Raw genomic sequence first — 71,844 nt, 5'->3', positions numbered from 1 at the left:
AAAGTTTTTTCATCAATAATTTATCTGCAAGTAAATGGCTTATTAACAACAGTAATGCCACTACAACTTAAAACCTCTTATATAAAAGGTTCCTTATTAGAAAGTGAGATTTAGTCAAAAGACCCGAATTTCTGCACCAATCTCTCTAATTTCCTCTTATCTTCTTTTTTTTTTTATCTCCCTCTCACAATGTTTATGCATGTTTTTATGTTGATTTATGGGTGGCACAAAGGCAATATTTTCCAAGCTCATCCCTCTATGGACATGCACGCACACACGCACACGCACACACACTGGGCTGCTGACAGAGGCACTGGAGAGGCTGGCAGACTGACAAGGGTGATAAAAGATGTTCAGTCACTAGTCAGGGACGCTTGTGAAGACACACAGCGGAGAGTGAAGATGGCTTGTCATGCTTTGGTTTAAACAGAGCTGGTTTCTGTGTGCGTGTCTGTGGGAGTTAACATCAAATATGTTTTTGGATCAGGGCATGTTTCTGCACGTTGATGTGTTTGTGGTTTTAAATGGATTGTGCAGAGTCAGTAACCTGATTGCTTGTAGTTAATCATGGACCCCACCAAAGCAATAATTACCCTCATGACTTCTAAAAATCCTACCCCACCCTCCACCCCCGCACATACTTTTACAGTTTTAAGGTTTCAGTTTTATTTACATACTATAGCTCTCTAAACAGTGCTCTCTTAACATGCAGCTGTAATAATCAAGATAAGAGGGAAATGGTAGTCATCTATGTTGCTAAATGAAGGTCAGGAAATCAAAAAAGTCAGTAGGATTCACCCTCTGGAGACCATGAATGGCTGCACCAAATGTCATGCTAACCCATCCAATATTTGTTGAGATATTTGAGTCTGGACCAAAGTTGTGGATCAACCGACCGACTGACAGACAGACCGACGTTACCATCCCCAGAGCCACATGTGGCTAAAAAGTCAACACAGTAATTAAGGTGTAATTATAATATTTTCCTGAAAAGCCACTTTGAACATCAAGTGCATGCACTAATGGGCATTGCTCCTTTTGTGAAATATGCAAATACAACATTGACCTTAAGTGTTTATCAACGGAAGCAAATGGGATTTTAATTAGTGCAGTGAAAGTGCATTCATATTTATTGAGCTCTTTTTTATGTCATTTGATTTTATTATGAAAAGCAAGATGACTGTTATGTATTGTTTGCTATGCTATTGTTTGATATGTATATAAATGCAAAAAAGAATATTCACATTGCTTCCTTTTGTTTGTTGTGTTGTTGTTTTTGGTAGAAAAACACTTGACTTCATTCATGATTCTGGTGAAGAATTGGCAGGTGTAGTGTAGCTCCTAGCTGTCATATTACAGTTTTTTTCGATTGCTAAACGACAGTGGGCACAACTGGAGTCACATGTGCAAAACTCAAGCCACAGTCAGCATTACCAACAGTCACCTGAGCTAAACAGTTCACATCTCCTGCAAAACTCATTCAAAGCAACACAACTCTTACAGTTTTTTTCGATTGCTAAACGACAGTGGGCACAACTGGAGTCACATGTGCAAAGCTCTAACTACAGTCTGCACAGCAGCAGTTCATGTGGACCAAACTCTAGTTCGTTTTTTATTGCTTGAACACAGTTTTCAAAACTCAACACACTTATCCCATCACTTTAACCACAACGTGCACAACACTGTAGATTTACAGCACTTTGTTCATATGCTAACACACTGCTGTCAAAACTGTTAACCACACATTCAGAACAGAATAGATTTCAGTCTGGTGCCTATAAAAAACTGCTGATTGCAATTTTAGCTGAAAGCCTAAGCAGGTGTCTTGTTTTAGACTAGTTAGTGAACATATACGGTATTTATACAGAGAAAGCTCAGGAAGCCTTTTTTTGTATACAAACACCAAATAAGAATGAAACAATTCTACACTGTAATGTTTGAGAGAAACGGGTAAAAGAGCAAAGATACCAATATGTCCAGGTAAGATGTCTGAGGTTATATACACAGCTATAAAAAAAGTGAAAAAAACACTATATCTTTACATTAGTAAAACTGCATTCTTACTGTTTTTCAGAAAGTAATGGAGGTGAAAGCAATAGAAACACCACATTCATTTGTATTTAGAGATGATGCAGACATCCAATGTGATGAAGAAAACTTGCCACATGATGCTGGAGAGAGTCACACTACTCTCTGGTACTGTTATAATGTACTTTTAGTTTTTTCTCCAGTTATTCCATAAATTACCAGAGACAAAATACCATATTGAAGAAAACTGCTGATTTTCATTCCTTCTTGTTTACCTTACGTTAAAATTGGTATAGTATACAACCTATATATTTTCCTTAAATAAACTATTGAGTAGTGTGAAGTCACTCAAATTGTTCAAACTGTAAAGATGAGAAAGTTTGTAATTTCTGTATTGGTGTTTGACGCTAGTGTTTTTACCCTCAGTGTGTTCTGAGTGACAGTGTGTGTTATCTCAGTGAGGCCTGTGCATACTGTTTGAGACGTGTGTTAAGAGTTGTGTTGCTGTGAATGAGTTTTGCAGGAGATGTGAACTGTTTAGCTCAGGTGACTGTTGGTAATGCAGACTGTAGTTTGAGTTTTGCACATGTGACTCCAGTTGTGCTCACTGTCGTTTAGCAATTGAAAAAAACTGTAATATTTAAACAGCCGTATCTGGTGATTTTATCATCCTGAGGTAAACACTTTTATTGTGACAATGTGTTTGTCTAAGACCTTAGACAACAGCTGACCACACAACAACACCAGCCAAACGATGTTTCACCCACAACAGCAATCTGAAGTTGGTCTTTACTTTAAAAAAAAAAGCCTCTCTCTTCCTGGTGTAAACAGCTGAGTGGATGAGAGGAATTTTCATTGTCTGTCTTTCATTGTAAGTTAAGTCCAAAAAAACACTATTGTAGGATCTGTAAAGTGTGCAAAGTGTATTATATATATATATATATATATATATATATATATATATATATATATATATATATATATATATATATATATTTATCATACTTGTATTTATAATAATACAAGAAACAATAACATTTTAAGTGTTTTTAACTCCTTTTTTCATTAATTTATAATTTAACTCCATGTCATCAGTTAAGCAAATTCCTGTTACTGTTATCCATTATCCATTATTAGCCTTCCTCTGCGGTGGTTTGAGAGGCCCTGACCACGAACAGAGAGGAAAATGACGAGATCCCACAGGTACCTAATCTCAAGGCAGCAGCTCTGTTCCTCTATCAGTGCAGGAATGTAAGCAGGCATGTCTCGATGTGAAACTACACAAAGAAACCAGGGCCTCTGTCTGAGCCTCCAGATTATTATCTTCTTGTCAATCACGCCAAATCCTGCAAATCTGAATGGAAAGCCTTCACTTTCCCAACAACTGTAGCTGCTGAAGCAGAGATGAAACACTGATGCAGTGGCATCAGCGTTTCTCTCATCTCTGAATAAAAATGAAAAATGATCTGAGTTAATGAGTAAAACATTCATATACACTTCAGTTGTACTACTAAATAATAAAGCTTAATCTGTTTTTGTTTTTTTACTGATTCATAGTTAGACTCCCTCCAGTACGCACACTCTCAGATGTACCTACAATATTATAGATATATAATACTGGACTACAATAATCTGAAGGTTAGTGTTCACAGTGGTGTTTGAATTTGAGCAAAGTTTTTTCTTCCTACCTCTGAATCTAGGGCACTCAACATCATTGATGGGATCACCATACATGGGCCTCAGGCATCCCATCTCATCACAGACGTTCTACTGAATTACACCTAGGGGGCTCCAGAGGGCTCTTCTTTTTTATTGCCCAAAATCACAAAGCTGAATTTTGACCCAAAGGATTTTACAATCTTTACGGCATAACTGTAAAACCTCAGGAAAAGCAAAAGGGGAGGGTTTGTTTTTTTAAGACTGATAGACATGCAGCATCATATGAGTTGATTGAGAAACAGAATATCAACAATGTCAAGTAAATAAAGTGCAAACATAGCCTATATGAACACCTGATAAAGACATTTAACAGCTTGCAGGTGCCCCCAAACACTGGTAGGACACGGACCACACTATCTCCTCTCAGGAGACTGGAAAGAAGACAGACTAACTTACATACAAGAGGCAAAACACAACATAATTGATTTGGACTTTCCCATTTACAAACAATCGAGGTTATGCGTGCACAACAAATAAACATGCTATTAAGTGGCCTGTATTAGTGATTTCAGACACAATGACCAGTGTCTCCTTCAGCTCCTTTATGTCCAATTTTTGAGGATAAACATTTAATCCTTATTAGATTAAAGAATCATTAAATTAACCTTAATCTAATCTTCTGTGGCAAATTGATACCCTGTACAGTGACACTTAGGTTGTGTGATATTATTATGATACCTGATCACACCAATAACACAACATCTCCTCATCACTGCATTCATCAATATTAAGATGCATTAGGTGGGTCTATGGAAGTAAATCTGTTTCATCAGATTTTGAAATTTCTAGCACTAAATATGTATGCATTGAAATTATGTATCTGATTTTTTTTTTTGCTCTAAATTTTACTCTTCAAATTTTTAACAACTAATTCTCACCTTTATTTTTCTAAGTTGATAAATTCAGAATCAAAAATTCAACATAAAAAAAATCAATATACCAAATTCAGATGGAAAATACAATGTTTAAAATTCAACTAATATATTTTCAATTTCCTCAAACTCAACAGGCCAAATCCAGCTGCAAAATGTAATCCGGGAACCCAAGGAAAAGCAATCGATTCTAGAATCTAGATCGGTAGTTTGCCCTATAGCTGCAGCCAACAACTATTGTGTCTGCTATTTCATCACTAAATTCACTTTTGAGATTTTTTTAATGCGAGAACTCAGTTGTGGGCAGTTTTACAATAATTCAATTCAATTCAATTCAATTCAATTTTATTTATAGTATCAAATCCTAACATAAGTTATCTCGAGACACTTTACAGATAGAGTAGGTCTAGACCACACTCTATAATTTACAAAGCCCCAACAATTCCAACAATAGACTCATGGACAAGTTTATTTCCTCAATCGTTTGTTTAAATAACAAAACACAATTATCCATTATGGCAACCTGTTGTTATCTGCCTTTCGCAAAAGCTCCACAAGCTGGTCGGCTGACACACACACACAAACATACACACACACACACACACACACACACACACACGCAGCCGCAGTCAGAGGTGAGGGAGAGCAGTGTCTGACAGGGAGATAGCCTATGTCATATATAACATACTTTTATTTAACAAGGGTTGTATAAAACATTGCTTGCCAAAATCTGCACAAATTACATGAACAACAGTCCCGTTGTCATTCAGGTCTGATGACACCTATCTGAAAACTGGTCTGTCCTACAGGTGTACATTAGTGTTATGTGGAAATATATATGTTTTATATAGCCTATGTGCACTTATAGCCTACATGCCCAGAGACAACAGATGGGAATTATCATTGTGATAGCCTATCTGGTGCAATACATTTATTGTCCCTGTTTTACTGTAAGCCAATGAATGGAAATTATAAGCTTTGGTGTCTCCCCTTAACTCTAAATAACAAATGCCATTATTTATTATTTACACATAGGCTACGTTAAAGAGAAACCTATCTCTCTGCCCTTTCAGACGCTGCTCTCCTACTCCTCTGACTCCTGCTCTGGCTGCCCAGCGAGCTCGTAAACGTTACGCCCGCAATCACTTGAGGAGCTTTTTAACTCTGAAAGGCAGATAACCACAGGTTGCTTTTTATCTTATAATGTATAATTGTGTTTTGTTATTTAAAAAAACGATTGGGGAAACTTGTGCAAATGAGAAGATTATCCACAGTAGGCTACACTGTTGTCACACCACACCACAAGTCTGTCCATTTTTGGACCATTTCTGTCCATTAGCTGCCTGGCAGGTATGGTGGAAAGATGATAAGCCAGCTAACTAAAAACCTTTAGAGGTACAAACAAGACTTAAAGCTGGGTTAGGCAAGTTGTTTTCGACATTGGGCACAATTTCCATAATAACCTTAATTTAATTTAAGTGGCCTGAGAGAAAACTAGACTTCTGCACCTCCTCTTGGCTCAGTTTTCAGGCTTTAGAAAATCTAGTCTGTGACTGGAGAATTTGGCCAATTACAAGTCATTTCAGAGAGAGGGTTTTAGCTGTTCTACAAATGCAGATGCACGTGCACAGATGGTGAAAGCCTGATTCAATGTCGGGAAAAGTTGCTAATCCAGCATTGGCAACAACTGGCTACACTGCTAAGCAATCCGACAAAGATGGACTCCTAAAAAAAAAAAGTCTAAAAGAAAGTTTGACAATTTAAATAAAACACATGTCAATATCGACAGTGTTTCAGAGATTGAGAAAATGTTGCTCATGGTTTAGCCTTCTACTAACCGTAGCCAAAGGCTCACGGCTGCGGCTAATTCAAGTTCATGTAAATGTAGCTAGCATCTCAAAGGGGTTTACAAGCCCACAAGTTTGCAAAGAAAACAGGACGACAATTCTCATAGAATTGCCGCTATATAACGGCATGGGGATCACAATAACGATCGGGATGATTAAAATGAACATACTTGTACAGGTTACTGTATGAAGCGCATGCATATGCCTGTGCTCGTATGGTGGAAGGGGCTTAGGACAGAGGGGGGAGAGCTGCTGGAGGAGGGCTGTATTTTTAAATTCTGGCGTTTATTTTGCCATCCAATAGTTTGTCAAGACATTTCACTCAAAACCACAAATGTCAACCTCATTGTGGTACTAGAGGAAATCTTAGGGGATCACCAAAGTCTATTAGATTCATCCCATGGGGGCAAGCCATGCAATAGTTGAGATATTTTTGTCTGAAACACAGCAGTGGACAGCCCAACTAATAGACAAACATTGGAACCCACAAATCTGAGGTTAGTGAGTGAAAGAAACAAATCTGTGCAACAAGAAACAGTCAAAGTACAAAGACTTTTCAAGGTACAAAGAAAGGAAATTACAGTGTGTTAAGGACAGAAAGGTATAGAAAGAGAGATTATAAATAGCAGATGAGGTGGTAAATACTAGGAGAGCTGTACTTTGTGTTTGTGAGAGAGAGATGGTGAAGAGTACAAGAGTGGAAAATGGACTGAGAGAGCTTGATGTAAATGGCTCATAGGACATGTTCATTTTTATAAGAGTGCCTCATAAAGCAGCAGAAAAAGAGACAAAGAGAGAGAGAGAGAGAGAGAGAGAGGGCAGATGAGGCAAGAATTATCATGATGGCAGTAAAATGACATTTGTGTTTTTTTTATTACCTCTGATTGTGTTATCCTTTGATGCTCGTGATTTAAGTTTCTTTCTTTTTTTAAAAACACATGCACGCACGCTGTCACACTCACACCCCACACACACACACACACACACACACACACACACACACACACACAGATACTGTAACTCTCAATGCACACCACAGTAGGGTAGTCTGTCAGCTGTTAGGAAAAGCCTTTCTGTAAAGCAGTATTACACCCATCGACACTGTGTATGCTCTCTCATGAGTGTCTGTGATTGCGATACAGAATACGCTGATTCTAAGCACAGCGCATGATTGGCAATGATTAGATCTGTAACCTAAAAATGGATCATACAGCTCTGTCATTAAAACCAGCTGGACGAAAATGTCTTGTATTCTACAAACCCGGTGCTAAAAATCACACAGGCTCAGTATCAGACAACCAGCCATGAACAGGAATTGAGGTGTGATTGTCGTTGACACTGTGCCCTCAGGTGTTAAAATACTGCTGTCATCTGTAAAAAAAAAAATATATATATATATATAAACCTACCCAACCTATACAAGAGTTGTACATCAGGAATACAAATCCCTCTCTACAAAAAGAAATTGACTTCAGACCTGGCGAGTGTTTTGCTGAGGACCCAAGAAAGTGCAGTGCCGTGTTTTCACTCTTTTACGTTTCTTATTGTTTTCTTTGATTATTATTTTTATTTGTGTACTACCTCGAGCATGTTAAAATCATTCCTATTTGACCTGCTTGAGACTTTGCTTCTTTCAGGATCACTGAGAGCAGCCCCTGCTCGGTGATTAGGCGGGTGATGGCAGCTGGCTAGTCAGTTCGGCTTCGATGCTGCCGTCTCCAGCTCTTGACACTCCCTCCTACTTCCCCTCCAGACCCCAAGAGGATTTCTATACCTCCTACATTTCAGCGGCTAATTAGATGAATGTGTATAAATGAAGCCTATATGACAAAAGGTTAATGATGCCAATTAAAAGCACTTGACCTCTCTATGGCCCAGCCCACGCCTAGGAAGTTCTGTCACCTCTTGACAGCCCGCTGTAGGCGCAGCACCTCGCTGACTGTTGGTAATTATCCCTCTGTTTTCCTGTGCTTTATCACCAGCAGTTGGCCACCACAGGATGTGGAGTGAAAATGAGGAATCTGGATTTGTTTGTCTCGTTGTACCGGCGAACATCTGTGTGCTAACATGGTGGTTATTTGCTTAGCCACTCGTGTCCACAACAGAGGAACACAGTGGGTACAGTTCCAACACATAATCCTATCCTAATCACACTGACACACTCTCAGCACGCAATGAACAAGGACACCACTTATTAACATACATTAAACACACATGCGGCAAACACCTGCTGCTATAGAGACAGAATGAAGTGTCCATTCGGCAGCCATTTAGAATATATTTTATCCTTCAGGGGTCCAGACAAACATCATGTTTAAAAAAAAAAAAAAAATCCCTTTAAATTGAGATGCTGATAGTTTAGTTTGAAGTAGTATTTAGATGGAAGGATAATTGAGAGGAAAATTGCAGGACCAGGGGATGCAGAGGGCAACAAACAAGCTCACTGCTGCAGCACACACTGGCAGTTTACATCATCTTCATCTAATCCTGCTGCATGTTTGAGATAAAAGGTTTAGTCTTTGTGCATTGGTTGATGAGACAAGAGCAGTATTTTGATTTTATAATCCTGCAGATTAATTTGTTGACAGTGTGTAATTGTCAGTGTTCCTTTGTTTGCTTTGGACTGAATTCAGAAACCCACTTTTCTCGTTGACATCTTCAGTTATGAAGTAGTTTTGAATGTTCCAAAAGGGTTTTCATCTGATTACATTCATCTATGGAATGATACAAAGAGGACACTTACAGTGCAGTCAGGATGTTGTTACGACACAGATGTGTTTTTCATTGTTTTGGCTCCATACTCATCACATTGGAACTGAAATTAAACTATTAGTATGAGGTCATTGCTTAAAAGGAATAGTACAACATTTTCGCTTACTTACCAATGGTTGGAAGAGAGGATTGATACCACTCTCCACATGTCTGTGCATTAACCATGGAGCTAGAGCCGTGAGTCAATTAGCTTAGCTCAGCACATAGACCACAGATACACATATATATATATATATGTACTGTGTGAAAAAGGCTATGAATCCCACACTGTTCACCCAATATAAATGTGAACACCATCAAACACCCTAAAAGCTGAGAGTCACTTGTTTCTTTTTAAATCCATTGTGTTTAAGCACAGAATTAAAACAATTAAAAATACACTCCAATGTCTCACTGTTATACTTTATGACTGCACTGTGTGAACAAAACAAAACATGATGAATATTAACTGCAATACTGTTGCCACACAGTGTTTCGGTTTATTATGTTATGTTATGTTATGTTTGTTTTGGATTCTTTAATTTGTTTTTATATTCTTTTGGCAGACTGGACTGAGGTAAAGTTACACAAAGTTGCTCCTTGTTTTTTTTTTTCATTCTGCAGTTCACAGTGACATTTTTATTACTCAAAGGCCTTGGTCCTCTTTGCTCCGGAGAGTTGTTTGCATGAAATAGTTTGACATCAGGAGCAGACACACACACACACACACACACACACACACACACACACACACACACACACACACACACACATACACACACACACACACACACACGATTTGGATGCCATTTAAAATACCTGAAAAAATGCAAGTTGCCACAGAGACAAATCAGTAGGGTGACAGTTGCATGAAAATATACATTACTGTAATGTAATAATCATGATGATCAATCATCCTTCTCTAACCCCAAAAAACTCTTCTCCATTTTCTCTAACCTCCTTAACCCCCCAGTCCCCCTCCTCCTTCCTCCCTTTTACCAAACCACTTTGTCAACTACTTTATAAAAAAGATAGATAACATATGCTCTTCATTCTCCATCCTACTTTCTGAAAATAACTTTCCATCAGACACATCTTCATCCATTACTCTATCCTCTTTCACCCCCCTATCTCCCAATCAAGCTCTTACCTTGATAACCTCCGCCATACCGCCAACATTGCTGCAAACACCCCGATTGTGTAGATATATGCTGCACAACATCAAAGGAATACAAACCCAGAAGGCGGCTCAGGTTCTGTTTCAGACTCTTGTCATCTCACGTCTAGACTACTACAACTCCCTCCTGGCTGGTCTGCCTGCAAGTGCCTCTGACCTTTGCAGCTCATCCAGAATGCAGCAGCTCGACTGGTCTTCAACCTACCCAAGTTCTCTCATGCTACACCGCTCCTCTGCTCCCTTCCCTGGTTACCAGTTGCTGTCCGCACCTGCTTCAAAACACTAGAACTTGTATATCGGGCTGCGAACGAATCAGACCCAGCTTACATCCAAGACATGGTTAAACCTTGGACCCTAGCCCGTCCACTCCGCTCTGCATTGGCCAATCTGCTTGCTGCTCCCTCATTGCGAGGGACACCTAATCACTCAACAAAATCCAGACTGTTTACTGTCCTGGCTCCTAAATATTAGAACGAGCTCCCCATTGACATCAGGACAGCTAAAAGTCTACACATCTTCTGATGCAGGCTAAAAAAACTGCACCTTGGCTAAGAAGATGATGGTTATAAAAAAAAAATGGCACTTACATGTTGCACTTACAAGAGTACAGTATAGATAGTAGTACAGTAGAATATAGTACAGTGTAGTAGAGATCACTATCGAACAACAAGACCTGGCCTGTAAATCTTTTTTTCACTGTGCTTTATGGGAATGATGTGTTCTTAGGGACTGAAACGTTAGAGCTAACTGTTCCACTCAGTACTTTATATGCATTCTCCTCATTGTTACGTCTGTTTTGAAATACTGTCTGATAGACTCTCTTTTTAAAAGTGGCACTCAGGTAGACAGAAGCATCCATTAAGAGTCCACTTTGAAACCAAACAGTGAATATCCACATTTGAGTGTGAAGGACCTTTACACTAATGGATTTAAGATAAAAGAGTCAGTGAGGAAGTAGAATACCTTGCTATTTGGGACTGGACTAGATCAGTTGCATTTGTCTCTTACTAACTGTTTTGTCACAAAAAGGTATCACCACTTTAACTTCACTAAATAGGGATGTTAGTTTTTTTTAGCCATGCTAGTAGGAAATTGTTGGGTCTTGGCAAATTATAAAGTGTGGTCTAGATAATACTCTATCTGAAATGTGTCCTGAGATAACTCCTGTTGTGATTTGACACTATAAATAAAATTGAATTGAATTGAAATGAAATAGTGTCTCTAGGGATGACAGTGTTGATCAGTCGACCGATCACTTTGGTCCAGACTGAAATATCTCAATAACTATTGGATGAATTGCTGTAAAACATGGTGCAGATATGCGTGGTCCCCAGAAGATTAATCCTATTGACATTGGTGACTTTTACTTTAACGCCAACATGAAGTTTGCATTTGTGGTTTTAAATAAAAAAAATCTCAACAACTGTTGGGTGGATTACCATAAAATGTGATACACATTCATGTTCCCCTAAGTATGAATTATAATGACTTTACTCTTCATCTTGCACTATTATTAGGTCAAAATTCTAATCAATCTAATGCTTTGGTTTATGACCAAATACCAAGCAAAACTAATGGAATTCCCATCAGCCCCAGCTGTACTTTCTTAGCATACTAAACTAAGATGGTTGTGGTTAAGTATTAGCATGTTAGCATTGTCAATATGAGCATGTTAACATACTGATGTTAGCATTTAGCTCAAAGCATCGATGTGCATATGTACAGCCTCATAAAGCTGCTAATATGGCTGTAGACCATTTACACTGCGATTATCTCCAATTTAACAGTTCATTTAGTATTACTACCGGTTCTAAAACTGCTATTTTTACAAATGATAACAAATGCACCAGTGGGTTGACTACATGGTTTCAGTAGAATTTAACATGTTTTATGAATTTTGTAGAATCTGGTGGAGTTGTTTTGTTTTGTTTCTGTGTTTACACTCACACAAAGGGAACAAGTGGAAATAGTCCAAGGTTCAAATGCTGAATTTTAGACTAAATTAGTCTGTGTGATGGGAACTAATGAATAATGATGAATTGGCATCATTAATGAAAATTTAATTTGGAGCATTTTCAAGGGATTTTAAAATCTGTAATTATAGTTTAAAGTGGCATTATAATGCAGTTTTTAAGATCATCAATGCCAGCAACCCAGCGTTCACTCTGACACTTGCTGACATTTTTGGCTTCCAGAGCTCATTTTGTGGTTCATCCTGCTGTGATGTCCTCCCCCATACTGCATGTATCTATTCTAAAGAAGAGAGCAGTGCTACAAATGATTGACCCGTATTATAAGACAAATTTCCTTTTTAACTAAAAGACACTAAAGTTTGATTCTACTCTCTCTGCCTCCCCCCCTAAGGGGAGCACACTAAAGAGATTTTGACCAGGCATTCAAAGCCAGCTTTCGATGCTTGACAGTTACTGATACTCTGTGCTAAGAACACATTTTTTCTGTACTAAAAAGATTTTGAGATTTGACCTTTTGTATATTTGTCACGCAGAAAATTATACTTTTGGTAAGCAGACATTGTAAAGAGCTTACACAAATTACTATGTAAACACAATCAACCTACTGCGGGCTGGTACCGAGAGCAGTGAGTAACGTGTAAACACTGCAGGCTCTCTGAACAAGAGAAGGGTGATGTATCAATATGGGGATTTAATGGACTACATACAACATACAGTACATACATCAGGACAGTCTGGACGAACACATCATCATTTAATTAGATTACTTCCTCACTCGTGCGGCACAAATGTGACCAGTGCAACAAAAAGGTAAACAGAGGGTGAAAAAATGCCCGATTTTTATTGTTGAACATAACAATGTGTTGCTGTTTTGTTGATAACACTGACATGAAAAGCTGAACAATAAATAAATGCTGTAATCTTTCAAAAACATTTTTTTTAGGTGTGATGTTTACACCTCAGCAAAAAAAAAAGACCCTTTTCCTTCGTAGTCCTCTAATAATACTGGAACTGACAAGATCAAGGCCTGATCAAGGCCTGACACAAACACGCAAATAAATATGTTTAAATAGAAAATAAATACATTTCAGTATGACAATGCTGGTACAGGACAATAAATAAAAAGAGGCAGCAGAATGAGCTCCTGGTCTGGTGATTTACAATTCCACTTCAACACCTGGCTTCTGAACAGCAATTACTTTATTGGACTGTCAACTTACTACTACTACTTTTTATAATAAAGTGTGTGTTTTATTATGGCACGATGTGATCTAAAAGTTCCACTTAGATGAAATATGCTTCATATATTTCCCTCCCTCCCACAAAACATGACTGCTAATAATGCTACATCAGTTAAACATTGTCCATTTAGTTCACCTCACAGACAATTTTAAAGTCATTGTATGCTGCTTTTTATCGTACATTACATTATTCACCCTGTTTTACTCCATTCTTTTAATGAAGCCCAACATACTAGACCAAGTTGAACTCAAAACAATGAATCTAATGTTTGCAATATGTTTTGACTTTTTGCTAGACTTCTAATGTACAACCACAAATATCTTCATAGCAATATATTTCTGAGAAAGTCCCACATGTAACCATGTCAACATAGTTAGCAAACAGGCAATGCACAATAACATAAATATTAATAATATACACAAAATCTAATTTAAAACCGCCATGATAAACCAGCTTGTGATGTGTTACTCTCTTGAAACTGCTACCTTGTCAAAAGAAAATAACAATTCCTTTGAGTATTGCTTGTATTAAAGATACTTTAATTAATTACATTAATATTAATATGAAACTCCTACATTTATCCTTCTTTTTTTTTTAAATGATTTGAGTATCTGTTTTTCGGAACTGTGCCAAGATGCATTGTCTTCCTTCCATTGTGGATCAAATGAGTGCAGAATATGTTTTGTGATCTTTGTGTGCGAGGTTAAAGTACAAAGACGTTACTCCACGAATCACTGAAAAGTATTCAGTTTCTAAAACAAAGACAAAAAAGACTGAGGTGGAAATTGCTTCACTGAACATAAGCACAATCATATTTTCTTGTTCTCAACAAATCACAAAATCACTGTAAATGTAGAAGGGGTAGACAAAATAATGGAGACACCTAGACATTTTACAAAATACACTTATTTACTTTCTTTCTGAGAGTTTGAGGGCGGGGTGGGCTAGTGTACTATACTTTCTACCCCCCTGTTGGCGCCCTTACTTGGACCACACCTATCTTTGAACTCTGCCTTAATTTTAACCTCAACTACGCAAAGTTTCCGGACTGAATCTTACACGGTTGTCATAACAGTGACAAAATCTGTCTGCAGACAGACAGACATATAAACACATGGCAAATAACTCAAATCCGCCTCTGTGGTAGTTCTTTCTACGGTAGGTGTCTCAAAGTACACATTTTGCTGCTTTCACACCCAGTTCGGTAGCGATTTGGGGCTGAGGTTGCAACATTGTTGCACTTTTCATTTGGTTGGGTTTGCGTTCAGACTGCACTTTTTCAAGCGTACCAAACTTTGTAAACAAATATCACACAGTCAAAACGCACAGTCGCTTTTTTATGGACAGAATATCTGAGTGAAACCTGTTACACTTCTGGTCTCCTAAATAGTGGAGCAACATATAAATTGAGCAACTGACAGACAGCGAGTGAAGGCGAGGGCGGTACCTGATGAGAGAGAGATGATAATGTGTTGTCACACAGATGACCAGCGATGTGTTGTCATAATATGTTATGGATTTGAAAATTACCATCCCTTATATAAGTCTGTAAATTGTGAGCAAAGTTGAAGTTGCAGGCTAGTAAATGCTCTGTTTTTGGTTCACGTCCTGTATTGTTCTCACCTAAAGTGAACCGATCTCTAGAGCACTTGTTAGCGAACCGAGACCCTAGTTTTCAAGTGGTCCAGAGTTCAGTTGTTTGGTCCGCACCAAAGTTTGAATGAGCTTTCACACCGCCCCAAACAAACCAAACGAGTTCAGTTAAAATGGGCCAAACTGCTCAGATGTGAAAGCAACCTTAGAAAGCTGCCTACGGCGCTGCCACTTAGCCTTGCGACCATTTTGTCCCGGTGGTCAATTCTTGGTATTGCAACTAAGAAATCCCCCCGCGTCCCAAAAGCCTTTTTTTCCCATAAACCACCAATTTAAAAGAGATCTAACTAACAAACTGTTACTGTTATTTTGTCTACCCCCTGTATCTCTCTGGTTGATTTTACACTAATTAACTTTCTGATCCCTCCGACTGTTAGTATATCCGACCATCAGCGCCTCCTGCTTCGTCTCAATCAGACCCAGTTGTGTACACTGCCCACCCAGTCCAACAGCCGCCCTCGGTACCAGGCACGTGTGATCGGCTGAATTAGAAGCAGGAGTCGAAACCGTCGGAGCAGCCCGCAGAAGACGGCGGCCGCCACTACCACGAGCGGTGACATCATCACGAAACCAAGGATGATAAGGGCGGAGCAGCTGTTGTCGTCAAGGTAACGGCAGATGGCAGAGGGGGCATCGAGGACCTACGAGGACAAACACAGAGGAGGGCTCATGAAAGTAGACAGGAGCGCTCCGGAGGACATGATGAACATTCTGGCATCAGCAGGAGCTGCTTCTCTTCTGTCACAAAGCAAATAGGTGGGATTTGTTATTCCTGTGTGTGCATGTGTGTTTGCATATGTTCAGGGTGCAGAAGTGAGACGTGTGGGTAGTGGGCTGTGACAGAATTTCTCCCAGGCTCCCTCTACAGTACAGATAAGAAGTGGTTCAGTAGCTGTCAGTAACCCTCTGTGCTGTCAATCACTTGTGAGGGCGAGCGAGAGGGAGGAGGTGGGCCAGAGAGAAAGAGATGGAAACTAAATATGTGAAACAGCCAGCTGCAGAAGTACACACTGACATTCTTACGAAAACATACACCAGAGTTATATATACACATACATACACACACATACACACACATACACACACACACACACACACTCAGTAGTACATTATCTCAGAAACACTCAAAATTATTTTGTTACGTCTGACACCCTTTTCTAAACAATCTCCTATTGTACGTTTTTTCAAAAGGAGCTTTGCCTCCAACAGTTGCACCATAGCAACAGCAGTGTTCAACACACTCATGAGCACATGCACACACAAAGCCACAGAAACACACCTATGTCAAGTGCACACTGTGCTTTCACTGAGTGTATTTTCCTCCTTGTGCTGTCAGTTTCTCTGTGCCCAGCTGGTGCTGGCACCAAATCAGAGAGCCTTGTCTCTCCGTGTTCAGTCTGCCGCCATCATAGGGAGAACTCTCTGACTGACATTGTCCGTAATTTTTCTGAACTGACATTTGCTCTGGCCTAATCACAATTATAGTCTTTTTGCACATGCACGCTTAGCATGTTCATTTGTCTGCCCCATCATACAGCTGTGTCTTCAGAAAACAAATCATTCAACACAGACAACTGGGCAAAAGGACCAACCGTACCGTAGTTGGGATGTGATGTTATGCCCTGTTCGGTGAGCCAAGGACAGAGCTGTAGACCTTCAAGCCTGATTCAGCATTATGCCTAGACTCGCCGTATTTTACAGATGATCTGTCTGCTGCTGTTTGTGGAGATGGTGTCAGATATAGGAGTACAACTTATACTTCCAAAAAAGACATTTCCCTTAAAACCATTCAACTTTTAAAATGTTCAGCTCTTTCAGCTAATGATGGGACTTCTTCAACTTTTTTTCTAATATTTATACTTTTTTAAAAACACTTTTTTTAACATTGAAGTCAATGAGAGCATGCTTCAAATCCTTAAAATCTTCTTCTGCTTCCAAAATTGTCAGCTCCTTCATACTTTCACCTACAGACGCCAAACAAACTTTATCATGTTCACAAAATATTCAGCTATCCGGCTATGGCTTTTCAGTTTGATATCTTTTACAGTTTTTGTGAAAAAGCTGTTTAAATTTAGTGATCATTTCAGGATTTTTTTGTGTTTAAAATGGGTGTGTATTGCTCAAGCTAGAGTGGATGATGTCATAGCCAGAGCACAGAGCCTTAAAAATTATCTTTGCCCTTTCTCTATACATTGCTCTCACGCCCACAATATCTACTTGTCATACACAATTTATACATCAAAACGTAGGTATTTTTGTCTAGTTAGTGATATGCCTTATACTTTTGGCTCGTTGAGCTTCCAAATGACAAGAGTTCCACATCTTCCTCCATTCGCTGCCCTGTTTAACATTCTCCACATTTCTTAGCGAAATGCAGAGCAAACCACTTTTTTAAATCACTGATATGTCCACATTTTTAACTTTATCCACATAAATGTTATATCCATACGTTCACAAAGGCCTTGTGGTGCTCAGGATGACATCATTTGACTGATAGCAGTTATCGTTTTGACAATCTGAGCCTTTATTTGAGAGCTTGCTGTCAGTGTCTCTGAATAGCTGCAGTGTGGCACAGGTGGCAGTTTAACAGCAGGTGCTACGATCGTGAACTGATTACAGATCAAAGAGATCGCATCACAGACATCAAAGGATGTTTACAAACATGGTGTCAGTACCTGATCCTTTCCACCTGCAAAATACGTTCTGCGCATGCGCAAGATGTTCACGCATGCGCTGTGGTACGAGGATTTACGACACTACCCAATCTGTTCCCACGCTAGCATCCAGCTAACGTTAGTTTAGCTAATAGCTAATTCGGCGGACCGCTAGGGGATTATAGCGGTCTGCCGTTAGCCTCCACCGGGAAGCTAACGTTAGTTTAGCTAATGGTTAATTTGGCTAACCGCTAGCTGATTGTAGCGGTCTGCCATTAGCCTCCACAGTTAAGCTAACGTTAGTTTAGCTAACAGCTAATTCGGCTAACCGCTAGCTGAGACAGCATGTAAACTTTAAAAGACCCTCAAAATAAAACTTGAAAATAAACGTTAACATATATAACAGCTGTTACGTCAGTTCTACTTGTGCTCATTTAAAATACAATCACTCAATACTTGTCTTTATTGTTATTACTGTAAAGTCTTAATTTAGCTGTAGCCTGCTTTTCCCATTATGTTTGACTTAACGTTATTTTAGACTGAATCTAGCTGTCCGTTCTGCCTGCACGATCCGTTCTGCGCATGCGTTATTTTAGACTGAAGGCTGTCGGCTAGCGGTTAGCCGAATTAGCTGATAGCTATCCCGGTGGAGGCTAGCATGGAACAGATTGGGCAGGTCATAAAACAGTATTATCATCTGCGCATACGTCATGGCATACGTGTAATCTTGCACATGCGCAGAACGGATCGTGCCGGTGGAACGGATCGGGTACTGACACATGGTCACAGGTCATTAGTAGCCATGACAACACTTTCCCAGACAGTCAACTTGAATACTACAGATTTCTGCATTTTCATCTATATTTCTCACAGCATTTGTAAGTGTTCCATACTTATACAATAATTTCAGTTAGAAGATGAATTCAAACCCCACAATGTTCTACATCGTTTGGCATCGTTGAACTTTTCAAGCCAGCAAATCAGGCTTTATTAGAGCTGAACAAACACTTGCCATCAATTACTTGGTAATGGGGCAGTGGATATGACACATACCTTTGGTGTCGGAGACCCAGGTTTGAATCCCACTGCGATACATCAACCAAAGTGTCCCTGAGAAGGACATGTAACCCATAGTTGCTCCGGAGGCGAGTTACCTCATATAGCAATTGAAAGTTGCTCTCTCTTTCGTCTTGTTCAGTCCCATTCTTTTCACCTAATATATTTCACATCTCATCTTAGCTAGATTGATGCTTTTTCATTCTATGCAGTGTATATGTCTGATAATAATACAAAGCATTTCTTCTTTCAGACTTTTCAGATAATTCATTTCAATTTTCATCTTTGATAGTATTAAAGTTCAGCTTCAAGCTTTTCTAACAATGTATTTTAGCTCTTCACTTTATAATGCAGTTTAGCTTCCAACTCTGACAATTTTCCAGATGTTTCAGCAGCGCAGTGCAATGCATTTGAGCTTTACGATTTTTCATACAATTTGTTTCATATTTCTGCATTTGTGAGTCATTATCAGTTAGAAAATATACTCAGACCTCACAATGTTTTACATCTTTTGTCATTATTCAACTTTTAAAGCAAACAGTTCAGTTTAGCATAAGCTTTTAACTTTTTAATGAAATTCATACTTATTAAAACAATTTCCACTTTTTCAACTATTCTCACTACTTCAACTTCTTCTTATGGATTTAAGCTATTCATCCAGTTTAGCTTTAGCAATTCAGCTATTCAGAATTCCCATGCATTTTCTGCAGGAATGCATTTTCTAGTTTAATTTGAATTGCTAAACTTGAATAATTGCATTGAAAAACTGAATTTGAATCACATAATTTGAAATTGCATTGTAATTTGAATCATTGCGTTGAAAGACTGAATCTGAATAGTATAATATGAAATTGAATTTATTCGTTTGGAACTGAAGTCCAATATAACATGAAAATTCAACTCTCTATATATCTTCACATTCAGTTCTCAAAATACAATTTCAAGTTACTCATCAATCATATTTGCTGAAAAGTGAGTGGAAATGATCTTATTATAAATGACTGATCTTTGGGAACATAATTTGTGCCAAAAAAATGTAAGAAATTGCAAAATATCACATTGCACAACACAAATATCCCAAATCTTCATTGTAAAATACTGGATTCCTGCCAGTGAACAGAATCCTGTGTCTCATATTATAGTCTGGACCTTGTGCCAGTGACTCCACCTCAGCCCAGTATCATCTGACTATTCATCCAGAAAGTAGAATTTTTGATATAACACTAGTGGATCAGCGGTCAACTAGAATAACAGTAAACTTTTACTCTCAGCTTGTACTTGCTACAAAGAGAATAAACAGAGTAATTTCTCACCCTGGAGTGGCAGAGAAAACCGACGTACAGCAGCAGCATTGCAGGCAGCAGAACCACAGAGAAGACCAGAGCCAGGAGCACAATGCTGGCTAAAATGACACACAGGTCCCAGAGGACGAGAGCTGCGCCGCAGGCCACACAACCACATCTGCCCCTGCGGCTGCCCCATGCACTGCCTCCGCTGTGGGCCACGGGAGGGGGCAGCATCTTCACTCCCTCCCCGATCCAGAACTCCTCCTCTTTCTCCTCCTCGCCTGAACCGCCTTCATCCAAGTCCATGTCGTCCATACCACACATCCTGAAGCAGAAAGAGAGACAGACAAAGAGAGAGCGGACTCTGTTTAAAGCAGACTAAGGGTGAATTGTTAGGAATCAGACTGAAATAATGCTACAGGCAATTACTGATACATCATATACATGTTATATTTAATGAATGCAAAATAAATGTAACAGAAAAGATTGCACTTACAAGACAGTATACTGTGCCTAGGTAAATAGTGTATATTATGAAAATCTGTATCAAATTAATGGAAAATAAAGTTATATTTGTAGCCTATGTAAAATCAGTCCAGTTCTTAGCTTGCCATCACTTTTATGTAGAATAACACACACAAAAAACACCTTTATGTGTATATAATTTTTGCATGCATGCTGAATTTTAAAACCTTAAATAAGAACAGACTGAGGCTACATCTACACTACTAGGCTACATTTTCATTTTTCAGCCCTGTCCCCTCACTGCCCTCTTCGTTTTTCCATCCAGGCAGCCAATAACTCATTACAGACTATTTAAATGACACGCACGCACGCACGCACGCACGCGCGCGCACACACACACACACACACACACACACACACACACACGTTTCTCTGTCAGTCGATCTCAACGATCAGGGCTTTGCCACTTGAAGCACGACTGCCAGTAGCCTGCCCTATACGATCCATTTTAAACCGAATCAGTCCGAAACCGTTTAACCCTGAACGACCTGCTGCTGAGCTGCAGAGTCACAGCATCACACTGGACGGGACACATGTTGTGCTCCTCTCCGAGTATGAACATACTTTAATCACATATTTCGCTTTGCTTTTTTGCTGTTTCTTTGCGTCGATGGATGAAATAATGTAGTCTATACTTTCTAGGCTATAGTTTAGACTTGGTTACTCTGCTTTTTCTGTCTGGAAACTGTTAATCCCTGGTGTCACAAGAGTGCATGTGATAAAGTCGCCCTTGTGTATCCAATAATTAAAATAAAACACGTTATGAATCAGAATTGTGTTGCCTACCTCGCTCCAAGTAGGCTACAAATCCAGTTAATCTCTCCGGTGTGTTTGAGTTCTTCTCCCGGCGATCCACTCGGAGCTCTTACTTTAATTTTACTACAAAAAAAACAAAACAAATACTAATGTTTTTTAAACAACAGCGGAGAGAAGATCCTGTGAGTTGAACCCTGTGCTGCTGTAGGCTAGTGATGCTGTGTGAGGAGCCGCTGTGCGTCTGTGGGAGCTTCAGACTATGGGACGCGCGCAATATCGTTAAAAGCGCGCCCACGCGGTCTCACAACAATAAAGCTACATTTCCAACCTAAAAAACAAAACAAAAACGGTTTTATTTGAAATTGCAGCATTTTTGTTTTAAATATTTTAACAGACGTGCTCCACAGCTGCACTAACATAGAAACCAATATGAAACTAAATGAAGGGGTGGGCTGGATAGCACGTTTACGTCATTGCTGTATATTTTCCCTTTATAACAGCTTTATAGGTTTCAGCTAATAGCTTCATTTACTAACGCTTTATACATCAATATAGACATTAACAAGAACAACTGTTTTGCATGTTATGCAAACTTGATGGCTTATTAACAAAATAAGAACTGTGTAGGCTACTTATTAATGGATTAATTAAGAAAGTGTTTTTTTTAAAAGCAACCAAACAAAACACTTATTAATGGCTTATAACTGATGTATAAAAGCCATTAGTTACAACTTACATGCCCTTTACAAAGTATGCTTTATTATAAAATGTTACTGCTATTTCTTCATGCCGTATTTGATAAGTCCTTAAAAATACACTAAATGGTTGTACAATTTCCTATAAAACTGATTTGGAAAGCTTGTTAGCGCTTAAAAGCAACTTAACAGGAGCTGAACATTTTTGTTTTGCGTCTCACCTTGCTAAAGTGATGTAGAAGTGTACTCCAGTGTGTGGTCACTATACCATGACATCACAAGTCTGATATTCTTTTTATAATTAGCTAATTCTATAAAGCCAATGCTTGTGTGGTTTGTTTGACTGTTTAAATAATAACTAAAATTGGCCATACTAAATTATTATAAAGCTGCTCGTAGCCTAGACCTGTTCGCCTTGTAATCTGACCTTTGCTTTACATAAGTAAAGTGTATTTCAGTTTAGTCAGATAATCAGATAACATCTTGGGAAAATCAGATTTGAGTACACTCAACATACAGTACGTACTAAATATAAAGAGTGGCTCATGCACATATCAAAATTATAAGGACAGAAAAATACAATGAAACAAATAAAATCACCCCAAACTATATCAGAAAAAAATGTATAAGAATTTTGGAGTGTTTTGTACCAGGTGAAAGATGATAAGGCCAAGGCCTACATGCATGAGAACTGAACTCAGTAAATAAAGATTTAAAGAGGAGAAAAGTTAATCAAAGCTTGATAAACAAGTTAATATATGACAAAAAACTGATATATTCAGAAAAATCCCTCAAAGTTTCTCCCTCTGCAGTCTGCCTTTCACCAATCTCAGAGCATGGTCAGCTGTGTGGCTGGGAGATAACTAGATGATCAATTTGTTTTGCAGCACAGATAGACAGTCAACCTTTCGCTGTTCAAATTTAATTACAAAGAACACGGGAGAAAAGATGAGAGGATATGGGACAGAACTGATGAAAAATGGAAGAAAAGATACTGTCTGGACATAGAGATAGAGGTGAGGGTATGATTGATGAAGGAGAGGAAAGATGCTGTAGAGTCTGGTTGCTTGATGTGTTTTTGTCTGGTTCTGAGGAATTGAAAAAGATTGGCATTTGCTGGACCCTCTGTGAACTTTTTCAACATAGCACACATTGTACCTCAGTAATGTTCTCCAGCCTTCGTTTATTGACAGGACTGCAGTTCAGTTTACTTAAAGGTCCCCCAGTGACTAGAAATGCCGATAGGTGTAAACCGAGCCCTGGGTATCCTGCTCTGCCTTTGAGAAAATGAAAGCTCAGATGGGCCGATCTGGAATCATCTCCTTATGAGGTCATAAGGAGCAAGGTTACCTCCCCTTTCTCTGCTTTGCCCGCTCAGAGAATTTGGCCCACCCATGAGAGAGAGACATCGTGTCTTTCAAACCAGCAAAGTGGCAGTTGGTCAAAGCCACAACCCCCCACCCCCACCTTGCACCCCCCCTCTCTCATCCTCAATAGCGCTACAGACACAGAAAGGGCAAATCCTAAAGGGGTGATAGAATGATTATATAGGGTATTTCATACTGTTCCTTATGGTCTCCTAATGGGGTATGTAACATTAGTTGGGCTGAAAATGGCCTGGTTGATATTTTATTGGCCCTTATGCACCCCTGTGTTTTGGCCCTATTTGTAACACGAGCTTTTCTTCCAAATATATGGTATGGTCATGAATATGATAGATGAGCTGCCCGCATTATCGAATACGGCATACGGCTATCGGTTGGTTGAATCGCCATACACATGCATTAGAGACGCGTGCTGATTGGTTGAGCGAATCGCCATACACACGCATTAGAGACGCGTGCTGATTGGTTGAGTGAATCCCCAATACACACACATTAGAGACGCGACAGAATCTCATATTCCAGACATTGCTATGTTTCGTTACCAAATTCACTTCTGAGACTTCTTTTTTTTAGACTTTTTTTTGTCCGATTTCAAGTTAATGAATATTTGTGAGCTGTAAGGGTTTCGTTAGCTGCGACTGTCCCTTCAATCCTATGTGTACAGATTGCGGCTAGTTAGCTTCATTTTTGGTCGTAATTCGAGTATATTTACAGTTTGAATTTCATCACGCCACTTATACAACATCTAACTATATGTCTTATAAACCTAACAACGGTGTCCGATTTCAAGTTAATGAATTTTTGTGAATTCCAGAGGAATTCTAAGAGGAGGCTAGCTAGCTCTCATTGATAGAGCTACATCCAGCCGCAGGCTCTATCAATGAGACTCACGGACAAGCAGCATTTATTTCCCCAATCGTTTGTTTAAATAACTCAACATATTATAATTACACACATTAAAAGAGTAACTGGAACCTGTGGTAAGAGAATGCTGGCATAACAAGCTCGCTGACCGCGCTCTCACTCACATACACCGGGCATTTAGCTAGCAGGAAGAGGGGAGTTGGAGGCCCTGGAGCTCTGTCAGAGCAGCGGCGTTTCGTAGTCCATTAGCCCAAAACGGTGACTTTGCGCGGGTATGGAGTGCTGTGGGTTGCCAGTCGTGACTGAGCTCCATCTACCTCACAGCAGGCCGGGGTCTGTGAAGGAAGGCAGGCCAGGCGGCAAAGCAGCAACACAGGCAGCACCAGCCTCTGAAGTCCGACACACAGTCGGACAAAATTTGCAATTAGACATAAATTTTCGTAAAACAGCCCATATTTGACCGCTACATAGTTGATTTCTCGAATAAAAAAGTCTCAGAAGTGAAATTAATGGTAAAATAGCAGATGAACTATGTATACAATTTCTGAGATCTGCACGACCTAGATTCAGAAGACTAACTGATCTCAGGTCAGTTGTGTAGCCTATGCAAATGTTGGGGCGTGACAAAGAGAAAGACTAGAGCCAAATGAGGAGGAGCCGCAATAGTTGACGTCAACTATGGGGCTCGTTGAGATTCGCCCGTTTTCAGAGGCAGTTTCAAATAGTAAGATTTGCAGAGAAAAGAGGTGTCAATGGGATTTAGAGGTTCTATGTATGTCCTAGTTACCCCCTAAACTGTCATTATTCAACTATGACAAGGTAAAATCAGTTTTGCATTCTATCACCCCTTAAGGAAAGCTCATTGTGGGACTGGCTCTAGTGGCTGTAATTCTGCACCAAGGCTGAATTTTGGGAAAGAGACTTCAGATACAGTATTAGAGGACCACTAAGGTCTATATAAAAGAGACTTCAGATACAGTATTAGGGGACCACTAAGGTCTATATAAAAGAGACTTCAGATACAGTATTAGGGGACCACTAAGGTCTATATAAAAGAGACTTCAGATACAGTATTAGGGGACCACTAAGGTCTATATAAAAGCATCCAAAGAGCACCATGTCATGGGACCTTTAACCCAGCAGACCATGAACTGAACATCCTCCATTTGTTTTCTTATAAGACCATCAAGCTATGTGTGGTTCTGTCGGCCTCCAGCCACGCACAAGGTCACTATCCATTTGCTGAACAGCATCCTGCAGGTTGCCATGGTTTTTCGTGGCATGTTCAGCTGACCTGCTGTTCACTGATGATAAGACTCTGTAGGTCATATTAGTGATTAACCGAAATGAACTGCAGGTCATTCAAAGGCTATCAGTTGAATACTCTCTGTTTTCCTTTCCTTTAATGTAAATACTATATAGAGGCTACCATTAATTGATGAGGAGTCAGAGAGACGTTTTTAGAATGGTGTCTTATTTTTCTTTATGTTGGTTGTTAGCGTGTTAGCTTGTAACTGGCAGTGGCTGACAGCTACGATGTTTCGCTCTCCGTACTGACAAGTCGGCCCTGCACTGGAGGTGCACAGATATCTCCTCATGTGGGAGAGGAATGTGAAAACACCTCCTCAGGGAGAAACACATTTTAGGGGACATAAACATAAGAAAAACAAATATTTAAGTGGAGGGATCTTTAAATTCTGCATTATTCTTAAAGTACACAAATCATGAATAACATGAATAAACAAGGGCATGTACCTGTGTGAAACCTTCTCTATGGCTTTTCAATCACAGCATTTCATTAAACTTTCTGGCACAGTGTCATCACATTCAGAACAATGAAGCAGCATACAGCAAGGTCCCTTCCCATCAAGCACCTCTTCTGTGCTCCAGTAAGTGGCACCAACATCATGTGCCGTGGCCCAAACTCACAGCAGCCAAAAAAAGGAAAACTACTTCATTTTTAGAAACTGTGGGTTGTACTTCGGTTCAAAACAAAACCACTTTCTCCAACTCCATTTCTTGTGATGCTCACTGTGACAGAAAAGGAGAGTGCTAACTGGCACAAATAAAACAAAAGACAAAATAGAAGTTATCACAACAACAGAATTTATTGCATTAAAGCAGATAAAAATCAATGAGACTACAGCCTAATAACAGACTATAGTCATGTCTGGATGCACACATATGAACGTTTAATCAGCAAACAAAAAGAGTGCAAAGGCTGGTGTGTTTGTACGAGTTTATATACAATAGAGTTTAATCTGATAGCATGACTTGTGTGTGTGTGTGTGTCTTTAGAGAAACGTTTTAACAGAAAGTGAAGTCATATTTTCAAAGTGCCTTTACAATACTACAGATTGTTACAAAGGATGTGGTGTGGAGGAGAGAGGGCAGGAGAGATGCAAAGCGATAAAAAGAGTTGTACCTACCCTCCATCTGATGTATGTGGTAGTGTGTGATGGTCTGTGTGTGGGTGAGCATGCTTATTAGAGTGTGTGTCGGAAGAGGGCAGAGGGTGTGACTGAGCACCGCTGAGGGTGTCAGATAAAGATGGAGCGTCCAGGACGTTGTCTGATGGATACAGCTGCATCACCGCCCCCTCCTGGCCGCCCTCCTTACTGCAGGACTGGCAGCTACAGTGGAAGATCCTCTCCACCAGCTTATCCACACGAGGAGACTCTTCACTGCCTGGGCACTCCAGGGTCACCTGTTCTCACACACACACACACACACACACACACACACACACACACACACACACACACACACACACACACACACACACACACACACACACACACACACACACACACACACACACACACACACACACACACACACACACACACACACACACACACACACACACACACACACACACACACACACACACACACACACACACACACACACACACACACACACATTTAAATACATATATACATACAAAAAGAGAGAGAGTGCTTTGGAGGTACAAAGTCAATGGCTACTGGATTTCTGCTGGCTTGTCAAACCTATATACCATATGTACTGCCAGTGACCTAGTGAACAGGAAGTGAAATTTATTTGGTCTTGGTTTTCCATCTTCCACTTTGTTAAAGTGCGTTCCATTTGTACTCTGACAACCTCGCAGTACCCTGAGCTCAAAATCCAACAATGATGCCCCGTGCATCAACAGTTGTAAAAGCTGTAGTGACATACAGTTATTAGCACTTCTGTCTTATTTGTGTCTCACTAAATCAGTCATAAACACAGTCCTGTCCAACTTCTATCTGTGGACATGGTGTTACGCTGTTTGTATGCACATAAAAACAGCATTATCCATTGTTATCAACTGGTATTGCTATCAATTGCTAACCTGGCTAGAGCCTACCCCATAATGAAAAATGCGACTTGTAAATGGAACGCATTCAACTCGGGTGTGACGTCATTCCCAGCTCCGGCTTCCGAGTTCCGAGGTAAATGGAACGCACTATTATATACTGAATGGTAACAGTGCTTCTATTTTTGGCTTTCTGGCTTCTTTTTTTGAATTAGTTATATGTATATTTGTATCCTAATAGTCTATTTTTACTCAATATTCTTGCTTTTGTGTCCTTGACTATTGATTGTTGCTGTTCATTGTCATCATTGTATGATATTTGTATGGGTTTCCTTCAGGATTAATTGAAGTTAGGGCTGATAATCATTATTTATATACAGTACTTATTTGCTTGTATTCATTTAGATATATTTTTTTCTACCTTTCCTTCTAAGGAAATTTGATTTTTACAATATGTACATCCTGCTATATGTGGATAGATGAAAGTGTGTGTTTTTGGTCAAATTCTTACACATACTTACTTTAGTGTTGTGCTTTGTTAAAGTTGTATTTTCACACTAAGAAAATGATTGTGCCATGAGTGTATGGTCAATGGAATAAATACAAAAGAAACACAAAATATACACGCCCCCTTTAAATCTCAGTGTTGTACAAACTCTTCTAGCTCTCCAGACCTCACACAACTTCCCCTCACTGTTTCCATTATCAGCATTCAGCACTTTTATCAAGATCTACCACCAAGTGCCAAACCAGCATGGAGCAGTATCCTCTTTCATGAGAGCTGACTTTGTTTTGTTTTAAACTACATTTTTGTTTAAAGTCCTGCAACAACAATCATAACCACAGACATAAACATTTATTTCCAGATAATCAGAAGTAAGGTGAGACTGTAGATGCACTTTCTCTGGCCTTTCTCAAGCAACAAAAACAGTACGGAAATTAATTAATCTATCAGGTAACAGCAGTGGAATCCAGGAGGTACAATATTTTCCACTGAAACATGAGGCGACCTCACCTGTGGTCCCACCCGCCTAGCCTATCTGGCAGCTTTCCAAACTACATACACCTCACTACAAAGCCTTTGTTGTCGAAAGTCTGGATTCCTTCTGGCAAACTTCATACAGGACTAAGGTTCATAGGGAACTGCAGAAATTGTGACACAAATCTATTCAAAATCCTCCATTTCTGTTTTTTTTTTTTTTCTTCTGCTTTGTGTCCGCCAGTGAACAGTTATTCTTTCATGTTGGAAACCTGTGGTTTTGTGTGTGAGCGCATGAGCTACATGAGCTAATGTGCAATAAATCTTACCACTTCCCACTGTGTCTGGGCAGGCATGCAGGAGTCACAGTGCACCAGGGACTCAGTTGACTGTGGGAACGTGTTGGGGACGCTGTAACTGAAACACTGGCCCAGACAAGCTCTGCGAGGAGGACAGAGTTCATTATTGCATGATTCAACTGCATGACCAGAGCTGTGGATGTCTGGTAGCCTCAGGCCAGACACAAAATCACAAAATGGAGTATTAATATTATACATGTTAGGTGAATCACTGGTCAACTAATGATTATAAATGAAAATCATGAATAACAAATACCATTGTGTAAATCATAGGAAGTAGTGTGCAAAACGTGTACATGTGTCACTGTGGGGACTGCATCGTAGAGAGGAATATCAATATTTTCAAAGTGAGCGTTACTAGAACAATGAACTGTTGTAAGAAAGTAACTTGAAGGCAGAATAGAAAATAGTTTTTAAAGGCCAGTGTTACATTTGCGTGTCACTTAAAAAATTGTAAGTGTGGTACTATTGTATTTTTGTCAACAATTAACAAGTCATTTCTGTGTCGCCAAAGCCTGGAATAGCTTATTGCTCCATTGTTGTCCAAAAACTGTTAAAAACACATCTATGAGCTTCACTGTTGCACCGGCTGTTTTGTCATTTGAGTAACAAATCAGTGGCTGAAAACAGTTCCCAATAAATGCACTATTTACTCCTGTATGAGTATTGTTGTGTTATTTGAACATTTACATTCGTGACCCATATCTAATGATGTATGTCTTTAGAAGGAACCAATGGGCTTTTGGCTGGAAAGTCAGAGAGTATTGAGAGACACATTGTTGATTTTACTCTTTTCATGGGATTTATGGACAATAATAAGCATATTAATATCGCAAGCGTTACCCTTTAATATCAATGCCTGCAGTGTTATTAAGAATCTTAAGATTTTTAAATGCAGTTTTCCACCATGCAGGCAGCCACTGATTTATATTCATTTCAAGTATGCAGCGCTGAAAAATTGCTCAGCGTAGTTAAGTGTAAGTAAGTTGTTATTCCTTCATGCTTCAAGTGTAATGAATGCATTACCTATCTCACACAAACGGAATGATCATAACTTTGAAGATGAAACTTCTTGACATTTCTGCATTATTCACTTTTTTCAGCTGCAGGGAGATTATCAGACAGAAAAAGAGAGAGACAGAGAGGGCGTTCATCCTGACCTGTTTTGAATAGAGCGAGGCTGACATCCCGTGTGCCCGACTATCTGTGTGATGTTCTTGGCTTCACACCAGGCGCTCTTGTCAGGGAACAGCGCCAGGCGGTTGATGTGTGCAGGCGGTGCCGCTGAATACAGTGCAAACAGTGCCCAACAAATCTGAATCCTCTGCCACATGACTGCACCTAAAGGGGCAGAAAACCACAGCATGTTACCGCTCTGTTAACCTTGTTCCATACAAAAACGCACCCTAAAAAGAGTAGTCACAATCTCTTGATGTTTACTGATGTCTACTGGTCAGATGTTGCCTGGCTTTACAGTTAATGCAAAATTTGGACATTGCATATCTCTGCAGATGTGGATTGACAATGTCCTGGCGATTAGCAGCTTGAAACCCAGGGGTCCCTGTGCTTCAAATGTTCTCCAGTTATGTTGCTGTAGCTCATTTCAATGATTAAAAGAGACAACTTCTTGATTATCGAATCACCAGCTGCAGAAAGAACATTATACTGGGTTCATATATTGTCCAGAAAGAGACAACTGGGGAGGGAGGCAAATGTCTGCTCCACACCACCTGACTCTTAATACCAAGTCAGTCCTCTGCTCTGTTTCACTCTCTTCTTTAAAAATGCCTCAACACGTCATTTCCAATCTATGGTTTTCTCCTGCTGCTTATAAAAAAGTGTCTAGTGGTAACCCACGTCGACTTCTTTACACACTTTTCAGCACTTCCATATGTCTCTGACACCGAAACCTTGTCTTCAGGAATCATTAGAGCTCTCCTTATATATGTATAGATATAAACGATAAAGAGGCGTCTGAAGTGTGCTGTGATGAGGGGGGAGGATTTTGTTTAATAAGTATAGACTATATGTTTTTTTAAAGGCTTCAAGAGTTCAGGCTACTTTCTTTAAAACGCAGCACTCTGGAGACTGAGCACCCTATGTTGGCGTTAAAGTGGTAAGGCGTTACAGTAACGAGTAACTAGGCCTACTGTTTGAAATACAGTAGTGGCGAATGTTACGACTAAAAGTCGTTATTTTCCCGGACATATTCTATTATATAGCTAGCTAGTTTAGTTCAATCCGAATTTGTATAGTGTGTTACTCCCGACCTCTCGTAAGGGATCAGTTAACGTATCAGTAACGTAACGTACGTCAGTTAGGCTAAGTTCCGTTTAACGGCTGATGAAGGCTAAAGAGTTGTCAAGAAATCCATTTCTGGCTTTCTTTTATTTATCACATTTAAATCTAGCTAACGTTATAGATTAGGCAAAAGTAGTGTGCCTGGTTTTTCACCGGCAAGATGACGGCGTTTTCTTCGAGTAACGTTACTTCGGAAGGTGGTGGGAGAAGTTGCAACCGTCATTTTAAACAAGTGTCGCAGCTAACGTTAACTAACGGATGAAAAGTACCATAACGTGTTGGATAGCAGCTCTCGGAGGGTGAGTAGGCTAACTAACGTTACAGTAACACGTGTCATAATAACTGTACTTTTTTTTTTTAACTAGCTAGTTACGAGTAACAACGTACTTTCTGAGTAACGAGCCCCGACAGTGGTCGTAGTTGAGACACTTTTAACTTACCGCTCACCGACCCCGGGGAACAGCCAGTTGAGCACCTCGCAACGTCCTGCTGAGCTGAGCCCCCTCCACCGAAACCTGGCTCCTAAAACCAGAGGATGCGGGTTGCCGTTGGATATCACCGTGCGCTGATAATTAGAGGAAAATTTGAGCACTTCGTGAGCGGCGAGGATACATCCGAGCCCAGTCTGTCATAAAACTGTTACATCATCCGGAAAGGAAAAAGAACCGTCCGTCCGACAGAGAAGGATGGGGAGATGGGGTTTTAGTTATGAGCACTATCTCATCCCCGAGTCCATCAACTCAGGCCGTCCCTCCCCTTTGTTCTCTCTGCCCGTCCAGTGTTAAATTTCCCGAAACTCCACTAAAAACACTTTCCAAGTTGTTGTCTTTTGTTGTAAAACTCTGTAGCAGGGGTTAGGCGCGGTTGAGCCCCCAGACAGGGGTCCTGCTGTGCCGTTTCTGGACGAAAGAAAACGGAGGGGGGGTACTTTTGGGAAGGTTTCAAATGTTTCCCAAAGTAGGAGCGAGGCGAGACCGCAGTTAAGATTTACAGGACAAAGAAAATGCACATATAAAAAGATTACACAAATAGGGCATATATTTACAGTCATGCGTTGACTTTGCAGATACATTTGGCATTGTTTTGTTATCATTTATTTTTTTTAATTGAAACACTAATAACAACGTGAGCATGCAAAACACCTGGGAGACAGATATGAATCAATGCTCTGATCCATTTTTCTGAAACCTTTAGGAAGTTGAAATGATTTCAACAAGTTATTTAACCATAAGCTCATGACAACTTGATCTAATTAAGGCCCCCCTCGATATGTTCGGAGTGAAACCACTGACAGACTCATGAGCACATGACTTGCTGAAAGGCAGTATGTTCCTTGGTTTTGCTGACCTGTGAGTAGACTCCTTTAAATCCTAAAAGGGAATATGGGGCCTAACATTTAAGCTTTGGAATATGATGCCCAAGTCAGCTACTGGTAAATGTCAGTGTTTTCTGGCTGAAAACTCCTGACACTGCATGCAGTGGAGAAAGAAGTATTCACATTCTTAAGGAAAAATAGCCAATACACACACCACAATATTAAATTATATTCCCTTATAAGTTCTGTAAAAGTTTGTACTTAGAGTCCAAAGGCATTTGAAGTGTACAAAAGTATTTAAAGTCATGGTAAGCATTATACAGAATTGTGTTCATTTACTCAAATAGCCTATAGTTTATACTTCTACCACTACATTTCAGAGGGAAGTATTCAAATGTTTACTCTACTATTTATTTGACAGTTATAGTAACTTCACAAAAACATTAAACATATACAAATCATATGATCAGGTTATAAGGTACAATGCATTGTTATAGATTAAACTATCCAACAGTTTAAAAAGTAGTAAAATCAGCTCCACCGACTACAGCAGTAAAATTCTACTTACATGTGAATACATCAGTAATAATGTCAATTTATATATAACAATCACAGGGGCCATTTTCCTGCGTCGCATGACCCATATTAGTACTTTTAGATAATACTACTTTTAAATAACGTTTTTGCTGCTAGACTTTTCCTTGTAATTGAGTATTTTTAACGTGTGGTATTGCTGCTTTTATACTGAAGTAAAAGACTTAATACAGCAGCTCCAAGCTGGAGTCATGCAGCAGCACACATGACATGTCTGGTTTTATATTTCATGCCAGAAATTCACCAACACAGAGTGAACAGTTTTGAACCATTAGATGAACAAATGTGATTAGGTAGCATTATTAGACTGGTAATTCTGATTCATCATGGAGAATTTTTCAGACAGGCACAGACAGGCATCGTCTATGGCTTTTGCCTGCCTTGTTATCTCAGCTGCGACACTGGTCCCACTAACCCTCCCACACACACACACACCATTCCTGCACTTCTTCCTACCTGCCTACAGGTGTTGAGCCTGGCTTGTGTCCATAAGCACCCCTGTCTGTCTCACGCTTCACTTGCAAACAAATATTTAAATGGATAGGGGATGAGCGACATGGCTTCATTTCTGACATTGCTGAGAAAATGGTTACCGTGATGGAGAGGGAAAACTTGAGTGTGTGCATTAGAGAAACCGTGCATGCGTCAGTGTTTTCTTTGATGTGAAAGTGTAAACCATGTGTTGTGTTCAGAGTGCAAAGTGCATAACTCACCTGTTAGTAATAAGACCGAGCTCCAGTCCAGAAACGGCATTCCACGGATTCTGCTTCACCAGGGGGCTGGATAACTGCACACGCTCACACAAACAATCTTTCTTCTCTCCTAGCAGGCCCATGCAACCACACATAAGTGATCAATCACACTCAAAACAATCTCGGCAAACAGACTCACGGCCAATGAATACACAAGACGTAAGAGATTCTTTCTGATATGGAGACGTGTGCTTTTTCAACTCCCTGTGAAAAAAAACAGTCACGGTCACAGCAAACACACAAGTCAAAACAGGACTACAAATTATGGCATTCTGTGCAAATGCTTGATCTAGTATGAGTGAAGAGCAGAGTGGGTTACTTCCCCGTCTTCAGAAAAGAATCTACCCATTACAGTATTAAAAGAAAACTACATCTATAAATAAGAAAACTACATGACAAAGTTCATGTCACACAAATGTATGCAAACATAACTTTCTCTTTTAAAGTCTCTTTCAACACTAGCATTAGTCTTCCATCAATTGTATTTTCTTTATTCCATCATTCTGTGCAACATTTCATCCTCCCACTCTCTAACAGGGCTGCAGATGCTGAACCTGGCCCTCATTCCAAAACAGCAGGAGTTCGAGTCTCCCAGCTCATTAACACACAAAATTACCTCCCACCCCCAAACCACATTACATTCTTCGCAAACATGCACGCAGAAAAACAGAGAGAGGAGGAGAGAGTTTTCCAAAATCGCTTTATTAAATATACATTGACTGCCATTTGCTAAACACAACGTGGGAATCATTGGACGTTAGTGCCAGGACAGAAATGAGGAGCAAAACAACAACACCGAAATGGATGAGCAACTTCATGGCAAATCCTGCTCATCTTTAGTCCTTAACTACTGGTCCTGTAAATGAGAACATACAAAAATCATGAAGCATAATGTTAGTGTGTCACAAACCTCTAACAAACAATGCATTTTAACCTCTGTGCTCACCTTAACCATTCGGCCATGAACCAGGTATGGTGACCTAAAGTCATGCTGGCAGTTGGCATATCCCATGCCCAGTCCCAAACCTGAACCAAGTGAGACAGGCCACGTGCGACCTGGGGGAGAAATACATTCAACCATGAATGATGTTTTAAAGTAGTGCTTAAAAAAAAATAAACACCCTGAATTTACCAGTCTATCTTAAGAAAGAGCACTTACGTTTAAAGAGAAGGACGGAGAACACAACGCCCACAGCAAGGCCAGTTACTGCAAAAGAGTAAGAAAAAAAGAAAGGTAGTGTAGTGGGGAAATTAAACTACACTTCCAAAAAATATTGGACTTTAGCACTGACGTAATGTGACCATGTCGATCCAGTATAAAAATCTGGCTGGCATAGCTGTAAATCTTTAGTAATGAGGTCAGCGGGGTGCCGCTATTATGTTTGATGCAAGAGTTGGTAAATAGCACAAGTTAGCAAGACATTGCTCATTAGGAAATGAGAGGGAGAGAAAAAGCAGCAGGAGAAAAAAGAAAGAAAACAGTAAAAAGGGGTGTAAGAGAGGGGAAATTAGTCCATGCGGCACAGGGCAGAAGAGGTAATAGGTCAAAGAGTGCACACATGTGCATGTAAGCAATGTCATGACCCAGTATGGTCAAGCAGAAGGTTCGTCAGTGGCATAGAAGTTGGCTGAGTTTGTTTGAAGTGCTCAGACCGGAGCGGGATCTTGAGGAGGAATGTGTTTGTGCGCTCAACTTCACCTCGCTGCAGGCCACACCACACCCAACAGCAGGCCAGCCAGCACAGAAAACCCATAAAATAAACCCGCCATTTGGGCCCCTCCGACTCTTAATTGGATTCAGGGAGCTATGCAGCATGACCGATTTGCCTGAACCAGAACCCTCAGACTGTTCTCTATCTATTACATAACTTACACATGTCAAACAAGGCCACAAAAGACCCTGCACACCCTCACTGTCAGTGCAGATCAACAATAAATCATTGACCTCTGCGTCCATTTCAAGCAAAGAGGTTCACCGTCTGTTGCAGCCTCAGTCTTTCTTTGGTCTACGCCCAGAGCAGTTTTGAAGCCCCTTATTTTCCACTGACTGTAAAAGCACTGGCAAAATATGAGAGGTGATCAACATCTCATTTTGGCATCCTTTCCCTTTGTCTGGATGTCTCAAAGGGGGGTGGATTATTACAAAAACATTTGTGCTGCAGTATAATGAACTGTATAACCCACAGGCCAATAATCAGGTTTTCCCAGAAAATAAAATCCAGAGCTGGTTAAAGGTACTGTTCTTCATTTGTTCATTATTTCAAGTATTTTTATGGAAATGTCATCACTAAAGACATTTGTTTCAATCATATTGATTCTGTGAATTTATCTTAGAAAAAAAATATTGTTTACTACTTCCTTAAATGAAATACAATGTTTAAAAAAAAACACACACAGTTGTTTCCTGTTATAAAGAGGATGTTTCTGATTGTCTTCCTCCCTTCAATGCACACAAAAGTTAGATTTGACTTCTCCTATTGTCTTTTTACTGTTGCCAGTATATACTGTATTAGCGGTCTTCCTTTGTTTACAGTACATATCCTTTGTAGGATATCTAAAAGTTTAACCACATAATCAGAACGAAATGTGGCACTAAATATAAAATTTGGTGTAGAGGCATCAGAGTATATAAGCTATTTATGTGGTTGTTTATATTATGTCCCAGAATTAACCATTTGTTATGTTAAATTGCTAGGAATCACAAAATACACTATTTTCCTGAGCAATCGTAGAAAGTTAGGACTAACAAAAAAAAAAAAAAAAACTGTAAAACAAGCCCCTGAGCAGAACATATGCTGCAGAGTTTCTCTGTCTACCAAAGACACCTTGGCACTGCTGGCAGTTTGCTACACAGAGTAAGCTCAAAGAAATGCCACAATGCAGATGATTTTACTCCCGGCAAGAAATATATTTCATTGTGCCAACGATGATGGGACAGATTGTTTGCCAGTCAAAGTATTTCCCCATGGTGATCTAGGCCTTTATTTATAGGACAACTGAAGACATGAAAGTGGAGAGGGGGGGGAATGACCTGCAGCAAAGGGCCACAGGCTGGAGCCGAACCCGCAGCCGAACCCGAGGAGCAAACCTCCGCATATGGGCGCGCGCTCCTCCAGGTGAGCCACCCAGGCGCCCGAAAACTGCCGTTTTTGATAAAAAGCAGTAACGTTTACATGGGTTTCGTTTATATTCCTGTTAGTAACGTTACTTGTGGAGGAATACACTTAAATGTAGGCCTACATGAAATGTGCAGAATGTTTTTTACACTGGATATGGCCTTTTCTGTATATGTCCCCATCATTTTAGCTTTTCTTGGTCAGATCAAACTTATTCAGCCTACTTTAGTCACACACAACAAATGTGTCCATTCTCTCCTGTAACATGTCCGTTGTAGTGGATGACTGGGTCGGACTCAGGGCTTTCATGTGGGGGAAACGGGTTACGATTCTGAACAAGAATTTTAATTTTACTCTCGAGATCCTCCGATGCCTCAGAGAGGCGTTGATCAGTAGTCAGCGCATCGACGACTCTGTGGCAGTCTGTGGCAGTTTAAACCAGAGGCGGCGTCAGCCGATTTTGCCGGGGCTTCAGCCCCGAATGTTTTGAGTGTAGCCCCGAATGTATTTTGAAAAGTTGACTGACAAATATGAAACCGGACAATAGCCTATGTAAACCCCAGAAATCATAAGTTGCCTTATTTCATTGTGCTACAACTCATGGTAGAACTGTAACTTTGTCCAATTTATTTTTCCGAGGCGAAAAGAACGGGCAGCTACGTGCGGGATCTGAACATCACGCCGTATTTGTTGCCATCACCTAGCAACCGTCTCTAAGTGAGGAAAGGTGTAATTTTTGGAGAAATTAAAGCCAAATCAAATACATTGATGCCATCAACGCAAAGTTTAGGAGGGCAATACTAATGATTTAGTGTGAAGTTCCCGTGACGTTTCCAGGCTACGGTTCAGACTCAAACACACGGAGCTCTGAAGCAGACCTGTGCGTCGCTTAGTGTCCACTCTCGCTTTTTATGTGTCAACCTGAAGCTGCACAGACCACGGAAGGCGCGCTGCTCATCTCTATTTTTACAGCGAGAGCGCAACGCACAGGAAAGCATTGTCAGAGGAAAGAGGAAACGGCAGACTGACCGAGCGAGGAGTCAGACACAAGTAAACATAGGAGCTGCCAATTATCTATTCTGAAACTCTAGGGGGAGTTCTATAGAGAAACCTGCGAGCAAAAAGAAAACAGCGAAGAAATGGCCAAAACTGCGTAGCGCCTCTTTAATACAGCCATGGTTTCATCTCTCATCCACGTTACAGGCTATACAGCATACAGCCCTCGGATGTATCGTAAGATAAGTGTTAAACCCTAAACCCACATCTGCTCTTAGGGACATATAACATATTACGATAAGATATTACGTTAATGTTAGCTGCCTAACTAGCTCCATTATTTAGCTTGAAGAGAGCATGCGCAGTGCAGGGCGACATGGGCGGGCGGGGGCAGTCCCGCGGGTCTGCGTCCATTATGCGCGTTCATCATGCCTAGTTTAATAACTCTGGATTCAGCTACTAGTAAATCTTAAAAATCTTAAAAACGTGACATTTTAAACAAGGACCCATTAAGTGTTCGGGCTGGTAAGTTGGTGTACACCAAAAAAAATTATCCGCTAAAATATAGAAGTTTCTTTCGCCATGCAAAGTCTATGGGAAAAGTCTTTCTGGGCCAGAGGGGTGCAATTCCACCGTTATCCGCTAAGCCCATGGTTGCTTTAAGACATGGCACTGTTCCTGGGGGCTTGAGATGCTGCGGCAGATGTGTCGCGCTTGAGCTCCGTCTATTTCTGCCGTAGTTTCGGTTTTCCACCTCCGACGTAGAGCAGCGTACAGCCACTTCCCTAAACTTTCGCTCATTCAGAGGACAGAGTCTCAAACGGGGCTCTGAGTCTGTCAGAAGGTCGGAGATCTACCGTATCAGCAGAGCAATGGTGCACTATGGTGCAGGTAGATTATTTTCTGAAATATAGTGACTTTATTCTTGTAATAGCCTATCATAACTTTATTTTTCTCAAAATATCACGACTCCTCCAAATCTCAGAAAACACATATATTTTGAATGTGCACAAAGTTTTGAACTTGAGCAGAAATCTTGCTCAAACTCATCTGAAATATTACCGTCCAGGGGTTTATTAATTCATTAAAATGAATTAATGTATCATTGAGGTGAATAATTGTCATATGCACATTTAAGGAGGTTACTTCCTCAACAAAAGAGTAAGTAATGCCTAGGAAATTATGCCTAGGCTACATGTTTGCTGACTCAGATATAATTACAAAAGCCGATCTACAGGAGAATAAATAGATGAACGCAATACAGAAAGCCTGAGAGCCTTACTGCAATATATTCCATTATGTTTTTTATATATTTGGATTGTAATCTATGTTTCCCTTTACATAAATATATTTCCAGCATGAATTGATTCAGAAAAATGTATAAATAGGTGCATACAAATTCACCAGAATGCAGGAAATGAAGTGTTTAATGCTTAAAAATGGCATTAAGTCCCCCGCATCATAAGTCACCAAACAAATCTGGAAACAAAACCTTGGCCTTTGGGTTGCCAGATCAGTCATGATTAGGCCAAATGGTGGTGCCATCTAAATAACATCTACAAACTGGGCAGCTAAAATGAACATACAATGGTTATTACAAGCTGGGCAAGCCAATCGCTGTTTTTGCATTGCATTCAGTTTATTTTAATGGCTAAGCCCCGAATCTACTCAAGTCCTAGAAACGCCCCTGGTTTAAACTGCCGACAGGTAGTCACACTGTGATGCCGCTCATCTCGGCAAGATTGCTGACGGGTGTCGATGAGTGCCAGAGATCGCCTGCCAGTGCTTGGCTCCTGCCACAGACTCGTCGATGCGCTGACTACTGATCGATGCCTCAGTGGCGATCGTCAGACACTTGCCACAGAGGCATCGATGCCACTAGGAGGATCTCGGCCCTACTGTCTCTCTCCACAGTGGATCCATCTGAAAGACTGGCTTTCCATTTTAGTATCAACAGGGAAAACAATAACATAAGTCCTTCCAGGCGGGCCTGGAGGCTATGTGGCAGTGAAGTTATAAAGACAATATCTATCACACAGCATGCTAAGGTCATTAGTATTTATAAAACAGGATTAAATCGCCATTTTATGCTCATTCTGTCTGACAACAGATAGAACAATACTTAAATGACAACAACTAATTTGTGACTTCAGCTGTATTAAAAACACACTATACAGAGTAGGAGTGGACAGAAAATTGGTTCACCTGAGCAGAGTAATCATACGGTCCTTCCCACTCATACATTTAGCAGTTTTCCAATGGTTTAAGCATTTTCGTGTGGACAGATTTTTTTGATCTATTCAGCAGATAACGCAATATAGCCTAAGACATCCATGGTTAACGTCACAGTTGACCTCAGTAGACTGTCATATGTCCCGTAGAAAAGAATAGACTCAGACTAATCTGTACCACAGCGTATTTACCATGTGTAATATGCTGCAGAAAGCCTAACGACAGCGTTAAACAATTGTATTACACGTATGAAAGACATTAACCTGTTTTCACGGCTGTATCAGCAAGACAGCGGTCCCATTTTCGCCCGTGTTCGTCTGCCATGTTTTTCAGCTGTCAGGAAGCTCTGCAAAATATCGCGAGGGAAATTGAGATTCACGTGAACTTACCCCGCCACCACTACGCTCTTCTTATTCCGGCAGTGTGGACGCTGCTAGGCGACAACTACGCCACATCAAAGATTTTATTAAACCTCTGCCTCCATATAGCCTACGATTATTTATGCGTTATACACATAGACTGTATATGTCCATGGTTATACACCTTTTTTGCCCTTCAGTTTCTTTTTTCGTTTTTTATTCAGCTCCTAAAACAATATTTAAGCTACTTCGTGAACATCTTTGATCTTTGATTTAATCAGACAACAGGGTATGTGAACTGATCTAAACCTTACTGTTTAGAAAGGTGCACATTATACACACTTTATATAAATTATATGTATTGGCCCCCTCAATTTATGTTACTTTACTTAATTTCTGACTGTGAAATAATTTTAAAGTGTTAATCCTTTAGTTTAGATAAAACTAATTTGCTAACTTTTCTTGCTGTCATTTTAGTAGGCTGCTCAATACGTCTGACATATCTAATAAAAGTTCTGTATAGGTATTACAACTTCTTAATAGTTTTCACTGCTGGTGGAAGTGTGACACATCCCGCCCATATGCATATTATGTTATGGACAGGAAGTGATCATACATGCACAAAGTGTTGCATAAGATAATCTAGATGTGGCATATTTTGAGAAAGAACTTGAGCCACACCATCTTCTAATAAAAAATGGCTGGTTTTTCAAAAACACTCGATTTTGTTCATAGTAATACTAATCGTTGTTTGAGATTGTAGCTGCATGGATTGCTCCCCCTCTTATGAAATTCCAGCAGACTCGATGCTAGAAGTCAAACTGCTGCTGTCACTACAGTCACTAATGACTACAGATATTGGAGGGGTTTACAGGCAGGTTTCCCATTTACAAACAATTAAGGATGCACATTAGCATTAGCATGAATGAATGAATGAATGAAGCATATTTTTACAATGTCATGATAGCTAATATGGAGATTTTCAGAAATGATTTAGAAATATGCTATATATAATAGAGAGAACACTTGCATGGGTCACTTGGTCATGCTTTTTATGACACCTCACAATAGTTAACCAATTAGAAATGGTAGCTATAGTCACAGTAAACATGAATCCAGAATACTGGAAGTGGGGAGAAATTACCTTACCTTTATGGTCCATAAGTGTACTTTTTTCACTCATATGTGATGTATAACTACAACTGTTGAACGGTAAAAATCGTACTTCCGATAGTCATTTTGATCGCTGAGAAATCATAAAAGTCATGCATTTTACCATCCAAAGTCGGTTTTAATATAAAAAATAGCATTAATGAACCACCAGCCACCACAGGTGTCACCAAATCCACCACAAAACCCCCATTAATGATCAACAACAACACATTAATGTATTGTATAACATTTATACAATCATTACACCTGCTTGTATACTTGCATCATTCATGCATATTGCAAATAAGGAAACATTGGAATCCATTAAACTGGACAAATATAATATCATATAATATAAATACATTATATTTTGATTTGCATAATTTCTGGCATTTCAATTTTTTTTCATGAAAAGAGCATCACATTTATAGCAGTTTCCAGTCATCGTTTTGAAAGGAAGGATATTTTTTTTTTACTCAATCAGTGTATTTGTCTATCTGGTGGCCTCTCTGGGTGCATATTTACTGCGTCTGCACCACTCCTCTCTTTCCATACTTGGCAATGCCTTTCTTGCTCCTTCGCTATTGGCTGCTGCAGAGAAAAGCCCCGTGTGACCCGGACATGCAACCGGGGACTGTTTTCTGACTGCAGCAGCCTCCTTCCTGTAGCCCGGTTGAGGAAGTGAATTTCGCTGACAGGGCTGGGTTCAGTGAGGGAGAGGCGAACAAAACATCTTCCGCGGGGGACTAAAAAACAACAAAACAACAAGAGACGAGCGGAGCGATTTGTTAAACCATAGTAAAGCTAAGTTGTGCTGGTGAAATCGTGCTCCCCTGCCCCGCTGAGGCCGCCGCAGACATGGTAAGGGCCGCGGTAGAGCTTGGAGTGATAGGGACGGGGTGAGAGAGTTTGGTGGGGCTGCTGGCTACTGCTAAGCAAGCGCTAACGGCTAGCGGTGCTAAGCTAGGCTAAAGCTAGCCGTAGGTGCAGGGTGGTAACCTGAGAGCAGCAGCAGTAGGAGGAGGAGGAGGGGATTCTAGGTATAAATCACCGATGCATATCTAACTTGCTCTGTTTGCAAAACTTGTGCGTACCGGATAGGAATGAAATAGCTTGCAGCTGTTTCTTCCAGCTAGTTAGCTTGTAGCTAGCTGCTAGCCAAGCTAGATTCCCCGTATGCATAAAGTTAGCACAGGATGTTTTGGGTTTGACACAAGTTCGTAGTATGAGTGAGGAGTCCTAATATAACGTACGCGCACACACACACGCACGCACACACAGGCTAATATAGTCAAGCGCCGGGTTGCCTGTAGCTAAAATAAGACTGCTTGCTGCTCCTATTCCTAACCATGACAAGCTGTTCACCACCTCCGTTAAGTTTTCCCTGCCTTGCAAGTTTAATCTTGATTTTGCCAATATTTAATATGGGAATTGTTGATGTCTGACGACCCCTACAAATCATACCTGCAATTATTGTTCCTTTATTGGTTATTTTAGATTTTTGTTTCATTTCTTCACTTATATCGCAGTAACACCACTGTAATTAGCTAGTCATGTAATGATACTCGACAAAAACTAATATATGTACTTAAAGGGCAACTATTGTATAGCATTTTCAGGATAATACTTGTATTTAGTGTTTGTACTAGAACATGTTTACATGCTTTGAATGTAAAAAAAACAAAAAACAAATGGCTGCTGCAGCTGTATTCATCCTCTGTAGGAGCACTCTTTATGCCCCCTCCCGAAAAAGCCCCGTCTTCTCTGATTGGCCAGCGTGTTTCCTGGAATCTGCGCTGCGCCCCGCCACAACCTCCGCCGTTGTTTCACTAGTTGAAGCTGGAGCTACTGCAACAGCGTATAAAGCAGCACTTTCTACCGTCAAAAATTGCAGATAAAGGCTTCTAAACCAAATACTACCCAATCTGACATGTTTCAGCAGAAATGCAACCTGAAATTGGGGAGAATTTAACAAATGATCAGCAAAGATGACCTCTTTTACTGCAGTTAGCATGTAGCTACTATAGTTAGCAGTGGGCACTAATAGAATAATGTTATAGCAGCACTTTCTATAGTCAAAAATTGCAGATAAAGGCTTCTAAACCAAATACTACCCAATCTGACATGTTTCAGCAGAAATGCAACCTGAAATTGGGGAGAATTTAACAAATGATCAGCAAAGATGACCTCTTTTACTGCAGTTAGCATGTAGCTACTATAGTTAGCAGTGGGCACTAATAGAATAATGTTATAGCAGCACTTTCTATAGTCAAAAATTGCAGATAAAGGCTTTTAAACCAAATACTACATAACCGGTAATGTGACCTTGAATTGGGGAGACAGTGGCAGCCAAGATGACATATTTTACTGCCGTTAGCATGTAGCTACATGTGATAATGTTAACAGCGCAGTAACTTAAAAAAAAAAAAAAAACACTCCATTCCTGCCTACCTGGAGCAGATGACCAATCATAGAAGGCTGGCTTAGAGTTGTGTAACACTTAGCCAAGATTAGAAAAAACTGTTGAAACCGGAGCGTTCAGAACAGTTGGAAATCTGAACGTTTTAACTCACGGGATTTCTCTAAAATACGTTTACCTCATTATTTGAACGTTTAACATGAAAATCCGACAAACCATTGTAGATATGACAGAAAATACGGAAAAACATATGTCCACTTTAAACTATTGTAGCATAACGGAGCACCATTTTGTGCTTCCATACTGTTGTAGTAATTCCACATGACCTAACTTGTCTTATGCCTGAGTTGGGAAGAGCAGCTGTTTTTTCTCCGTAGTCGCCCACTCTCCTCCGCCTCACCTCATCCATCCTGCTGGCTGAGCCTCACCGCTCTCCCCTAACCCCAGGGGTTGTTGGTCTGAGCTAGTGTTTACATGGAGATAGGAGCACTGGTAAACACAGCGTCAAGGAGTGCAGGTGTCTGACTGTGCCGATTGATTCATCAGCTGAGAGAGATTTTAAGACAGGCAAAAAGCAACTCTAAGGAGAGGAAATGGCATGGGAGACACTGCCTAGAAACTTCTGTTATGTTCAGGGTCACCCGTAAGGAAAAAATGTTTACAGAAAGAGGGTTCTCTACTTTATAACATGTCATTGTCCTTAGACCAGCTAGCAACTTTATGAATATAGTCTTTAAGGTTTATGCACTTAAGAGGAGTCCCTTCATAGATAAGCCAAGGCGAAGGGTTTTGTTGACATCTACAAGGAGAGTAAATGAAATAGGTATAACAAACACATTGCTAAAAACTATTTGCTATTGTGCTGTTGGTGGTTTTGATTGATTAAATTGATTTAAACTTATTTCCAATGCAAATGCATCCCTTTTTCCCATTGGTTTTGGATGAGTAGTCACATTGTTCATCCCATTTCTTTATTCTTCATAGCCCCATTTCTGTTTGTTTTGTTTTTTGTTATGGACATTAGTGCACTTGTCATATCAGGATTTATCTCTGGGCTTTCATACCAATACTAACGTTTGTAATGATATGTTGAAAGTGATCACTCAGAATTTAAGTTGGTCTAGGTTGGTAAAATCAGTTTTACAACACTGATGTTAACTTAAATTCAGGTACCATAGAAGTGACTTTGATGGCATTGTTTGCTCAGATGAAAATGATTGTGGCATAGCCAGTAACCTGCGTACTCTTCACGGCAGCTGTCACTCAACATCCAGTTAAGAGCTATTGGCAGATATGTACATGGTTTAGGTGTGTGTAGTCTCTCATTGCCAGACCTATCTCTACAGCGCAGTCAGTGCTGGAGCATGGTCTGGCTACACCGCTTACCTATTTTGGGGTAGGGGAAAATGCTCTGCCTTGTTTGTATTTCTTTAATCCAATCACAACTGCCCTGGGTGGTGCTAAGCCCCGGATGCAGCAAAGGTGCCCTCGCAAAATAGATGGCGAAGATAGCGGAAAAGGAGAGACATTAAGTGCCGGATGTCAGGCTTTCCCAGCAATGAAGCCGGATTAAGATATGTGTGACAAGCATAACTCTTTGTTCAAAACAACAATGGCGGACATGATAGACAGATGGTTCTTAGTACATAACCAAACAAGCCTCCGTAAACAACTCAAACATGTAACCAAAAAAGGAATTTGCTACAGACAGTCTCATGCTATATTAGGGCTGTGCAATTAATCGAAATTTAATCGTGATTATGATTTCTGCTCCCAATGATCAAAAAAACAGAATAATCGAGAAAAACAATTATTTAGCTCATTACGTTTTGCAAGTAAACTCTTATCTTTTCTTGTGCTCTGAATGAAAAAATTAAGTTTAAATAGGAAAAGTATTAAGGCAAATTTCACAGTTGTAGGCCTATGTGTTTTTTTTAACTGTGGATTTATTTAACTTTTTCCACTGTTTTTTAAGTTCAATTATTGCAACATCTTTCCAGAAGTCAACGAGTAATCGTGTTAAATTATGGTGATTTCAATATTGCCCGAATAATTGTGATTATATTTTTTTCCATAATCGAGCGGCCCTATGCTGTATTGAAGACTCAAATTTATGTGGGGGCCATTGGCTTTGTAGTCTGTGATGATGGTGAGCTTTTGAGTGTTTGTTTGTTACACAAAAGACACACTTCACAGTATTTCTGACCATTCTACAAAAACTACCTTCAGTTCTATGAACATGTGCTGTGAATCTTTTAGCTTGTTTTTGCATTTCAAACACAAGTGACCACTGGGTGGGAAGTCGGTGAGGGATCTTGTCACTGCAATACTGACACCTTCTGGTTAAAAACAAGACGCCACTTGTTCCAAGAGCATGATCAAGAGTCTTGTAAACATATCTTTTACTTATGAACTTGTCATTGCTGATTCCAAATGAAAAAGGTACTTCACTGTCTTTACTGCCAACATATAAGACCTATCTATAAAATTAAAGTTTGGCCTAAATGATAGTTGTGTTGCAAATGACATTTACCTGTTTTGTAGTTCACCTCAGTGAAAATGCTTCTCTGCCACACAACCTGCTACTGTTTGACGATAAGCTGAAATAGGGCTGGACGATTTTGGCTAAAATCATAATCACGATTAATCGAAGAAGTTACCTTGATTACGATTGTTGAACGATTATTTAAAAAAAAAAATCTTTTCTTATAGGCTACTGTAAATATGTTCACGGTTATTTTTTCTAATGAAAGAGTGCATAATCCTATCTTTGTGATTCTAAAATAAGGAAACAACACACAGATAGCAATTAATGCTTATTTATTAAATATTTCAAACAACTGAAGATTTTACAATGAAATAAAAAAGTAAATTAAGTTTTAATGTAAACAGGCGGAGTCACGTGACTACACACGCGGCGGCCGTAATACGTTTTAAGGGGAAAGTACATTAACACACAGTGGGCGGCACGGAAATATTAATAGGATTAAAAGACCGAAATAATCGACTTGGTAAAATTACGTCGGTTATAGGCTCTGAATTTCGGTTTCGATTATTTTTCAATTAATCATCCAGCCCTAAGCTGAAAGCAATTCCACGTCATATGTGCTGCCTAATTTGCCACCTGTGTTCCATGGTACAAGTCTCACAGCCAAATGAAGCGCATCCTTTGACAGCTGATGGACAATATCTGCACTGACATCACTTATTTGGATATGGTCAGATGTGCCACGTTTGAAAGTTTAACCCTGCCAACAGTGTTTTGCTTTGTGCTATTCAATTTGGTCAAACTTTTTACTATTTGGCGTCCCAATGACAATTATGAATTCATTTTTTTGCTCTGCAAATTCTCACATGACATATCATGAGTGCTGTCTATAGTCTCACAGTGCAAGCAGAGTTTGCTTTTAGAGGTGGGAATATTTTCTGCACAGCAACTCCTTTCATAGCCTCATACAGAATGTAGCAGGCCTTTATCAGTGTGCTGCTTTGGAGAATTGAAGGAGCTTGAAGTCATTTTTTTTATATAGAGAGCATACCAATAATGAGTACTAATCCAATACTTGCGTATATTTTCCTACATAAAATAGCCACCAAGTGTGCACTAATAGAGAGACCACTTTAAATCTAGTGAGTTTTGAAAGTTATGCTTTTTACATAACCTCTTTATTAGCATAGCAGGGCTTTTCTTTAAGGATAGGTTCAAAAATTTCCAAGCATGTCTTAAAATAATGATCAAGCACCCATATGAACGTTGAAGCAGCTTTTGCTTTCTATAATCATTCCTCCTGTTTATACTGGAGATCCCGTCTTGATGCACTTTAAAGTAAATAATGGAGTGCAAAATCCACAGTCCTCATTCTGGGTACAAATATATAATTCAAAGTTTATGTGAAGATATTGTGACACTTCAGCAGTCTGAGTTAGTCAAAGTTTTACGGTGTTGAGTACAAAAGTTTGTTTTCCTAGACTGTGTATACTTGTTGAGCTGTATAAGAGCTGTATCTTGCGAAAGCGGAGGTAGAATCTACCAAAAACGTTTTTCAAAATGGCTCTGCTTGGCGTCCGTCAGGATAACTTTACTAAAATGCTTGTGCCATTGCATTTCAATGCTTGCAACACAGTATCTGGCTCCAGTGTTCAATGGAGTACATATGGACATTTTTGACAGCGCACTGTTTAAGTATTGTTGGTACTGAACAAGACTAGGTGCTTCAGAATATAAACACTCATTGAGAGCAGCTGTTTTCAGGCCATTAAAATCCACTTAAATATTTATCCATTTTGTAATTAAGACGAAAATGTTACTATTGTTGTCTTACATAATTACAGCTGTTGGCATTGTACTTCAGCTGTAGTGACAAACATCACAAATTAAAAGTGTTACTATAACTTTGCTTTCAGTTAAGTTATTTTTTGGCCAGTACATAAAGAATTATCAATAATACCTCAGCTGGTATGACATGCACGCTTTTACACTACAGAACGTTTTATGAGTCTGGCTCTGTATACTTATGTCAAAACCGGATTATTAAAACTCACTTTACACATCTGCATTTAGAGATAACAAGTTTCTCTACATTTTATTTTAGTATGTTAATTGTCTCTTTCTATCTAAATAGCAATTTTATATCAGTTATATTGCCTCACAAATAACATATTATTTGGTACAAATTAAACCTTTGCCAGAACACTTTGTTGGTACACGGTCATCACATACATTTTTATTTTATGATTCGTAAAACTAAAAATGTGTGGATAATATTTGGAGCTAAATTACTTTTTTTTTTAAATGTTGAATTGTAACTTGTTTTGTTAGTAAACGAGAAGCAAAAACTTTTCACATTGAAACATACCAGTAACTATTAGCTTATGTAAATCTTTGAACTGATGTGTTTAACTATAATCTGATAATACAGTGTAAAGTCTCGTCTATTTGTTTTCAGAATGACCAGCAGCTGGACTGTGCCCTTGACCTGATGAGGCGTCTGCCTCCTCAGCAGATCGAGAAGAACCTCAGTGACCTCATTGACCTGGTGAGTTACTGTCTTTTCTTTATCCTGTCATATTTCTTTAAGGTAAAAACACACACAGGGTGTAGGCTATGTCCTCTCCAGACATGTTTTGATCAATTTAAAAATATTCTGTTTTGTATAATAGTTTGTGTATGATATGGTTTTTCCACAAAAATGTTCAATTACCTTTGTTAATAATAATAATAAAAAAGCTTCATTAAAAAATCCAGAATGAATATGCAATGTTCAAATCAAGGGATTAACTGGTGGAGACAAGAACTCGGTTTCCACCTGGTAGTAAAATCCGATCTGAGTGATCGGATCACAAATGGACAGCTCTAAAGACTCTCTCAGGATGCATTGAGGACACATTGAGATCTGATCACTGAAACACAATTTGGAGGTGGTCTAGGCCACACATGTCTACATTCTAATAGCAGTGAGAACGAGAATGTGTCCTGGGCCACATTTAGGAACGCCTACTCAACTGTGAGCGGAACTACATACTTATTCAAAGTATCTTTCATGTCACAGAAACCATGAATGTGTGAATTGTGTGTTTTGGATGTTATTATCATACTGTTGGTGATGTGTTGCTGATTTTGTTTCTGTGCTGCCTGCTCTTATATCTCCGGCTGTCTGGAGCTCTCTGCTGCGCTGTTGATTGGAAAAGGCAGCCGCCGGTATTCAGTAACGTTATTTTTAGGTTCATAAAACGTCCCTGAACTCACCATTATGTAGGATATTACTACAGACATTCCTACTCTAACGTCTTCTCCTTTTGTTTTTTATTAGTCTTGCTTTGCCAGGTCAATCTACAGCGATGTGTTAGCTCTGGAGAAAGTCTTAGCTAAGCAAAAGCAGCGACTGTGAAACCGTTTTAATTTTCTATAAATTCATCAATAAAAGTTCCGTTATTTTGTTGTTTAAATGCTTTTATTATGAAGAGGGAAATGTTGGGGCTTTATCAGCAGTAACACGACTCCTATAAGCGAACATAAAAGTAAAATAAAGCAGATATATACTCACCTAAAGGATTATTAGGAACACCTGTTAAATTTCACGTTAATGAAATTATCTAATCAACCAATCACATGGCAGCTGCTTCAATGCATTTATGTGTGTGGTCCAGGTCTAGACAATCTCCTGAACTCCAAACTGAATGTCAGAATGGGAAAGAAAGGAGATCTAAGCAACTTTGAGCATGGCATGGTTGTTGGTGCCAGACGGGCTGGTTTGAGTATTTCACAATCTGCTCAGTTACTGGGATTTTCACGCGCAACCATTTCTAGGGTTTACAAAGAATGGTCTGAAAAAGGAAAAACATCCAGGATGCTGCAGTCCTGGGGGGAGAAAATGCCTTGTTGATGGTAGAGGTCAGAGGAGAATGGGCCGACTGATTCCAACAGATAGAAGATCAACTTTGACTCAACCACTCGTTACAACCGAGGTATGCAGCAAAGCATTTGGCGTAAACAGAATGAGAACATGGATCCATCATGCCTTGTTACCACTGGGCAGGCTGGTGGTGGTGTACTGGTGTGGGGGATCCCTTCGTCTTCGCTTTTACAAGTAATCGCATGTTTCTAATGTATGATTTATGTGAAAGTAACAACTGACATTTATAAACGCACACTCGCACACAACCAGCCTATATGCAAATGTGAATGATGTAGTGTTTATTTGCATATTGAGCGGGGAAGTGAGCTCCGATCACAAGTGGTCACTCAGGACGCATTTGGAGACACATTCTACTGCCAGGTGGGAACACGCGTACTTATAGCTGTCCACTTGTGATCCGATCCCTCAGATCCGATTTTAATACCAGGTCTGATCAGGGCCAAGATGTCTCCTACTTTACTGAAAAGTTCAATCACTATGTGCAATGGAGGTTTCAAGTTTCCACATCATACTTGTGTAGGTTGGATATTGGACCACAATTGGCTTCCAAGCTATTTGTGATATCACAAAATCCTGCTCGTAAATCGTACATACACGTTTTCTTTTTTTTTTCTTTTTTTTTTATTGATCGATTTCTTTATTTTCATGTCCTACGGAGTGCTCATTGGTTTACAAGACAACAAAAATTCTGTTCATTGCATTTCACTTTATTTCAAGATTATAGGTTATTTTACAGCTCGGTCTTAAACAAAGTATTCTGTCTTTTTTCCCCAAGTCTGTTATACTGAGCACAGAGAAATCCCTATTTTCATTTAGTTTAAGCAAACTAAAGTGTGATACACTTTTTGAAACAGATAGCACCTTGATAACACAATTTTAAGTGGAGGAGGACTTTAAATGCAATTTGAATATAATTATGTTTAGTTTATTATAAAAATTGATTGTCAGTCCCTCTGTCATACAGTCTTATAGTCTAGAAGCAACGGTTGATAGACAACTCAGATTGTTGTTTCATACCATGCAGTTACGACAGTTGCAGCAGTTGAGGCTGTGTCATCTGGCTAACTGGGCAACATTTGAATGACTTTAAATTTCTGCCTGTAAATTAATCATTTGTTTCCTTCCTACAGTTTTCTGTTTAAAAAGGAGCCTTCTTATTCTGAAACTGTTAGACCTGTACTGTGGATTTTAACATAGCAGTGCTAGCTGATTCCAACAAATTAAGCTAAATTGGACACAAATCAAATCACACGTTTACCAGTGTTTGCATGGCACCTTGTTTTGTGGGCATATACATTCCTTTCCACCCAGACCCCCACCTGCTCACCTTCCTCTTCCCTCACCTTTAACCTCCCTCCCCCTGGGCATCGACACTCTCCTCACCCATTTCACTGTGTCCGGTTGTTAGCGATTATTATTGCAGCTGTCAATCACCTCCACTGCCAGGCACCTTTTGGCTTCACCATCTCTGCTCAAACTCTTCCTGGTGACTCAGAATCACCTGCAATCTCCTCTTTCTTTCCTGTTTCCCACATCTCTCTTGTCTCCATTTTCTCCCCACTCTTCCCACTGGGATTTGTCTCCCCCTCCCTCCTTTGTCTCTCCCAGTCTGGGCTTTGTGTGTTTTTTTTTTTTTTTTTTTTTTTTTTTTTTTTTTTTTGTGTGTGTGTGTGTGTGTGTGTGTAGGGGTGTGTGTGTGTGTGTGTGTGTGTGTGTGAGGGGTGTGTGTGTGTGTGTGTGTGTGTGTTAGGGGTGTGTGTGTGTGTGTGTGTGTGTGTGTGTGTTTAGGGGTGTGTGTGTGTAGGGTGTGTGTGTGTTGTGTAGGGTGTGTGTGTATGGGGTGTGTGTGTAGGGGGGTGTGTGTGTGTAGGGGGGTGTGTGTGTGTAGGGAAACAGGGCCTCCTTTGTGTCTATACTATGATGTAGGAGGACATAGAGAGGGAAGTCCATGTCAGTCTGTGAGAAGTAATTTGTACAACCTTATCCTCTAGATATTACGTTTCCCATTGATATTTTATTCCAGCTCCCCTCAGTAACCTCTGATATTAAGTGAAGCTGGAATGTGAAAGACAAGATCTTTCAGTTCATTTTTGACCAAAATGAGAGTCAAATACAAGGCTACTCTTGTTTTTGCTGTCTAGTCCGTATCTCCAGTTCTTATAAGTTGGCATCTCTTAAAGGAAGTCTGAATAGACAAAATCGCTTGTTCTTATGTCTCCTGCTCACACAGACAAACGGAACACTTTTAATAAGATGAGGAGTTGAGATTTGTTACAAAATGTAGCAGAACTTTCTGCAGCTGAGCACATCAAAGTATCTGTGCTGAAGAAAACATTGTGTTAATGTTATGATCTCTGTGTTTGCATCCAGGTGCCCAGTCTGTGTGAGGACCTCCTCTCCTCTGTGGACCAGCCCCTGAAGATTGCCCGGGACAAGGTGGTGGGGAAAGACTATCTGCTCTGTGATTACAACCGAGACGGCGACTCCTACAGGTTGAGTTTAAAACTGCACTTCAGTCATGGACAAGAAGCATCAACTACATTATGATCAGTTATCTGTCATTGAAAAAGAGATCAAAGACAGTGGCTGAAACTAACATTGTAGCTGGCTTTTAATGTTTTTTTTTTTTTTTTAATGTCCTTTCTAATACATCAGATCCCCGTGGAGTAATAAGTATGAACCTCCCATTGAAGATGGTGCAATGCCTTCAGCTCGCCTGAGGAAACTCGAGGTTGAAGCCAATAACGCCTTCGACCAGTACAGAGACCTGTGAGTACCAGTGAAGTAATCTCATGGGGAGTTTTTAATAAACGCTCAGCGTTGCCCTCTTGTGACCTCTGATATCTGTGTTTTTCAGGTACTTTGAGGGTGGCGTGTCCTCTGTGTACCTCTGGGACTTGGATCATGGCTTCGCTGGAGTTATTCTCATCAAGAAGGCTGGGGATGGGTCCAAGAAGATCAAAGGGTGCTGGGACTCCATCCATGTGGTGGAGGTGCAGGTGAGAATCAGCTCATATGAAATAGGTTGACATTTGCTCCTGCCCAGTCTTTTTGTGAGGCACCATCATAAATCTTTAGACAGCGATGCCGTGTAAAACTCCCCAAATTTAGTCTGCAGTATTGTCATTGCTTGTTGCGTCTGTTGTGCGAGCAGGAGAAGTCCAGCGGTCGTACTGCTCACTACAAACTCACCTCCACCGTCATGCTGTGGCTCCAGACAACCAAGACCGGCTCTGGCACCATGAACCTGGGCGGCAGCCTTACAAGACAGGTATGGTGTTGAACTAAATGGGAAAACCACTGCTGACACGTCCAGCCTTTCTGTAGTCATCCATGGACCCGATTTGTTTTTATCTTTTCACAGATGGAAAAAGATGAGACAGTTGGAGAGTCCTCACCCCACATCGCCAACATTGGCCGCCTTGTCGAAGTCAGTGTTACGGCTAATATCCTGCTTGTTTAACTTCTTTTGACTGCCTACCTAAAAGTCCTTTGCTTCAGTCACATAGCCTAGCCAGTGTTACTGTGCATCATGTTCAGCACACTTAGCCCCCTCCATATCTAGTCAATAGAGTTATTGTCTAAAAACGGTGTCGTTGATGACCGGAAAAAAGGGGCTGACTAAAAGTTAAGAATGTCTTGATTTTTGTTCCAGGATATGGAGAACAAGATTCGCTCCACACTGAATGAAATCTACTTTGGGAAGACCAAGGACATCGTCAACGGCCTAAGGTAATACTACATGAGTTGTTTGAATGACTTGGATCACCCTCTCTCTTTATTTTTTTTTTTTACAGCACTTCCCGTCAGCAGGGTCTGCAGAAACTATTGTTTTTAAGTATACCAGTCTTACTGCGAGCAAAGTTGGTTTACTTCTGTGTTGAACTGTTCAATAGATATTTTCTTACATCTTTTGTCAATTTCTGTCATTTCCTATCCAAAATTTGATTAAAAGCTACCTTTGCTGTTCATTATTTCTGTATTCACATCGCCTCCTGCTTCTCCTAACCCTCTCCTCAACCTCTCCTATGATCTTTTTTTGTTTATTGCCTTTCGTCCTACATTTCTGCTGCCATTCTTTTCACTGTCTTTCTTTTTTCCTGCCAAATCCCCCTGTCACCTCTCCTCCCCTGCTGTCTCTTACCTGTGCTCCAGATCTATTGAGTCTTTGCCTGATAACCAAAAGTACCGACAGCTCCAAAAGGAGCTGTCGCAGGTCCTCACCCAGCGACAGATCTTCATTGACTAGGGTCAGAGGTACAACCTGGCATGGAGAAGTGTGTTTGTGTTTGCGTGTGTATATTAGTGCATATTGGTGAGTGGAAAAATGTAACGGGAAACGTTGCTCACTGCTCTGTCCACTGTGCTCCTCTCTGGAGCTCCCTCTCAGATGTCTCCTGGTACTTTAAAGGAAGGAAGCAGGCAAGGTTCAAATAAGAAATTACTTCAGACATATATTTGATATTTCCATACAAGGACTTGGACGGTGCCTTCTTAAACAAAGTGTTAACATTTTTTGACCAGTTCAATTTCATATCAATATGAACCCCCAGATATTTGTAAGAGGAAACAATTTCAACCTGCTGATTTGTGGTGAGAATTTGTAATGCCCCCTTTCTTTTTCGGAAGTCAATAACTAGCTCCTTCGTCTCACTAATATTAAGATTGAGGCAATTAACGTCACGCCAGCTATCTCCTTGGGATGACGTTTATGTCATTTAAGATATGGCTAATCTTCAAATTTACTATAAGCAAATATTTAAGTAATAGAAAAATCTGATTATTTATTTATTCATCCCTCTCTGTTTAACTGTAATATAGTAACTCAAATAGATTAAAGCAAAGAGTGAAGATTTTAATTTCACTTAATTATGCATCCTAAAAAAACTTCATAGTTCAATAAAGTGCAAAATGTAAAGGGTGGTGAGTCCTGCTACAAGACACTGTAGGCAGGTAAAGTGAATAATGCATCTGCATGACAACAAATAACTAACTGTTGGTTTTTATTTGCCTGAAATTAATGTGTGCAGTGTATATACATATTTTTGACCATCTTCTTTCCACAGAGGAGGAGTTGGAATGTGATGTCTGTCTAACAAATAGATTCAGTTCCTCAGCTTTTCTCTTGAACTTATAGACTGTTTCTGGCTTGTTTGAGAAACTTTTTCAGTCTCTTTCACTGTTGTCCTGTTGATCTTGCACACACTGACTGTCTCTCCTTTCTTTGTGTCGTCCCCCCCCCCCCACAGGAGTGTTCAGACTCTGGCTGACAAGTCAAAGCAGGAGGCTCTGAAGGTCGACCTGATGGAGGCACTCAAACGCAAACAAAACAGCTAGAGTTGTTACTGTTTTTTTTTTTTTTCTTTTCTGTCTCTCTCACTCTTTCTGCCTCATCTCCTCCATCTTTTCTGTTTCTTTACGTCTCTCCCTCCACACCTGTTTCAGTGCTGCACTCTTGTTTATTTGTGGAATAACAAAAAAAAGGAGAAAAATGCTTAGCTTTTCCATTTTTTTTTTTTTTTGTCTGGTTTTGTTTTCATGCATCTCATTTGCCATGAAGCCATTCACTCACGCTCCCTCTGTCTCGCTTCACCCCTATCTTCTCTCTTCTCTCCAATGTAATGAATATAATGATAGTATTACCACGGTTAATGATAATCTTACAGTGTGAGGGTCATCGTAGTAATAATCCCTGATGTTCTCACAGCTGATGTATCTTCGGTCAGTTTAAAACGAGCGATTTTGGCCCGGCTCTTCCTCTGTGTCGAGGAAACGGGCACAGACTGTGCTGTAGGTGATGTAGGCTCGATGGGGCTGTCATTATTATGTTTATCAAATTTATTTCAAGCCCCTACTTTTGTTTATGACACCCGCCCCCCTGATATATTTGTATAAAATTATTAATGTTGGTATATAACTGTCATTCTTCTGGGTAAACGGTGTGAACAGCAGGGCGGCCTTCGGTTTGTGTTAGGTTTTTACTCTTTATTCCACTCTGTCCTCATGCATGTCAGCCTGTGGGGGCTGAGTGGAAATGTAGACTTATCAAACATGGGGATGGACTGTTATAATCACCCACGTTGTCAACCCCACCACCACCACACACACACACACACACACACACACACACACACACACACACACACACACACACACACTCTGTATAACATGACAGTTTGCCTCCCCTGTGTTCAGCTTATTCAACTTTTCTCTCTCCTCACCTACTATGTCTTTGTTGGGGGTCAGTTTGTGTCTCAGTGGAAACCTTTGCCTGTTTCCATTTTGGAGGGGAATCTTTTTGTTGTATTTTTGTTTTATTTTGTAAAGCTTATGATTCATATTGTATTAGAGCCTCCAGCAACAATAAAAACAGTAAAAAGCTGCTCTAATTCTTTTATTCTTCATTTGTTATTGAGGTGAGGTACTGTGCAAGGATAGTTGACAAAATAACGAACTACATTACCATTGCAAACACCGGTAGTCAGGTGGGTAATACTTTACTTATAGTCCCCTTATTATACATTTGTAAGCAGAATATGATCATTTAATACATTGCTTATAAAACCCTATGATGTAGCAAAAGGGCACTCGGATCCGCCAAGACATGCCCTATCTGACATGTCAATGCAGGGAATTTTCCCAGTCGGGAGCTCCTTATTTCAGATTATTCCGACACCACGTGAATGCAGCACAAATGCCCTATGAATATTCTTCCTTGTCCAACATATACATAATAAAGATGTTGGCCCATACCAAGGAGCTGCACCACTTTCACTTCCACTGAGTTTATGAAAATCGTGCTGACAGACAGGAGCCGAAAACATAACCTTCTTGGCAGAGGTAATATAATACCGTACATTAATAAGCTATCTAAAATGTATTCTACTAGTGTAGATGTGTACATTTAAATGTTTTATAACGTTAACGTTTATTATAAATGTGTAATACACGATACTGTATTTTTCACTACGCTGAAGTTGGCTTCCGATTCGGCGGATAAGGGGAAACTTAAAGCTGAAGTTAGCTTCCGGTTCACAGCGTCTGATTCAGCAGGGCAACAGAACTTACATTGCTGAGTGACTGATCCTCCCTTTTTTTAACTACTTACTGTATTGAAAGCATGTTATTTATTAAGGTAAATTATTATTAATCATGTCTAAAACACACTTTTAGATTTGTGAAAGCTTTATTGTAATTATGAGAACGCAATAAAGGGAGATTTCACAGTTTTTTTCAAATGTAGACCACATTAGACCAGGTCCAGATCCAAAACCACTATACCTAGACTTGTCAAATCTGGACTAAATTATAAATTGTGGTTTTGGATCTGGACTCACAAATCTGAAATTGTGTTTTGAAGAATCTTTAGCCTCTCTGGGATAATTTAGTCCAGATTTGACAAGTCAATGTACAGTGGTTTTGGATCTGGACCTGGTCTAATATGTGGTCTACATTTGAAAAAAAAACTGAAATCTCACTTTATAGCGTTCTCATAAAGAAAATAAAGCTTTCACAAATCTAAAAGTGTGTTTTAGACATATAATTTACCTCAATAACTAACGCGCTTTCAGTACAGTAAGCGGTTCAAAAAACGGAGGACTTTCCCTGCTGAAATTCAGCTTTAAGTTCCCCTTAAATTTCCCCTTAACCGCCGAATCGGAAGCTGCGACTCGGAAGCTAACTTCAGCGTCATGTATTTTTCAGACTGATGGAGTTTAAACGAAAGTCTACAATCATGCTTGGCTACTCTTTGAGGCTGTAACCTCTTTTATAATGGCTGTAACGAGGTAAATGCTAATACTAGCATGGCAATATGCTCACAACGACAATGCTAACAATGTTCAGCAGGCATAATGGCTCAAGCTAAACCGCACAGCAGTAGTAATGATCTATCATTCAAATGTGCCTCACCTTTACCAGCTGCAAAGTTAAAGTACACACTTATGCATTAATATTATAATCCAATAATGTAGATTAATTTGAAATTTACCATTCTGCAAGGTACTTTTACTTTTGACTATTTTAATGGTAATACTTTTGTACTTTTACTTTGGGTCGAGGACTGAGCCTCTGTATCTGGGCGCACGCTCTACCAAGTGAGCTACCCAGGCGCCCATGCCACTATAATTTATTTAACATATATTTTATTATAAAATGATATATATATATATATATATAATTAATTAATTGAATAATATAATTTCATAACATATTTTATTATAAAATTATATATCATTTTATAATAAAATATATGTTATGAAATATTATTTATATATATATATGTCAGACAGCTAATTTTTCTTCCTCTTTGAAAGATGTTTTCGAGGTAAAAAATGAACCTCAATTCAGTCAGTTCAGTTAATCCAAGATGATCATGAAGTCCTTAAAGTGGTCATAAAAAATGAAAAAGTCAACATCTATCCTTGACAACTTTGCCACCACTAAATCCATTTATTTATTTTGTTTTGTTCGTTCTGTTTGTGTGTTACCGGTTTTGCCTCCATGTAAAGCGTCATTGGGTCCCCTGAAAGGCGCTATAGAAATCCAATTATTATTATTATAATTATTAGGCAAAATCCATCTGCTAGTGAATATTATCTGACAGCCCCCAGAACAGTTAGTTATAGGACCTTGTGTTTAAATAGTTTTGTCAGTTTGTTTTTCATAATAAGACCAGTAGTGTGAGAGGACCCTCTAATATAGCCTCGATTTATTTTTAATAGAGGTGAAGAAGAGCCTCGTTCATTCATGCAACACAACATGCATTTGCATTTCTTTAAACGCAAATGTCATCATGGAACTATTGTAGTGAGGCAATGAGCAGCACTAATAATGACCTTAGAAACCTCTTCTCAAACTGTGTGACTGCTGTTGTCCACTAGGTGTCAGTGACGTTCAGGACATCAGCTGAGCTCCAAGTTTTACAGTTTTTATCAAAGATTTCACTGGTCTGTACTCAGTCCAAATACATATGTTTTATTGTGTATATTGCGTATATGTTGTATAGCCTAATAGTTGTAATTTGGTACTTTTCTCATAAATGAAAAGATCCTGAGAGAGAGAGAGCCCCCCTAAAGTGTCATGGCTAAAATAACTTTTGTGGTCCACCAGTGTACATTTCTATTTAGATTATACTTTTATTTTTATTATCCATTTTTTAATCAGGATCTGGATGAAATGGACAAAGCCATGAATAAATAAAAACCTACGGGAAAACCGAACACATCAACAACAAATGAATTAAATTGGTTTGATTTTAGCCTAAATTTGCTTTGTCATCTTTTGATAGATTACTGATCAACGGGCCTCCAGTGAAAGAACAACTTCAACACCTAAAATTTGAGGAATGTCTGCCAGTTAATGAGTAAACCTTTTTGCGGCGGTGAGTGGTGAATAAAGGTGAAGCCTATATGTGGTTTGGGGTGGTTATGTGCCACAAGAACTCCATTTGAAGTGAGGTACTCTTAGACTATCAAAAACCTAAATGAAACCAAACTAATGTAAATATAACACTGCCTGTAAGCTGAAGCATTCAAACATGGCAAAAAAAAAACAATCCCCAAGATAATTAGATAGACCTACAATGTTCTCAAGTAAACTAGGCCTACAGGTTTTCTAATGGAAGTCTAGTTTCTGTTGTTTTCTGTTAATGAATGAATCTTTTAAGTTATTTATCTCCAGTGGAAGGGTTTTTGTCAAGTCCTTAGACCCAGAGAATAGAGCTATTTCTCTCTCTCTCTCTCTCTCTCTCTCTCTCTCTCTCCTCACACACACACACACACACACACACACACACACACACACACACACACACACACACACACACACACACACACACAGGTTTATGATAATGAGGAGCCTCGAGGCGCAAGGGGAGCTAGAGCCATTTTCACCATTCAAGCAGAGTTGCGCGGACGGAGCGGAGGTGCTGCTGCTGTTGTCGTTGCCGTGTGTGAGTGAGTGAGTGTGTGAGTAGCTCCGGCCAAGGTTACTGCAGGTTTACCTCTTAAAATCAGTCTGAGTGACCGGAGAGAAGTGCGACCGCTGAGAGCATGGCTCTTCTGCAACAAAGGGCAACTCACAGGCGGAAAGTTTAAAGGAATAAGGAGCTGCAGATATTCCCACTCGGAGCCCCGGCTGAACACAAACTAAGGAGCGATGCACTTCGTTAAATGGGATTTGTTGTTGATTTTCTGGTGGTGTGAACTGGTTTCGCTGGTGCATTGTTACACCGTTCACATCAGTGAGGATGCGGGGCCAAGGACGGTGGTGGCCGGCGTGGAGCGGGGCGCACGGTGTACTTTGGATGAGGTGCTCGCTCCCAAATTCACAGAGCGGTTTCTGGAGACTGACGCGGCGGCTGGCATTGTGTTTGTTTCGGACTCGATAAAGTGCCCCATGCTGCGCTCCAACCCCTTCACCGTGTTCACTGTGGCGGACTGCACGGACTCCGGCTACAACCACCTCCTCACCAGCCAGTATGACGTGCATGTTCACGGTAGGAACTGTTCAAACAAGCGTATAAGAAAACCTCAGTGGGACGTGGAGGTCCTCAGTTTGTTTAGTACCCACAGCCACCACCGCTCAGAGTGCCACCAAGCAGGCTCTGCTTTATTTGCAGTGGGGGGGCTGCTACCTGGAGCCCCGATCCGCTGCAAAGTCACCAACAGTCGGGACTTTTACTTCTCTGAGGGGGACTTGTTTGTGTCTGAGACGCTGTGCTGGAGGAAGGACACACTCCTGGAGCTAGACCTGCTCTGTGATGTACTCACAGGAAATGGACTGAATGCTGAAGTCAACCCTATCTCCATCCACTGGCGTGTGGGGCAGGGCCCCTTTAGGCAGGGCCACCTAGGGAAGCTGTTAGAAAAGGCAGCTCAGTCTGATTCAGGGATTGTGAGCAGGAGGAGGAGAAGCATCAACAGCAGCCCCCAGTTTCAACCTCCAATGTACCAAGTGTCTGTGGCAGAGAATAAGCCAGCTGGGACGCCGGTTGTTGTTTTGAAAGCAGTGGATGTGGATGAGGGGGAGGCAGGCAGGCTGGAGTATTTTATAGAAGCACTTTTTGATAGCCGCTCCAACAATCTCTTTGCTGTGGATCCGGCCAACGGTGCCGTGTCCACAGTAGAGGTGCTGGACCGGGAGACAAAAGACACCCATGTGTTCCGTGTGACCGCAGTCGACCATGGCGCGCCCCGACGTACAGCCATGGCCACCCACCATCACAGTGAGTGACAGTAATGATCATGACCCTGTGTTTGAGCAGCAGGACTATAAGGAAAGCATCAGGGAGAATCTAGAAATAGGCTATGAGGTGTTAACCGTGAGGGCCACAGATGGGGACGCACCTGTTAATGGTAACATCCTGTACCGCATCATCAACAGTAACGGGTCCAACGATGTGTTTGAGATTGATTCGAGGTCTGGTGTAATCCGCACCAAAGGTCTCGTAGACAGAGAGCAGGTGGAAGCCTATATGCTGTTAGTCGAGGCAAATGACCAAGGTCGGGACCCCGGGCCCCGCAGCGCCACAGCTACTGTTCACATTGTGGTTGAGGATGACAATGATAATGCTCCCCAGTTCAGTGAGAAACGCTATGTGGTCCAGGTGCCAGAGGACATGGCCCCTAACAAAGAGATCCTGCAGGTCACCGCCACCGATCAGGACAGAGGGAGCAATGCCGTCGTTCACTTCAGCATCATGAGTGGGAACACCAGGGGGCAGTTTTATATTGATGCTCAGACAGGTAAAATGGACCTGGTGAGCCACCTGGATTACGAGGCGAACAAAGAATACACTATAAGAATCCGAGCTCAGGATGGAGGACGCCCTCCGCTCTCCAACATCAGTGGCCTGGTTACGGTGCAGGTGCTGGATGTTAACGACAACGCTCCCATTTTTGTCAGCACCCCGTTCCAGGCCACCGTGCTGGAGAACGTGCCGTTGGGCTACTCCATCATTCACATCCAAGCCGTGGACGCAGACTCTGGCGACAACTCCAGGCTGGAGTATCTCCTCACTGAAACCACTCCAAACTTCCCCTTCAGCATCAACAACAGCACGGGATGGATTGTAGTGGCAGCCGAGCTGGACAGGGAAAGTGTTGATTTTTACAACTTTGGAGTGGAGGCCAGAGATCACGGCTACCCTGTCATGTCCTCCTCAGCCAGCATCAGCATGACAATTCTAGACGTCAACGACAACAACCCAGAGTTCACTCAGAAGGCGTATTACATGCGACTGAATGAGGATGCGGCCGTGGGGACCAGCGTTGTGACCGTCTCAGCTGTGGACCAGGACATCAACAGTGTGGTGACCTATCAGATATCCAGCGGAAACACCCGTAACAGATTCTCCATCACGAGTCAGAGCGGAGGGGGGCTCATTACTCTGGCGCTGCCTTTAGACTACAAACTAGAACGCCAGTACGCCCTCACTGTCACTGCAAGTGATGGGACACGCCTTGACACCGCTAAAGTGTTTGTTAACGTCACTGACGCCAACACGCACCGGCCCGTGTTTCAGAGCTCACATTACACCGTCAACATCAACGAGGACAGGCCTGTCAGCACCACTGTTGTGGTAATAAGTGCCACAGACGAAGATACCGGTGAGAATGCACGCATCACCTACTTTATGGACGACAGCATCCCTCAGTTTGACATCGACCCCGACACAGGAGCTGTCACCACACAGATGGAGCTGGACTATGAGGACCAGGTTTCCTATACGCTAGCCATCACTGCTCGGGATAACGGCATCCCACAGAAGTCTGATACCACCTACCTGGAGATACTGGTGAATGACGTCAACGACAACTCCCCCCGCTTCCTCAGAGACCACTATGTCGGCACGGTCATGGAGGATGTGCCGGTGTTCACCAGCGTGGTCCAGGTTTCTGCCACTGATAGAGACTCTGGACTAAACGGCCGCGTCTTCTACACCTTCCAGGGCGGGGAGGACGGCGATGGAGATTTCATAATTGAATCCACCTCTGGCATTGTTCGCACACTGCGCAGATTAGACAGAGAAAATGTTCCCGTTTACAGCCTGCAGGCTTTCGCTGTAGATAAAGGCGTTCCTGCTCTGAAAACCCCAGTAAACATCCAAGTAACAATCCTAGATGTTAATGACAACCCCCCTGTGTTCGAGAAAGATGAGTTTGACATCATGGTGGAGGAGAACAGCCCCATAGGCCTTGTGGTTGCACACATATTAGCCACAGATCCAGATGAAGGCAGTAATGCACAGATAATGTACCAGATAGTGGAGGGAAACATCCCAGAGGTGTTCCAGCTGGACATCTTCTCTGGAGAACTGACTGCATTAATAGACCTGGACTACGAGACAAGATCTGAGTATGTTATTGTGGTCCAGGCCACCTCCGCCCCTCTGGTCAGCCGCGCCACAATCCACATCAAACTTGTTGACAAGAACGACAACGTGCCTATGCTCAAAAACTTCCAGATCATCTTCAACAACTATGTGACGGACAAATCAAGCAGCTTCCCCACTGGAGTGATCGGACGCATCCCCGCACACGACCCCGACATCTCGGATCAGCTCCACTACAGCTTCGAAGTGGGAAATGAGCTGAACTTAGTCCTCCTGAACCAAAGCACAGGAGAGATCCAGCTGAGCCAGGCCCTGGATAACAACCGGCCCCTGGAGGCCTCCATGAGGATCTCAGTGTCAGGTGAGACTGTTAGATACCTCTTTGTAATTGCAGACTCCACCCAGTGAGTGACACACAGTGCAATGAGAGGAGAAGGTGTAGTCCTACCCTATTTCCATTAACATGTCCTGTCTCTTCATTTACATTTTCGCTTTACTTCACCAGGATAATGGAAGTGATGATGACTTAAGTATGTCTTTCTTGGCTTCAGTGTTCCTCAGTGATTTTCCTATAATAGAAATATTCATGAAGGAGGATTAATATTCACTGCAGGATATTTGTAAGCCATTCCACTTATTCCCCCTCTGACAAAAATCACTTTTAGTGCCAAGTCACAAAGATGTATTTAAGCATTTCAAGTCTGTGAGTTAAATTGCTTCCTTTGCTTAATGTAGGGGGAGCTTCTGACATTTTTTGGACCCCTCACTGAGGAAGCTTTCTCGTTTACACAAGCCTGATTTAGCGCCGTCTATTGTGGAGATTTAAATAGCTGTTTGTCTGAGCATGTCTGTAGGATCCACACCAGTGGATAGACTAATCATGCCCCATAATTGCCCATCGTACCCATTCTCCCACGAACAACGAAATACCTCATTTAATTATGGTCTATTTCTATAGCTTGTTTGAAGTCTGAATTAAGATTTGATGTTCTGTGTCATATTGTTTTTTTTTCCTTGTTCTAAACTGACAAAAAGGCAGTCAGCATTCCCAGCTTAAGAGTGTTTAAGGCTGAGGATGCTGGCTTGATTTTGTACTTAAAGACGACAAGAGTTGGTTGAGATTCAAATCATCGTTTGGTCTACTGTTTTGGACTTACACTATAAGTGTGAGAAGGGTTTAGATCCAACAATACGGGGTTGTTGTTACCCTCTGTTGAAGCTTATTTGATGCTGTGTGATCAGCTGTAATTCTGCCTTCTCTTTGACCTTGGTACAACCTGAGAGAGAGGGAAGAAGAACCAGGGAACATTATTAAGAGATTAGTTTAAGATGAAATCAGATACTTAACAAGAACAGTGAGGATTAATGGTGGAAGAAAGCTTGGGATTTCTTTAATTTGACTGAATGAGACCGTGGAAGTGATTTTGAATTTGTTGATGAGTTGACACTGAATAGCACATACTGTATGGTTTGAGTGGGTTGTGGTTATAATGGATTGGAGCTGAGCTTTGGCTCTCTGGAGAACAATAGTGAGCTGTCGATTCAGGGGCAGGCGCTACAGCTCATACCAGGCCGTGGTTGGGGGCAACAGCTGTGACTCCACCAAGGACCAATTAGAGGCTGTGTCTCCCCAGCTCGCCCCGCACCTGCTGGGGTTTATGTGTCAGCACCCCTGCAGGAGACAGAGGGCAATGGAGGGAGGCAGGAGGACAGAGGGGGAAGGGGTGGAGGGTTAAGTTGCAGTTGTGTAAACTGGGAACATGTTGGAAAGTACAGTCTTACTGTAACAGAGCAGGAAAGCCTTTAGACGGGCTGTTGGAGAAGGAGATGGGGTAGGCAGATGAGCTCCTCCAATAGATTCTGCTGACCCCAATTTTCAAAGCCTTCTCCCTCCAGGGACCTCCCAAGTCTTCCCATTATCTTTCTCTTTATGCTGCCGTTTAAGAGGCCCCTTATGATGGACGATTTTTGATGGGCTCTTTTGTATGTTGTTGGACTTTGATTAACATCGTTCTGAGCACTCCTCTTTAAACTGAAATGGATGCAACGATTCAAATGTAGCGCCACTTTGCTTCAAGTTGAAAGTGTGACCTATGCAGTAGTTTTGGGAAGGTAACATTTAAATAATCCACAGATTATGATGAATTTCTTACAGTTGAATTCAGGAATCTAGGCTAATCCACTGTATTGCCCCAACTCCTTGACGTACAGTAATTACTTTTAAGATACAATTGGACCTCACTTTGGTTTAAAAAAATGTTAAAGTATGATGTACAATTATTTACTTTCACTAAGATTATCATCCCAAAATCCCACAAGTAACTATATTTTAAAGTATTTAAATGACTCATTTTGTAATTACTTTGCATCAATAAAAGTATGTATGTAATCTGTTAACCCCTAATACTCATTGAAATACTATATCAACATCTTCAACATATAACATAAGCTTGATACTGTTATTGCAGTGACCCACAGACATTTTAATAACCTGGGTAATCTAAAGAGTACGGAAAAGCAAAATAAGGTCAAAATATTGATGGTCTGTTAGTGGTATGAATGTCTAGTCTAACTGGCAAGTTTCACTTAAAAATAATTCTCTGTACAGCCTTTCAGTGTGCTGAACTCTTCAGGAGTTAATTTACAGGATCCCCCCTTTAGTTTTTTTGAGCAGTTATGTATAGTCCGTATCTAAAAGATCAACCCCACACTAACATCAAATACACCATAAAGATAATTGCTTACCATCAAGTAGGGCTGTGCTCGATTAAAGAAATTCTTAGTCGACTAACACTCATTCAATTGTATCGACTAATCGATTAGTTGATTTAATCGACAGATCTATAAATCTGAGTTTCTCCGCAAAGAGTCATGCAAAAGCACCACTTTAAATATTGTGTTTACCAGAGATGTGCTCGTACGTTTCTTGGAAATAAGTCATTCAGCATGAAAAAAAGCATAAAACATGACTAATTGACTAAAGAAATCTAAGTTGACTAAGACCAAAACGACCGATTAGTCGACTAATCGACTAAGAGAGAGCAGCCCTACCATCAAGCTACCTGAGGTGCAAATATAACTGAGTTAAGTAGTGTAGATGAACTATATTTAAAGCAGCACATTCTGCGTAAAATTGACTCAAATGTTTATACTTGGTTCAAATTAAAACTAAATGAAAAAGAGTAAAATGATCTTTGCAACAAAGCATGTTGATAAATAAGTTAATAATAATCTAAATATATAATATGTAATTAATAGAATATATTAATGTTTTTTCCCCTAAACAAGTTAAATAAAATCATCCTTTAACAGAGAATATTGCTATTCAGTGTGGAACTATAACCATTCAAAACCATAAGCAGGCACTTCAAAACATATCTGACAATCGCATAACCTGGAGCTCCTGCTGTCCTATTGTGTATCGGCTGTGTGCACTGGCATAAATAAGTGATTATAACCATTTAATTATGTTAAGGAGTCAGATTTGGTGTGCGGGCGTTAGGCCTGCCTCTGTACTCAATGTGAGGAAGGAGAATTATTAACTCATATTAAGGTGGTGTGTTCATTAATTTGGGTTGCACTGAAATCAGTTCCAGATTTTAGGGATCTGTTGAATTCTAGCTTGCGTTTCTAACATGTTGAGAACAAAACAAACATACGTGATGATAATATTCGTTGTGTGTCACTTCTGTGCTATGAAGAGAATTGTGGTCACACTGCAGAATTGAGAGGCTGGATGTCGTCTGAGGGATTAGATTTGCTGCATCTGTATCCTGGGATCTGTCAGACCAGTGTTGACATACTCAGGGGCTGAGCTACTGTTCCCAGGCAAGCGTGAGCCTGCATAAATAGGTGTTTGCATTTGATGGCAAAGATTTTTTTCCCCTGCTTTTCTTTCATCCTCAAAACCCTGTTAATTTCAGTATAGAAACTATAGCCAATCCTTCATTATCCCTCATTTTGTAACATGTTATTATGCTTTTTAGTTTGAACGTGAGGCAAATTTGTTGCCTTTTGTTGTTTTGTCACCATTAATGTGTCCATTCCTGTACATTTCTTGTACTGTCAATTCCTGTACATTTCTTGTACTGTCAATTCCTGTACATTTCTTGCATGATGAAGTGACTCTGTAGGAGTTAAACATTTAAATTTGAACCTCCTGTGTGGCAAATATACAATATATACATTATTACAGCTATGCCATGAGGACACTTTGTCCTTGTTTTAATCAGAGTTTGAATCCAAGCCCATACCATGCCCTGCATGCTTACTTTGCAAATGCCAATGTAGAGATTTAACAGACAAACACGCCTCCACAACTAATGATGGCAGTTTGATTCAGCTCACATCACACTGCAGGTTGTAGAGATGCTCAAATTACATGGTGGACAGCAGGTATTTTCTGGCTCTGGTCACTGTGGGGAGGGTAGAGAGAGACACTTTTAAGTTTCAAGCGTGGGTCTGGAGTGTCTGGATGCTCTAGGGTTAAACTACTTCGTTGTCAAACTTGTCTGAGCCAAACATGTTGGCATTCAGCCCAACTAACTGGGGCAAACAATGAATACATTTATATGTATCAAGTTTTTGGTTTCTTGAAGATTATTTGGTGCTTCGATATCTTTTAAATATTTAAATGCTATGTTTTTCTTTTTTTTCAATCGGATACAGTATAGATGCCGTGTTCTTTGTAGTTGAATGTGTTTTTATGTTGTCTTAGACCCCCTTTGCCCCCTGCCCTTTGCCATCCTTGCATAAGATTATGCTACAAGACTGGAATTTTAATGGAGGCTCTCTGTTCCATCACATATCGTATAAGTAAGAGCCAAGACATTTGCAGCCAGCGTAATTTCATTATAATCTATTAAGGCTTTAAGCTGTCTGTGGAGGGAGTTTCTCAGGGGTTTGTCTTCTGTAACACTAGCCCATCAAGCTGCACAAATTGTGTGTGTGTGTGTGTGTGTGTGTGTGTGTGTGTGTGTGTGTGTGTGTGTGTGTGTGTGTGTGTGTGTGTGTGTGTGTGTGTGTGTGTGTGTGTGTGTGTGTGTGTGTGTGTGTGTGTGTGGCCGGCCTCCAACAGCTGGACCACTCTGATTGCTTTCCTGCTCACCATCATATAATTATTTCACTCAGGCGGAGCGCACCTTGGATTTCTGTGTTTGTAATGGTTGATGAATTTCTGTTTGCCTTATGGATGTTTCATAGGATTCAAAGTCACAGCCTGCAAATGCTTGCCCATGTTTCGTGTGACTGGAGACATCTGAAATGCGCTCCTTTCATTCTTCGTGCCTCCCTGGATGGCGTTAGTCACACATACAGGCTTGCTTGGAATGTTTGTAGCACTGTTTCTCTTCTCTTTAACATCACCTATCACCTTGATCCTGTTTCTCTTTCCCTCTTTTTGTTTGCATGTCACCATTCCCCATTTTTCTCCTATCTACCCAAGTCTATAGCTCTCACCCCTGCAACCTCCACTGTTCCCTCCCATCATTTCAAGCCCCCCCCCCACCACCACCCCCACCCGTCTCTGTCTCTCACTCCTTTGACTGTTGCCCCCCCCCCTCTCTGCCCTGTGAAAGGAAGAATGCCTAAGAGAAATGCTTTGTTAAGCACCCAGTTGTCATGGTGAACCTAGCAATGCCTGAGAAATTCCTTGTGGGTGGGGACAAGGGGTAAGGTCTCTTTTGTGGAGTGAAGATGGGGGGGAGGGGAGGCACATAAAGTTCTAAAGAGGAACTGTCCCCCTCTCCGTCTTGCCAGTGAAGCATGTAAGGCTTTCTTTGGACCTGTAATGCTCTGGGACACACTGACCTGTCCTGCCGGCTGCTTTCACTCTGCAAGCATTTTTACAGGACACGCAGCAAGTCAGCCGACACCTGACTGCAGATAGAAACTTTCCATATGACGGATAAAGTCTAATCTTGCATGTGACAGATGTCAGAGGCCCTCTGTTTTGAAGGCGCCCGAGAGTTAAAGCTCATGGTGATATGATAGTGTCGTCTTTAAGCTCTTTGATTTGTGACAGATGCGCTCAGAGAGGGTATCCCATTTCTGTCTGCCGCCCGCTTTCTCTTCAGCAGAACTTCCTCCTGCGGGTCTCGCTCCTCTACGCTTGGTTGCATAGAAGGTCCGGAGTAGCTGAGTTGGGGTGAGGGTGCGGGTGAGGAGGGGAGAATGACATCATCTATGTGTAAGGAGGGGAAATCGTGTTTGGGATTAGGGCTGGTGCATCGCTGGGGTGAGGTCTTGTGGTGCTTGCATATATCTCAGCGTTGTCCTGCATTGTCCTCGCCATCCCAGCAGACAATGGGACTGGGCTCTGTCTGGAGCTGCTCCGCCCCCCCCCTCTGTCTTTGTGTCCACTTGTTTTCCCCGGTGCTGCCATGTTCACGACAGTTTCACCGAGCTTGCTATTCATCTGTGAATTATCCTATTTACTGTACAGTCTGATGCAGGCACTTTTCACTTCAGTGAATCACTGACTGAGCACATATGATGAAGCTCTAGTACAGTGATTCCCAACCAGAGATACAGTACTTAGACCTCAGGGGCTACTTCTGCAGTTGCAAGAATCACACATTCAGTCAGCTCTAACTACTAAAACATTTACTATTGAGAGCGTGAAGAGAAAACTAAAAGGCTAAAACTTATGTATAAATGGTGAAAAAGTAAAAAAAAAAAAAAATACCATGGATGAATGGAAAAAGAATAGTATTGATATGGTTGAAGCGTCCATCTTGGCCGCTCCAAATGCAGTTCGATGTACAAATGCAAAGTTGAACAAACCCACCTGAACATTGACAGTTGAATTGGATGAAAAAATACTTTTAACAATATCAACTTTAATATACTTAATAGTGTTAAATAACATCCTGCTTCAAATCTGTTAAATTAAACCCATTTGAAACATGACGGGCGGTGTTGATTAAGGGTACTGGAGTTCATCACAGGGCTGTGGGGGTATGTTTGATAACCACTGGTCTAGGACAATAGACAGTAGTAAAAGTAATTCCAGCCCTCCACCGGAGTACAGAAAACACTACAAGTACATGCTTCTCACACTGTGAAGGTGACAGATTATGTGTCTTTAACAGCATGTTACCTTTACGCTACATTGCACTCATTTAGTATCGAAGCAAACCGAGATTTCAAAATGACCTGGATATTCTTTAACTCTGCCGTGCAAACTGTCAGAACCATATCGTGCAGTAGTTTGAGATGTTTCATCAGCGTCTGATTTATATTAATACTGACAGGAATGCGTCAGGCTAACGAAAACAGATGGTTTCCTCATGAGCTGCTACAGTGTCAGTTTGGTGGCACTCGAATATGAGTGACTATTTATACTGTTCACTTAGATGCAGGTGGATCCTTTTAGTTGTTTGTTTTTTTCACTTTCAGCACAGTTCTTGATCTGTACCTGATTGTCTTTCCAAAAATAATTTGCTTGTGACAGGGTTCAAACATTAAACTGTCAGGATAAGTTACTATAATAGCCCTTATGTTTTTTTTAGTGATGGTATCAAACCTAGAGTATGACTTGAGTTGTTGCCTGCTCTGTTTTAAAGTTTCTTAATAAATGACAAAGTCATCATTGTGCTGCTGGATGCTACGTATCCAATATCTTTCAAATGACTATTGGTACGTTTGAATGACAGCCCCGTGCTTGGTCACATCTCTGCATGATAATGTCTCTTTACTATAGCGTTGACAGCA

The 71,844-nt window shown here is 40.5% G+C and overlaps 5 protein-coding genes across 7 annotated transcripts in view; 2 read left to right on the top strand and 3 right to left on the bottom strand.

Annotated features, from left to right (window-relative positions):
- Nucleotides 1-14,816: 14,816 nt before the first annotated feature.
- Nucleotides 14,817-21,804, bottom strand: LOC120557631 (transmembrane protein 88). Its single transcript, XM_039798159.1, has 3 exons — nt 21,570-21,804; nt 20,286-20,583; nt 14,817-15,903 (listed from the first exon to the last, which is right to left on the bottom strand). Exons 2-3 carry the CDS (start codon nt 20,580-20,582, stop codon nt 15,676-15,678), a joined length of 525 nt encoding a protein of 174 aa, XP_039654093.1. The 5' UTR covers nt 20,583; nt 21,570-21,804; the 3' UTR covers nt 14,817-15,675.
- A 4,762-nt stretch (nt 21,805-26,566) lies between these two features.
- On the bottom strand, nt 26,567-34,162 carry nbl1 (NBL1, DAN family BMP antagonist). Of its 2 annotated transcripts, none has more exons than XM_039798152.1 (4): nt 34,067-34,162; nt 30,304-30,484; nt 29,114-29,225; nt 26,567-27,190 (listed from the first exon to the last, which is right to left on the bottom strand). In XM_039798152.1, the coding sequence occupies exons 1-4, from the start codon at nt 34,104-34,106 to the stop codon at nt 26,909-26,911; spliced, it is 615 nt and encodes a 204-aa protein (XP_039654086.1). In that variant the 5' UTR covers nt 34,107-34,162; the 3' UTR covers nt 26,567-26,908. The 2 variants fall into 2 exon arrangements, with proteins under 2 accessions (XP_039654086.1, XP_039654087.1); XM_039798153.1 differs by lacking the exon at nt 34,067-34,162 and adding an exon at nt 31,885-32,349.
- Nucleotides 34,163-34,787: 625 nt separating this feature from the next.
- On the bottom strand, nt 34,788-40,858 carry LOC120557637 (MICOS complex subunit Mic10-like). The gene is made up of 4 exons (XM_039798166.1): nt 40,713-40,858; nt 35,265-35,312; nt 35,052-35,161; nt 34,788-34,961 (listed from the first exon to the last, which is right to left on the bottom strand). Exons 1-4 carry the CDS (start codon nt 40,771-40,773, stop codon nt 34,953-34,955), a joined length of 228 nt encoding a protein of 75 aa, XP_039654100.1. The 5' UTR covers nt 40,774-40,858; the 3' UTR covers nt 34,788-34,952.
- A 1,727-nt stretch (nt 40,859-42,585) lies between these two features.
- Nucleotides 42,586-57,179, top strand: capzb (capping actin protein of muscle Z-line subunit beta). 2 transcript variants are annotated; one of them, XM_039798145.1, is made up of 10 exons: nt 42,586-42,821; nt 49,326-49,415; nt 53,166-53,287; nt 53,451-53,564; nt 53,653-53,794; nt 53,950-54,066; nt 54,160-54,225; nt 54,451-54,527; nt 54,951-55,052; nt 56,045-57,179. In XM_039798145.1, the coding sequence occupies exons 1-9, from the start codon at nt 42,819-42,821 to the stop codon at nt 55,042-55,044; spliced, it is 825 nt and encodes a 274-aa protein (XP_039654079.1). In that variant the 5' UTR covers nt 42,586-42,818; the 3' UTR covers nt 55,045-55,052; nt 56,045-57,179. The 2 variants fall into 2 exon arrangements, with proteins under 2 accessions (XP_039654079.1, XP_039654080.1); XM_039798146.1 differs by lacking the exon at nt 54,951-55,052 and having other exon boundaries at nt 42,587-42,821.
- A 3,532-nt stretch (nt 57,180-60,711) lies between these two features.
- The window catches only part of celsr2 (cadherin, EGF LAG seven-pass G-type receptor 2), a 64,490-nt gene continuing 53,357 nt past the window's right edge, over nt 60,712-71,844 (top strand). The window contains 2 exon segments of the mRNA XM_039798089.1: nt 60,712-62,011; nt 62,013-64,492. Coding sequence (XP_039654023.1) covers nt 60,954-62,011; nt 62,013-64,492 — 3,538 coding nt within the window. The 5' untranslated portion in view covers nt 60,712-60,953.

The sequence above is a fragment of the Perca fluviatilis genome, chromosome 4, assembly GCF_010015445.1.
Source record: "Perca fluviatilis chromosome 4, GENO_Pfluv_1.0, whole genome shotgun sequence".
Classification (NCBI taxonomy): Eukaryota; Metazoa; Chordata; class Actinopteri; order Perciformes; family Percidae; genus Perca; species Perca fluviatilis.
This window is presented reverse-complemented; position numbering and strand designations above follow the sequence as displayed.

Coding starts and splice junctions, on each gene's coding strand:
- LOC120557631 (XM_039798159.1), bottom strand. CDS start 20,582: ATGTGTGGTATGGACGACATGGACTTGGATGAAGGCGGTTCAGGCGAG. Junction 15,904..20,285: donor GTTTTCTCTGCCACTCCAGG/GTGAGAAATTAC, acceptor TTGTCCTCGTAG/GTCCTCGATGCCCCCTCTGC.
- nbl1 (XM_039798152.1), bottom strand. CDS start 34,106: ATGCCGTTTCTGGACTGGAGCTCGGTCTTATTACTAACAG. Junction 29,226..30,303: donor CCTCGCTCTATTCAAAACAG/GTCAGGATGAAC, acceptor TCCTCCTCGCAG/AGCTTGTCTGGGCCAGTGTT. Junction 27,191..29,113: donor CCCAGACACAGTGGGAAGTG/GTAAGATTTATT, acceptor GTGTGAGAACAG/GTGACCCTGGAGTGCCCAGG.
- LOC120557637 (XM_039798166.1), bottom strand. CDS start 40,773: ATGGCAGACGAACACGGGCGAAAATGGGACCGCTGTCTTGCTGATACA. Junction 35,313..40,712: donor TGATACAGCCGTGAAAACAG/GTTAATGTCTTT, acceptor ACTCTTTTGCAG/TAACTGGCCTTGCTGTGGGC. Junction 35,162..35,264: donor CTCCGTCCTTCTCTTTAAAC/GTAAGTGCTCTT, acceptor TTTCTCCCCCAG/GTCGCACGTGGCCTGTCTCA.
- capzb (XM_039798145.1), top strand. Junction 53,288..53,450: donor CGAGACGGCGACTCCTACAG/GTTGAGTTTAAA, acceptor CTAATACATCAG/ATCCCCGTGGAGTAATAAGT. Junction 54,528..54,950: donor GACATCGTCAACGGCCTAAG/GTAATACTACAT, acceptor CCTGTGCTCCAG/ATCTATTGAGTCTTTGCCTG.